This window comes from Schistocerca cancellata, chromosome 6, assembly GCF_023864275.1.
Source record: "Schistocerca cancellata isolate TAMUIC-IGC-003103 chromosome 6, iqSchCanc2.1, whole genome shotgun sequence".
Classification (NCBI taxonomy): domain Eukaryota; kingdom Metazoa; phylum Arthropoda; class Insecta; order Orthoptera; family Acrididae; genus Schistocerca; species Schistocerca cancellata.
In genome coordinates, this window is record NC_064631.1 from 646935752 (window position 1) to 647007840 (window position 72089).

Below are 72089 nucleotides of genomic sequence, written 5' to 3' on the forward strand. Positions count from 1 at the left end.
TGTAGGCCTATGCATTTGGTTGTGTAATTAGGCCCAATCATTATTATTACTTACGTAATTAGCATCAGTCTCTGTGTCAGTTTCCTGACGAAAATAAATAAAGTACACTAACCTAACCTTCCTCCCCCGCATTTGGATGGTTTCCGTTGGAGGGTACACTTCGGCTTTCCATTCAGTAGAATCAGGGTTCGAGTCTTAATTTCCCATCAATTAAAAGCGCCTGTGGTTGTATAGTTTTACTAGGGGATGCACTTGGGTTTCTCAACAGTTCCTGGGTGGGGGGGGGGGGGGGTTGGCATGGGTACATCACAACAGCCCTGAGACAAAGAAATTTCCGCCAATTGGGTATGCTGGCGTAGGGTGAGGGTGGGAAGGGGCTGTTGGGACTCGTGCTGGCTGAGAAAAACACATGACATAGGTCATAATTTGAAGAAGACATTTCTGACAAGGGAACCTCCCCATCGCACCCCCCTCAGTTTTAGTTATAAGTTGGCACAGTGGATAGGCCTTGGAAAACTGAACACAGATCAATCGAGAAAACCGGAATAAGTTGTGTGGAACTATGAAAAAAAAAGCAAAATATACACTCCTGGAAATTGAAATAAGAACACCGTGAATTCATTGTCCCAGGAAGGGGAAACTTTATTGACACATTCCTGGGGTCAGATACATCACATGATCACACTGACAGAACCACAGGCACATAGACACAGGCAACAGAGCATGCACAATGTCGGCACTAGTACAGTGTATATCCACCTTTCGCAGCAATGCAGCTGCTATTCTCCCATGGAGACGATCGTAGAGATGCTGGATGTAGTCCTGTGGAACGGCTTGCCATGCCATTTCCACCTGGCGCCTCTGTTGGACCAGCGTTCGTGCTGGACGTGCAGACCGCGTGAGACGACGCTTCATCCAGTCCCAAACATGCTCAATGGGGGACAGATCCGGAGATCTTGCTGGCCAGGGTAGTTGACTTACACCTTCTAGAGCACGTTGGGTGGCACGGGATACATGCAGACGTGCATTGTCCTGTTGGAACAGCAAGTTCCCTTGCCGGTCTAGGAATGGTAGAACGATGGGTTCGATGACGGTTTGGATGTACCGTGCACTATTCAGTGTCCCCTCGACGTTCACCAGTGGTGTACGGCCAGTGTAGGAGATCGCTCCCCACACCATGATGCCGGGTGTTGGCCCTGTGTGCCTCGGTCGTATGCAGTCCTGATTGTGGCGCTCACCTGCACGGCGCGAAACACGCATACGACCATCATTGGCACCAAGGCAGAAGCGACTCTCATCGCTGAAGACGACACGTCTCCATTCGTCCCTCCATTCACGCCTGTCGCGAAACCACTGGAGGCGGGCTGCACGATGTTGGGGCGTGAGCGGAAGACGGCCTAACGGTGTGCGGGACCGTAGCCCACCTTCATGGAGACGGTTGCGAATGGTCCTCGCCGATACCCCAGGAGCAACAGTGTCCCTAATTTGCTGGGAAGTGGCGGTGCGGTCCCCTAAGGCACTGCGTAGGATCCTACGGTCTTGGCGTGCATCCGTGCGTCGCTGCGGTCCGGTCCCCGGTCGACGGGCACGTGCACCTTCCGCCGACCACTGGCGACAACATCGATGTGGTGTGGAGACCTCACGCCCCACGTGTTGAGCAATTCGGCGGTACGTCCACCCGGCCTCCCGCATGCCCGCTATACGCCCTCGCTCAAAGTCCGTCAACTGCACATACGGTTCACGTCCACGCTGTCGCGGCATGCTACCAGTGTTAAAGACTGCGATGGAGCTCCGTATGCCACGGCAAACTGGCTGACACTGACGGCGGCGGTGCACAAATGCTGCGCAGCTAGCGCCATTCGACGGCCAACACCGCGGTTCCTGGTGTGTCCGCTGTGCCGTGCGTGTGATCATTGCTTGTACAGCCCTCTCGCAGTGTCCGGAGCAAGTATGGTGGGTCTGACACACCGGTGTCAATGTGTTCTTTTTTCCATTTCCAGGCTTGTACAAACTGAGTAGTCCATGCGCAAGATATGCAACATCAAGGAGACTCTGGGCTCAGCAGCGCCGTGGTCCCGTGGTTAGCGTGAGCAGCTGCGGAGCGAGAGGTCCTTGGTTCAAGTGTTCCCTCGAGTGAAAAGATTAATTTTTTATTTTCAGACAATTATTATCTGTCCGTCCGTCCGTCCGTCCGTCCGATGCGATCACTTTTTTGGGAGTGATTATCACATCCACAAGAAAAGCTAAATCGGGCAGGGTAGAAGAATCTTTTTACCCATTCGCCAAGTGTACAAGTTAGGTGGGTCGACAACGTATTCCTGTCATGTGACGCACATGCCGTCACCAGTGTCGTATAGAATATATCGGACGTGTTTTACTGTGGAGGAATCGGTTGACCTATGACCTTGCGATCAAACGTTTTCGGTTCCCATTGGAGAGGAACGTCCTTTCGTCTACTAATCGCACGGTTTTGCGGTGCGGTCGCAAAACACAGACACTAAACTTATTACAGTGAACAGAGACGTCAATGAACGAACGGACAGATCATAACTTTGCGAAAATAAAGAAAGAAAACTTTTCACTCGAGGGAAAACTTGAACCGAGGACCTCTCATGCCGCGGCTGCTCACGCTAACCACGGGACCACGGCGCTCCTGAGCTCACAATATCTTTGATGTTGCCTATGTTGCAAATGGACTACTCAGTTTGTATATTTTGCTTATTTTTTCATAGTTCCACACAACTTCTTCCTGTTTTCTCGATTGATCTGTGTTCAGTTTTTCAAGGTTTATCCACTGTACCAACTTATAACTAAATCTGAGGGGGGGGGGGGTGCGATGGGGAGGTTCCCTTGTGAGAATGTGAGAATGTACGTTTGGAGCACGGCATTCTGTGGCAGTGAATCATGGGCTGTGGGAAAATCAGAACAGAGGAAAATCGAAGCATTTGATATTTGATGCTGCAGAAGAATGTAGAAAAATGTGTGGGCTAATAAGGTAAGAAATGAGGAGGTTCTGCATAGAATCGGAGAGGAAAGGGATATGTGGATACTATGACGTGGAAAAGGGACAGGACGAGAAGCATCTGTTAGGATATGAAGGAAAGACTTCCATGGTAGTAGACAGAGCTGTAGAGGGCAAAACTTGTAGAGGAAGACGGAGATTTGAATACATCCCGCAAATAATTGAGAACATAGGTGAATAGTGCTACTCTGACGTGAACAGGTTGGGATAGGAGAGCAACAGGAATACGGAATACGTGGCAGGCTGCTTCAAACCAGTCTCAAGACTGATGGCTGGAAAAAAAGAAAGAAGTTCTCAATCTCAGTATCAGCATAGTAAGTTACTATCCTTGCTGATCAGTTTTAATCCGCCAGAAGAGCGACATAACGGTTTTCTTCAGTGCTTCAGTTTCCTCTTGAGTAAACGAACGGATAATCTTCATGTGTCTGGATACTTTTTTCGTTCGAACCTAAAGCTTCCAACGGAAATACACATATAAATATTTCCCTTTGTGCAGTGTCCCTACGCATTGTAACGGTGCCAACCAACATCCGTCCTGATGTAATGTGACACATAAACTTCTTTGGTCCAGCCAATCTAGTGTTCTACACTTTTTGTCAGTTGCAGGTTGCCGCCGTTTCGATATTTTCATTATACTATACTTTCTGACGTCGTATGGTAAACGTTTCTCAGTAGGCTCCTTTAGTTTCGCTGATATATAGGGTCTTTTTTGTCATGAACTTTTAATTTTCGTACACTCTCCTTAACCCTTTCCGATCCTTCCAAATTATGAAGGCTCTAATTTGGAAAAATTATTGTTATAGCTATTACAGTTGCACTATTAAATGAACATTCAAGCTGACGGAACAATGTATCCTTGTTCGTTCATTACGATAAAAGGAGAAAGCTATAAAATTTTTTACCAAAAGTTTTTAATTCTTCAGTCGGTTAAATTGCAATAAGTAACACAAGAAAGCTTTGCAAATACTCAGAACAGATTAACATGGACAAAGAGCAGAAGTAAAGGAAACTTAATATTCATTCCTCCAGTTTCGATAATTAGCGCATTGCATCGAAATGGTCACACATAGTATCAATGTTAGCATGAAAGGTAGCGAACGACTCGCCACGAGGCAGAGCAGTGGTTAAACAAATGGAAAAGTATTTGGGGGCAATAAGTTTCTAATTCTGCTCCACCCATTTTCTTTTGCATTTCCCTTCGTTTTCTCAAATCACTTCAAACGAATAACCCGATGGTTCTTCCATTGCTGAATTTCTCTCCTATAGCTCTAGAAAAGAAATAATATTTCTGTTATCAACTTAGTTATCGTCGGTTCGTTGGGTGTCAGCTAATGAGACTCTGCTTAGATTCTATAGCATGCTTCACAGGTGACTATATTTCTCGATAAAGACGACGATTCTACGCTATTGAAGTACATAGCAAATCTAGAAGAATCTGTTAGTAAACGTAGCATTTATCCAAAATTTAATGTGCTTCATTCATATGAGATGCGTGGTATGCAAAATTCGAAGTATACGATAAAAATTCGGGATGTAGCAACTCGTTATACTATGAAGGAAGTCAAAAACTAAAGGTGTTTTTTTTAAGGAAATTTCTGTTGCAAAAACTACGAGTATATTACAGCTAACATCAATTCTCTAATACTCGGACCAATACGGTGAAAATACTTTCGAGCTAGGTCAGTATTGTCTGGTAGAAGCTCCAGAAGTTCAAAACCAAGAGTTTTTAGGCACTGGATTGTTTTATCACGTGTATAAGGGTGGACATAACCCTAAGGTAAAGTCACACCTTCTGAAAGCTTCCCTGTCCTCTCATTTTTGATTTTGTGTTTCAGACTTCGGCGTTCTCACAGTTTCGTTGCATGTTCTTCGGGACTGTAATGAGCCCTCAGATTATCTTCCATATCCCAAAGCACTGTCATCATCGACACGCCGGCAGAAGTTTGGCTTTTGAACTTTACTGCTGCAGGCAAACAGTCACTAAACTTTTTTTATGTGTGTGCCACGCACTGGAAAAATGAAATAAAGCAGGGACACACTTGGTGGTAATTTTGTGTACCCTTAACTGTATAAATAATATTACAAACGCAAAAACACAAATATTAACTTTTGTTTTTTAGTCCCCATCATTTAACAGTATAAACACGAGGCTTGCGCTACCAGTACATTCCCAAACGCCGTGCATAAATACAGGATTCTACCGTGACTCATACCTCTGGTAACGTTAGTGACAGAAATGTGGGGTCTAGTGTCTTGTATAGCCCTTTGGCTAGGGACGATTTTTACACTCAACAGAAGGATCGTCTTACTATAATTATCCTACACTCCACAGTCAAAGATTGAATATTACACTCTTATTACAGCTTAGGCGAATGAAGCAAAATTGTTGGTTCTTTTTTCATTGGATGTGATGGTCGATGGTGCAACTTAAGGGGCTTGTGGAGGAACCATTTACTTGATGGGCAGTCCTGAGAAAACTCAAAAATGGGTGTTTCGTCAGTCAGCTGTAGATATCTACACAGATCAGAAAAAGTTTTACATCATCCCGGTTCCCAGAACTCCTGGAGAAAGACTTTGACTGTGGATATTGACTGTTCAGAGATGTCACTAAACCTGCCCAAAGATGTAAACAACCATGCATGAGCAGCGCCTGTTGGACGGAGTAAGTCCGACAGCCGATCAGTTCCAGTCATTCTACCAGGAAAGAGGTACACGGCTCGTGTTGTCTGTAGTTCAACCATGCCTAAATGGTCAACATCGTGGTTTTATCATGTCAGCACTATTACTTTGTGCCAGGGAGGGCTCTCAACAAGGGAATTGTCCATGCATCTCCAAGTGAACCACAGCGATGTTTTTCGAACATACAAAGAGACAGGAATTGTCGATGACATGTCTCGCTCAGGCCGCCCAAAGGAATACTACTACAGTGGATGACCGATACCTACTGATTATGGCTCGGACGAACCCTGACAGCCCGCATCTCGTGGTCGGGCGGTAGCGTTCTCGCTTCCCACGCCCGGGTTCCCGGGTTCGATTCCAGGCGGGGTTAGGGATTTTCTCTGCCACGTGATGGCTGGGTGTTGTGTGCTGTCCTTAGGTTAGTTAGGTTTAAGTAGTTCTAAGTTCTAGGGGACTTATGACCACAGCAGTTGAATCCCATAGTGCTCAGAGCCATTTGAACCATTTTTTGAACTTTGACAGCAACGCTACTATGTTGAATAATGCTTTTCGTCCATCCACAGGACATCGTGTTACGACTCAAACTGTGCGCAACAGGCTGCATGATGCGCAACTTCACTCCCGACGCTCATGGCGAGGTCCACTTTGCAACCACAACATCATGCAGCACGATACAGATGGGCCCAACAACATGCCAAATTGACCGTTCAGGATTGGCATCACGTTCTCTTCACCGATGATAGTCACATTTGCCTTCAACCAGACAATGGCCGGAGACGTGTTTGGAGGCAACCCGGTCAGGCTGAACGCCTTAGACACACTGTCCAGCGAGTGCAGCAAGGTGGATGTTCGGCTGTTTTGGGGTGGCATTATGTGGGCCGACGTACACTGGGCGTGGTCATGGAAGGCGACGTAACGGCTGTACGATACGTGAATGTCATCCTCCGAACGTTATTGCAACCATATCGGCAGCATATTGGTGAGGCATTCGTCTTAATGGATGACAATTCGCGCCCCATCGTGCACATCTTGTGAATGACTTCCTTCAGGATAACGACATCGCTCAACTAGAGTGATTAGCATGTCCTCCAGACATAAACCCTATCTAACCTGCCTGGGATGGACTGGAAAGGGCTGTTTATGGACGACGTGACCTACCAACCATTCTGAGCGATTGTAAGCATATGTGGAGTAGCGCTGATATCGATTACGATGACAGCGCTATAGTCGCTTCTTCCCCCCCCCCCCCACCCCCCGCCAGAACGAGTGGAAGTGTTTAACCGTGTGATTGGTGTGAAGATGTTAACGAATGAGGCTAAGAGAACAAGTAAATTTTGTGACTATAAAAGTTCTTGATGCTGTGTAATCATTCGTGTACCTCACGAGACGTAATCCGCAGTTCGCGAAGTCAAAAACCACGAGAACATGAGTAAATACCGCGATCATTTCATCTGCGTCGGTAAATGAAACTTGGATTAACTATACTGCCACGAACGCCGCATCTGGATTGCAGAGTGGGATGATATGTTGTGGTGTAGTGTTACTGTATGTATCGGTGTATCAACATATTTGTTACTTTGTGAAGCATGTAACAGTGCAGTCCTGTGTAGTGCAAGTTTTAAAAAATACATCAATCGACTATACTAGGCTGAAACGTAAATGTCGGTAATTGACACTCCTTTATTCCCCTTGAGAGTTATTATGTATTGCAGCAATATTGAAGCCGCTGCTCCTAGACTGCAAGGGAAGAAGCGAATGACAATTGGATTTATGAGCTGAGTGTGTAGGAATACCAAATACAGACGAAACCGTAATCCCACCCTCACCCATTCACCTACATGGTGACTGCGTTTTAGGACTTGCAATCTTCGGATAGGAGTGCCGATCGCAGTAACTGAAAATTTGATATTCATTTGGTAGTGATGTCACACGTGCTTTTGTGTGTGACGAACAAAAACGGGAATGCGCAGTGATACCCTCATAAGATAGTATTACGGTAGGGCGATGCAAAGAACGTGAGGTTAGAGAATTGGCGATGAACTATATCAACTTCCCACGACAGTAGTCGTGGCAGTTGGTAATACTGCATACAGCAGTATCACAGTGAGCTAACGTGTGAACAAACTGAACGTCGTGAACCGTACTATATCCCCACCACCGAATAAAGCTGGATGTTGACAAGTGAAGGTACAGACGTCAGTTATCGGTCGTACTGCGGCGCTACTGAAGAGCCGACGCAAGACAGCAGAGCAACGTGGGCCGTGTTGTAACCCCGCCACTGATGCAAATAAGGGAAGGTGTGTAATTCAGTCATTGTTCGCGGTGCGGCGCTACGGAAGAGTTAACGCAGAGACAACGGAATATCCCAAGTTGCAGCAGCGCCTCGTCTCCGGTAACGGCGGAACTATGCATAGCAGTCCGACGTAGTCTCGCACTGAGGCGTGGAGATCGAGACAATGGAGCGTTGCGCGCCGCATTGCTTCGCGTCATCTTGACCGTGCGGAATAGCAGCAGCGCTGACAGCACTACAGCAACACGCAGCAGACACAGTATTAGCAGGAGTAAGTGTCGCGATGCATGCATAACGAGACAAACAACATCAGCGTACCCAGTAATAAGAATATGATTGAATTGGACTGAATTGTTGCATGTAAATCGTTTATTTCCCATAAGGAAAATTATTTATAGCTGTGGTCGCGCCCAGATAGATCTGAATTTGATTGCTTTTAAAACTGACGTTTGAAGGACTGCTTACGCAGGTACTGTAAATTTACTGTTTGTTAAGGAAAATGGTGTTAACTTTTGGCGTTGTAAACATAGGTGCTATTGAATTGTGTTATTGTTATATGTTTCAATAGGCTCTGTCAGATAAATTAGAGCTATGAAAGATACCAATCTGTTTTATAGAAGTAGAAAGGGAAATAGACGTCAGTAAGGACGGTATCTCAAGAATGTTTAATGAGCAACATTTGAAGGATAATGTAAAGGGGATAAAGCTGAAAATGATGACAATGACATGTCAAGTGATACTGACACCATGATGTTACTTAAATCTGAACCTGGGGAAGTAGATGTAAAAAAAGGTAAAGATGGAAGTGGTAAATGAAGGGTTATTAAATGACTCTGGTTTACCAGAATCACTGTATAGTGAACATGATATATCGAAAAATTAGGCATCAGTTGACTGTAGCTTTGCCAATGCTACTGTGGTAGATGGTGCATTGAATTCTAGCACAGATCTGTTTTCAGATTCGGATGCAGCCAGACAAGGACAAGTTCAAAATTTAAACTTGTATGGCCTATTGTGAGAGCTTTTGGCGCCTAGTAAGAAAATTGAAGCATCTAATACACAAACTAATGAGCAGATTAAGAAAGAGATGGGACAGAATAATAAAACTCGAAAGTTCCTGATAGAGGAGATGAAAAGGGTCCGACAAAATTTCAATGCTGAATCGAAAGGGTTTGTGATCAACTCCAGAAGCAAGATGGAAAGCTGACTCATGTGACAGATGAACTTAGAGATGAAATACGTAAGACAGAGGAGGAATGCAAAAAGTGGATAGATGCAGAATCGATAAGTGCCAATATACAAAGGGAAGAAACAGAGCAATATCATAAGAAGATTACTAATCAGATGACTGTTGTTGAGAAGGAGGCAAACAAGCAGATAAACTATGTGAAAAAGCTGCATGAAAACGTTTCACAGTTGGAGTTGGAACAAAAGCGATGTGTAAAGCGAGTAAATACTGTAAGTTCTGACATAGGAACCATGAAGCAAGAGGTAGGGGAACAGGTGGAAGCCAAGGTTAGGGCACTATTACGTGATGTTGTTGTTGTTGTTATGGTCTTCAGTCCTGAGACTGGTTTGATGCAGCTCTCCATGCTACCCTACCCTGCGCAAGCTTCTACATCTCCCAGTACCTACTGCAACCAACGTCCTTCTGAATCTGTTTAGTGTATTCATTTCTTGGTCTCCCTCTACGATTTTTACCCTCCACGCTGCCCTCCAATACTAAATTGGTGATCCCTTGATGCCTCAGTACATATCCTACCAACCGATCCCTTCTTGTAGTCAAGTTGGGCCACAAACTTCTCTTCTCCCGAATCCTATTCAATACCTCCTCATTAGTTATATGATCTATCCATCTAATCTTCAGCACTCTTCTGTAGCACCACATTTCGAAAGCTTCTATTCTCTTCTTGTCCAAACTACTTATTGTCCATGTTTCAATTCCACACATGGCTACAATCCATACAAATACTTTCAGAAACGACTTCCTGACACTTAAATCTATACTCGATGATAACAAATTTCTCTTCTTCAGAAACGCTTTCCTTGCCATTGCCAGTCTACATTTTATATCCTCTCTACTTCGACCATCATCAGTTATTTTGCTCCCCAAATAGCAAAACTCCTTTCCTACTTTCAGTGTGGTAGTGTTGTAAATAACAACAATTTTGTAGGAGTGCGAAATGTTATGGAGACTTTCCAAAAATTCAGTTCTAATGGGAGTTGGCATCCACGTGATTTCTTGGATCAGTTTGAGGATGTATTACCAGTATTGTGGAATGGCAGCAGAAAAATTAGATTTGTGGTGTCATTTATGGAAGCAGAAGCAGTCACCTGGGGATTAACAGATGGAAGAGAATGTGAGACAAATGAAAGTTTTAGGAAGGCATTCACAAATCAATATTGGACAGCAAGGAAACAGAATGAGGTTCGGAATGAACTCTATCAGCATAGAAGATATAGTTATGAATGTGGAGGAGGTTCAAAGTAGTTTTTTCAAAAACTATATCTTAAAAACATTGGAAGAATCAATAGGCTAGGAGGCATTAGTGTCATTGGTCACTAGTAAGATGCCAACAACAACACAGGAGAAGGTACTCGCTTTATCAAGGGATGATGTAGGTGCAATTAAGCTAGCACTGGGACAACTACACAACTTGGAAGAAAGAAATCATGAGGTGGAGTCTGCAAGAAGACAGCCAAGAATTCTTGATGGAGCCAACAGAGACAGACCAATAAATGACAGCAGACATGATGATCAACGATGGTACAATCATTATTGAGGATCACATGGGCGCAGATTCAGAGGAAGATGTAGTGACCACAGAGGTAGAGATGGTGGTGCCGCGTTGTACAGTGATAGGTATCAAAGAACAGGTTTTAGTGAACAGACTGAGCTGGGACAAAATCATTAACTACAAGGAGAAAAAAACTACGTGTGATTCGTGATGAGGTCCGGTTAGTAATCCCAGAAACAAGACAACAGCCTCAGACAACAGTTCAGAACAATAAACTGGAGAGTGATAGAGTAAATCGAACTGGAGTTAAACGTGAAGAGGGTGTAATGGAGCAGGTAGTTAAACATCAACGAAGAATGGCAGATAATGCAACAGGTAGTGAAAGAATAAGCAGAATGGCTCATGTAAATTATGTACAAATCATTAATATTCAAAACGCAGAAGTAGAGGGAACTAAATGGCAAGGAAAAGCTCTACAGCAGTTAAAGGGAGGTGATGTTATAAGCAGTGATGGGTTAACAGGTAGAGGATCAAGGATGACGGAGTTGGTCAAAATGTATGATTGTCAGGTACATAGGGAGCAAAAGTATGACGCTAGAAAGACGAGAAGAGATAGAGGAATATGTGCACAAGAGAGTTAGCATAAGGATTTTGATGAAATTGTTAGTTATGAGAAAGATAACACTACAAAATTGCTGTGTGCTGCCAATGAAAATTGTTCTGGTACCATGAAAGACTGTCAACCCAGTCACATTAGCGGATATCTGCCAGAGGAAAGGAGGTATGGTTGGTGTGAAGATGGTGACTGTGTACGTCCCTTAGGAGACCATAAGGATTATAGTGTGTATGAGGTCACAGGAGATGCTGAGTACACTGACAATACTAATAGGAGTGAAGGTGTGAAAATGCATTCTGATATGGGATCTCCAATGACAATGTTGCCAAAAAGATGATGAGAGTTTCCAGAGTGAAAAGAGACTTACAGAAAGGTGTGAAAATGTACAGCTTTGGGATAAGCGTGTAAGAAGTGTTAGGAGTACAAGGAAAGGGAAGCCACTTGATACAGCTTTCCACAAGCAATGTGCAGTAAAGCTTGAAGAGGATTTCGTGGCTGCTACAAGTAGAGAGTCAAGAGTTCTGACCATACGAAAATGGGAACATAGGGATGAAGTCTTAAATGACTTGCTAAAGGAAGATGCTGATGTTCTGGAAGAAGCTGTGCAACCAATTGTAGAGGGGGAAGTTTTCAATGTAAAATATGACATTCTTCTAGATTCAAGAAGTCCAGTTAATGTAGTGTCACGAAGGTTGTACACAGCATGGTTGGAACAAGGTAGAGAAATACCGAATTTTCCTGTAAATGGTGTGCCCATTGTAGGTGCTGTTGATACGAAAGGTAAAAGCGTAAAGGAGCAAATTGTGATAACATTAAAGTTTAATAGGGAGACATACAATGTTTCAGCACTGGTTGTGCCTTGACTGGCATTGCCTTTGATATTTGGTGTAGAGTGGTTAGCAAACCAGCAAGCGTACTTATATTTTAGAAATGGGAATGTGAGGATAGTTAATAAAGGAGAAGAGGAGGTTATTGTTTTCAAGGGTGTCATGAAGGCATATGAAGAAATAGGATTGGCTAAGATTCAGTTTGGCATGCAGTTAGAAGCTGTACCACAACAATGATACAAAGGTGACACTGCAGGCTTGAATAAAAGGCAGTGGAGATGGGAACACATCAAATTAGCGTGGTAGACTCTGACAGAGCGCTTAAGAAGAAGTTATCCTTGCTACAACAGCATGGGCATAAGGAAATGAAAACTCTTACAGATGTTTTGAGGAGGCACAGTCAGGTTTTTCCAGATGAACCTGGTGTAATCAAGGCAGCAGAAGAGAAGCTAGAGGTGAAGGAGCATGAGCCCTTGTTTGCAAGGTCATATGCTATTCCACAAGCCAAATGTGAACCTGTCAGTGAGGAGATTAGCAAGATGTTGAAAATTGGAATTATTGAACGTTCATGAAGTCAGTATAAGAATCCCTTATTTGTTTTGCAGAAGAAAAATAGGAATGTCAGAATTGTGCTAGATGCTAGACTAGTGAATAAAATCATACTGCCACAGAGAGACAAGCCTCAGAGTCTGCAGGAGTTGCTTCAAAAGTTTCATGGGGCCAAATTACTTAACAGCATCGATCTGAAATATGGATACTGGCACTGCATAAGGACTCAAGACAATATATGGCGTTCCTTTATGAAGGGAAAAACTACGAATACTGTGTTCCACCCTTTGGGCTCAACATTTCTACATCAGCCTTCATTCGATCATTAGAAAGGGTGTTAGGAGAGCATATTCTGAAGAAAGTTAGGTGTTATGTAGATGACATTCTCATCGCTATGACGATATGGGAAGAACATGTGCAGACTTTGGATGGTGTCTTGACTGCATTTGAGAGTGCTGGTGTAACTGTGAACATAGATAAATCAGAATTTGTAAAAGACATGATTCATTTCTTGAGACACATAATTAGTGAACAAAGGATTGAACCAGATGAGGCGAAGTTGCAGGCTACAAAAGGATTTTTCTGTGTCTTGCTGCAAGAAACGATTAAGGGGATTCTTTGGATTAGCTGGATTCTATAGAAAATTTGTGAGTGATCAGTCATTAAGTAGTCCTCACTTGCTGAATCTTCTGAAAGCTAAACCACTATGGCAATGGAACTAAGACTCCCAAATGGATTTAGTGGATATCAACAGGAATCTGTGGAATCCAGCAATTTTGTCACACCCAGACTTACAATAGGACTGCTACATGGCTTGTGATGCATCAGACTATGGACTTGTGCATCTATATCAAATTTATGACAAGATTGAAGGAGGATTAAGGACAACAGCTTTCACGAGTCCTGCACTGACGAAGTGGGAGCGCCAGGATATAATTACGGAACTTTAAGCATTACAAATTCTTTGGTGATTCAGTAAATTTCGATATTACCTGGCAGGTTTGAGTGACAAAGGTGACAACAGACTATAAGGCACCTTTCTTTCTGACAAAGTAAATTGTATCATAGCAGATTAACTAGATGGGTTATTGCACTTCAGGAGTATCAATTTGATATTATATCTACAGAGCAGGCGACCGAAACATTTTACCAGAAGCCGTTTCCAGAATGCCAACTAGTATGGAAGACATTAATTTAAATGGGCCGCAAGGAAATATATTACGTGTTAGTCTTATGAAAGGTGCTCCACATGAGACTTATGTGAGGAATTTTATTAAGAATATACAATGTGAGCAGAACATGGATCCTGCACTGAAGATAGTTAAGACTAGGTATGGTAGTGTGGGTCAAGAGGAATTTCAGAAATACTTCTTGATTCATAATAATGTCTTATATAGATGTACTGATGAAACAAAACAAAAATGGAGAGTTGTATTCCAGAGGACATCATAGAGCGGTTTATTTGGTACATCCATAACAGCAATGCACACTTTGGTGCTGACGAATGCACCGAGAAATTAAAAAGAGAGTGTCTATTCTTTGGCATAAGTAAAATGGTACGGAGGTTACTACAAACTTGTGATGCCTGCCAAAGGGCAAAGACTACAACAATTAGACATCAAAGCCCTATTCGTCCAATCATTCCAAATGGAATTACTACTGCTACTGATCTCCTTGGCCGTTTTCCAAAGTCGTAAGGAAATTTTCCTCAGATTATGGTGGTATTGGATGTAGGATCAAAGTATGTGAAATTTTACCCACTGAAAAGAGCTGTTAGCAAGATGATGGTGAAGAAGTTGGTTGGTGACTATTTTATAAATGTTTGTAAACCAAAGAGGATACGTACAGACAATGGTCCACAATTTATCTCCAAAGAGTGGAAGGAGCTGCTGCATCAAAATAACAATGAACAAGTGTTAATTGCCAAGCATAGACCAGCCTCAAGTCCAGCAGCACAAGTTGTGAAGGAGATTATCGTATGTGCAGAACCTACTGCCATCACAAACTGGAGGGACTATTTGAAAAACTTTGAGGATGTACTTAACAGCATGCCACGTAAGTCCACAGGTTTTGCACCTTGTGAGCTGTTGTTAAACCAGGAACCACAGTTGGTATTTACTTAACTCATTAAGGATGTTACCAAGACCACCATGACCTTGGATGACAAAATACAATTAGCAATGCAGATTCTAGAAGCTAAGGCAAATTAAAGAAAACGGCATCATGATAGAGTTGTTCATCCAATCTCATACAAAGTGGGTTACTTGGTGTTGACTGAGACACAAACAAAATCGAGTAAGATAACAGAAGAAATAAAAAAATTCAACTTAGACTATAATGGACCATATAAAATCACTGTCATTGAAGGACAAAATATAGTGGAACTGGAAGTATTAAGTGCTGGCAACTATGAAGGAAAACATCACGTGGAAAATATCAAACCCACTATAGAAGTGACAAATGTAAAAAGAATTTTATGTCACTGCAGCCCTTAAAGACTGTGATGGAATCAGAAAACGTAGTGTAAGCTGTTAGAGTTATGTGCTCTAATGTATTACCTTAGGTTGTAATGTGATATCCTTTATTATTGTAGTTGTTCTCTTAGTCATTATTTACCACATTTTGACACACCACGTTGCTTTAAGGATAAATTTTTGCTGTTTGGGTCTCATAAAATTATATCAAAAGTTTGTATGTCACATTCATGTGAGGGTGGCCACAGCTATCTCCGTTTTAGCTTTACCTTAAGATATAAGTAGGGTGAATTGTCATGAGGCGCTCACTGTTTGTTTAATGGCCTGAGGGAGCTTAATGCTGCTGTACAAGATGAGGTTAGCAGATAATTTCTACAGCAATGGACGTCACATATAATGCTGCGAATACCTGCCCTACCACCTCCCCGCCTTACAATTTCCATCCTGGAGCAGTGACCTCCCCCTATCCAGGCAGTGTTAAGCGAGTTACAGTTACTATTCATCATTAAATGTGCATTTATGAGTATAGTGTACTGCCTGTGACAATAACTGAGAAATGTTAGGCCCGTATGTTGCTTTCTTTCCCTTTCTCTGAATCTGTTATCACATAAACTGCGTATGATAGCGTTGTGATGTGTTAGTTCTATCCATATTGGTATTTAAACTGTGTAGTGTAGTGAGTACAATATTATGTATTTCTCGTTAGTTTCTACTGCTTTGGGCAGTTAGTTGGATTTTTTATTTCTCTCATCATTTTCTTTTATCTGTGTTCAGACTACAGTTGGTAATGTTGTGTTACCTTTGAGTACATTTCATTTTTTCTACTCTGTTTTGCTTTATAAGTGCTATATTACTTCCTGTTTGTAATTTTTTGATGCATGTTCCTTATGTTCTATTGTTTCATTATGTGTTTGTACTTTTTCTGCTCTGTAGGTTAAGATATAACAATGTATATTTCTTCCTTTTATCTTTCCGCTGATGGACCCACCTCCCCCAGATTAGTGCTTATTTTCGTCAATTCCTTCAGAATTTAGAAACAATTTTCATGCGAGCATGTAAACATGTATCGAGTAGCGCTGGTATCGATTATGATGACAGCGCTATTGTCACTTTTTTTTTTTTCGTGCCAGAACGAGCGAGAGAGTCACGTGGAGGTGTTTAACCGTGGGCTTTGTGTGAAGATGTTAAGGAATCAGGCTAAGAGAATAAGTAAACTGTGACTGTAAAGGTGTTTGATGCTGTGTAAATCATTCGTGGTCCTCACGAGACGTAGTTCGCGGTTCGCGACGTCAAAAACCACGAGAACAATCGCGAGAACACGATTAGATGCCACCAGCATCTCATCCACGCCGGTAAATGAAACTTGGATTACCTATTATGCCGATAACGCCGCATCTGTATTGCAGTGTGGGGTGATGTATTGTGGTGTAGTGTTACTGTATGTGTCAGTGTATCAACATATTTGATACTTTGTGAAGCGTGTAACAGTGCAGTTCTGTGTAGTGCAAGTGTTATAAAATACATCAATGGATTATGCTAGGCTGAAACGCAAATTTCTGTACCTGGCACTCCTTTATTCCCTTTGTTAGTTATTATTTATTACAGCAATACCCAAGCTGCTTCTCCTAAACTGCAAGGGAAGAAGCGAATGACTATTGGATTTACGAGGTGAGGAGGTAGGAATACCAAGTACAGACGAGACTGTAACCCCTCCCTGCCCCATTTGCTTACAGGATGTACCCCGAATCGCCGTTGAGGAGTGGGACAATGTGGACAAACAGTGCCTTAACTAACTTGTGGATAGTATGCCACGACGATTACAGGCATACATCACTGCAAGAGGACGTGCTACTGGGTATTAGAGGTACGTGCAGCAATCTGGACCATCACTTCTGAAGGTCTCGCTGTATGGTGCTACAACATGCAATGTGTCGTTTTCATGAGCAATAAAAAGGACGGAAATGAAGTTTCTGTTGATCTTCATTCCAATTTTCTGTACAGGTTCCGGAACTCTTGGAACCGAGGTGATGCAAAACCTTTTTTGATGTGTGTAAATAACCAACAACAGAAAATTGCTCAAATTTTGACGGCATATTCTTTAGACACGTATCTAGAACGTCCAGTTTCCCGTTTTCAAAAATGTTTCTTCTTTATTTTGAAACACCCCAAAAATCTCATTTTTGGGTAGAAAAACCGAGCCGCGGATTCCAAGACGGCTATGCACAGTACGTGGCTGAAAATTTTACGATGTATTCCTAAGATCCCGATCTCGAACAGACTTGAAGTTTTCTTAATATCTTCATCAGTTTTAAGATACAGAGCATCAAAGTTACTCTACTTCTACCCGTGAGGTACGCACGTAAAATCCGTTGACAAGGGAAAAGGTAGTTTATAAAGTGATTTACTACGTGGAAATATGCTGTTAACCGACTCCCTTATCATCGGAAAGGTTCTGGTAACATGTTTTAGTACTGAAGCACATGAAAAATGTTTGTGCACGTGGAATCCGGTCTGAGGTGTAAAATACGTTTTGCGTAATTTCAGTTTCACATAAGTGAACTATGAAAATTTTCCTGCCCATGAAGTTCTCATAATATAAGAGCCATGCCGTGATGTAGCAGATAAAAAAAGGAAACCAGCGGAAAAATGTGAACATGCTGCTATTTAAAGAAACTAACTGAGAAGTGGGGGGGGGGGGGAGGGGCGAGCTGCCTCATTCTACATTCCTACGCACCTACAAAAATGTTTCCAAATATTTTGGCATGCAAATATATTCACCCTTTTTAATGCTGAGAGAGAAGGAGACAGTGGCCGTGGGAACCAGAAGGAAAACTAATAAATACTGTAAAACATTAGCTAGTGGTTGTACTATAAAAAGGACGAAGGGGAGAATGGCAGTGTGAGAGAAAGAGAGGGATATAGTGGCAGTGGAACATAGTTGGCAGTGACAAGACAGTGCCAGTAGGGGAAGAATAAAGAGAAGGGAAACAGTGGAAGTGGGGGACAGCCGGTGATAATAAGAGACAGGGTGTATGGCAATGACAAGGACGAAGAGAGGGATAGTGACAATGAGAAGGGACAGCAGCAGTGGGAAGGAATGAATGAGACAGAAGCAGTAAAAGAAAGCAAGGAGAGACGATGACACTGAGAAGAGACAGTTGTATTTAGAGCAGAACGAAGGAGACTGTGACTGTGAGAGAGGAGACAGTGACAGATAATAATGTAAGTTGAGCTGAATCAGTGAGTGAGAACGGGCAAGTAGGAGTGGACAGGTGTGAGTGACTTACAACGGTGGACGAGTGGGTGCCAGCGAGGTACAGTTAGGGGGCTTGTGATGATGATGAATGGATGATGATGACTGGTTTGTGCGGCGCTCAACTGCGTGGTCATCAGCGCCCGTACGAAGTTCCAGTTTGTAGAACGTCCAAGTTTATACAATCGAATCTAGCCACTTTCACAAATGATGATGATGATGATGAAATGATGATGATGATGATGAAATGATGAGGACAACACAAGTACGCAGTCCTCAGGTAGAGGGGAGCGTGTGGGAGTGAAAACTGAGTTGCATGTTAAAAAGAGAGCGAATATGTTCGCAGGCCAAAATTTTCAAGGGTGCTAAGGAAGGTAGAATGAGGCACTTGGTACCCTATTTTTCTGTCAGAGTCTTTTAATCACGAGAATACTAGCCGTTTTTGTAGGACCTGGTAGGACCTTTTCCCCGCTGGTTAATAAGTAGGAACAATGACAAAAAGTAAATGCGAGCTTTTACATAACAGAAGCTAAATTTAAATTGAGTTTTGAGGCTGCATGTGCTTAGCTATATGTGGAATGTTTGCTTTCATTTCTGTCGTAGAAATTGACATGATGCCACTCAAATCCTCATCTGTGAAAGAAAAACAGTAGAACAACATTTATTTTTTCTGTAATAGAGCAATGAAGAACGTTCCCAGAAAACTGCTGGCAAAAATTTTAGTTATTTGCTGAGAAAACCTATTCAGTTCTTTAAAATTTTATGGCAGACTACCATAAAATTTAACAAGATCATTGATTTCATAGAAAGAGTTTCTTAGAGTCTCATTAAATTGGAGATCAATCACTTTAATATATAAACGACTTGCTATGACCTCAATATCACACGAAAAAGAAGTTGCAAAAATCTTCAATTGACCAGAAACGCTCACGAACCCTCGTCGAACTCAACTGAACTGGGCTGCAGCAGGACTGGATTTCATTTTACCATTTTTCCAGGGAAAATTTTATTACAACTTTCCTAACAACTTTCTTACAGTCTCGGAAATGGCCCATCTTTTCTTGATAATACATTTTATGATCAGCTTTTTGGAATGCCGTTACGTCGGTGTGCACATCAGATATTAATTTGTTACCCTCTTTAAGCCTCGTATTGAGAATATTTAACTCATGAGTTAAATGTGCCAGAAATCAACGGTCTGTTAACCATTGAGGATCTGTAACTTACGGAAACACAGTGACCACCGCAGGAATCAAATTCTAAAATCAGAATCGAACCAAGTAAAGACGACGCATTAAAATATCGCCTGCGAACTGTCTGTTATGATTAATTTTGTTACGTGGTATGCTGGTAATCAGGTGCCGACTCGTTGTTTATCAGCTGATATGTTTGGTGGTGACTGACAATGGTTGTATTAAACGTGATGCAACAAATAATTATGCATTACTTGAAATAACATAGATCGGTCTTTGTGTAGTAAATTTAGATTGGAAAGGTCAGACTTGTCAGAGGCGTGCAAATTTGTACGTAACAGGGCGTGGTTGGAACACAAATCGATTCATCCATGAAACTAATCTCCGTCCAACTTCAGTTACACTGAAAAATAGAACTTTTTTTTGTATGATTGGTGACAAGAGTAGCAACAGTCCTATTTCTATGAAACATAAAGAAAAGCTCTGATTATAAGTATTCTTTACCTAATCCTTAGTTATAATTACAGTGACGCGTACATCATACGTCACTGCAAGAGAGAAGGCTAACGGAGAAGTGGTGACAGAAGATTATTTACAAAGGAAGTTGTAATTCACATCAGTGGTCGCTGTGGGAATGTAAAACCAGTATCATAGTTTGACTTCGAAATATTCACTTGCAACTTCATTGCATACTTTATTGACCAAATATTCAGTACGCTGGGAGCCGTTGTGGCAGGTGGAAAAATATCTTCAAGTTTCTCTTGAGCTGGACGCGCCTCCTCAGGCACAACTAAAATGCCTTGTTTTCCTAGTTCGCTGTCAGTGAACGGTCGGCTAGACTTCGCATGTGTTTTGCCGACCCTTAAACTCGGATGTACACCGAAATTGGCTACTTCTTACTTGAACCACAGGAGAATTTTGATAGTTCTTCACCGACAATTTGAGAGCATTAATTTTATTTGTCCGTAAAGGCGCTAAAATTTTGCTTCATGCTCGCTATCGTAATGGCGTTTCAGATTAAGGTTCGTTTGAACAGCAGCAGCTTTTCTGACATATAAATCACGAGGTTTTCCTTTACAATCAATAAAAGAAGTATAAATCTGTCTATTTACTGCTAAGTGCTTTAGTTTCATCCAGTAACTTCCTTTCGTTTTGTTTAAGCCATTTGTGAAAGTTCGCAAGGCCATAACGTGTGTTGCGTAAGTGCTATTTAGCTTTGTGAAATAAAAATCTCTCACAGTTACCGAAATTGAAGACAAAGTAGTCGTACAGCGCTGGTGGATGCACAACAACTCGCTTCGCTCGATCGGCCATCACTGGTGACACGACTTCGGCAATTGGCGCGGCCAGCGTTTCGTTCGGCCGCCATTGTTACTCAGATTTCACTTTTGACGCGAAATTAAAATAATTCCGGGTAGTAGGAGCTTTATTTTTAAAACAGTGGCGGGCTGCAAGGAGCAGGCACGCGGGCCGCCGACCGCTGTTGTAGGCGATGGTGGGTATTCAGCGAACGAATCACAACTCTCCTTCCTTCCTTGCTGCAAACGGACAACGGACTCTTCACAGCTAATACACAACAACAACAGTGAGCTTAATGAATGCCCTACAATTTAAAACCTGGTTCCTAAATCTCTGTCTTACCATTATATAATCTATCTGAAACCCGTCAGTATCTCCAGGCTTCTTCCATGTATAAAACCTTCTTCTATGATTCTTTGTGCAAAATTCTACCAGGAGGCTTCCTCTTTCATTTCTTACCCCCAATCCATATTCACCTACTACGTTTCCTTCTCTTCCTCTTCCTACTATCGAATTCCAGTCACCCATGACTATTAAATTTTCGTCTCCTTTCACTATCTGAAGAATTTCTTTTATCTCATCGTACATTTCTTCAATTTCTTCGTCATCTTCAGAGCTAGTTGGCATACAGACTTGTACTACTGTCGTAGGCGTGGGCTTCGTATCTATCTTGGCCACAATAATTCGTTCACTATGTTGTTTGTAGTAGCTTACCCGAACTCCAGCATTACCCCTATTTGATTTTGTAATTAGAACCCTGTATTCACCTGGCCAAAAGTATTGTTCCTCATGCCATCGAACTTCGCTAATTCCCACTATATCTAACTTTAACCTATCCATTTCCCTTTTTAAATTTTCTAACCTACCTGCCCGATTAAGGGATCTGACATTCCACGCTCCGATCCGTAGAACGCCAGTTTTCTTTCTCCTGATAACGACATCCTCCTGAGCAGTCCTCTTCCGGAGATCGGAATGGGGGAATATTTTACCTCCGGAATATTTTACCCAAGAGGCCGCCATCATCATTTAATCATACAGTAAAGCTGCATGACCTCGGGAAAAATTACGGCTGTAGTTTCCCATTGCTTTCAACCTTTCTCGGTACCAGCACAGCAAGGCCGTTTTGGTTATTGTTACAAGGGCAGATCAGCCAATCATCCAGACTGTTGCCCCTGCAGCTACTGAAAAGGCTGCTGCCCCTCTTCAGGAACCACACGTTTGTCTGGCCTCTCAACAGATACCCCTCCGTTGTGGTTGCACCTACGGTACGGCTGTCTGTATCGCTGAGGCACGCAAGACTCCCCACCAACGGCAAGGTCCATGGTTCATTGCAAATATGGAGCAGAAAGTCAACGTCATGAATCACAGACTTGCCCTTCTGCATTACATTGTATCACCTGTGCTGCATTGTAGATTTGCAATAATACATGTACTATTTATAGAAAAATTTAAAGTAAGTATGCGGTGGATGACGAGGTCAGCAATTTTCTTGCGCTACAGGGTGTTTCAGAAGCGATGGTCATTATTCAGGTATCTGACGAGAATCATCATTCGAAACAAAAAGTCTTGTAATCATGGCCTATAAAATGCGTACCATAAGAGCTATGAAGCAGTTCATGATCTTCGACACCAAGAAAGAAGTCTTTTCTACCGCAAGCTCTTTGATTTCCATATTTTGGGAAATGGTTTTGCCTACAAAAAAAGAAATAAAAGTCCAGTAAACATGTGGTCTAAAATGCATACATTAAAAGTTATGAGACTTGTTCATTGGGAGAGTTGTGTTTCAAAGTAGCGAAGAGGAACAGGTGCTCATAGCTCTTCAGGTAATCATTTTAGGGTAAATGGTTACTGGACATTTTTTTCTTCTTTTGGTCCGTACTACCAATTTCCGAACTATGGAAAGCAAAGAGCTTGTAGTAGAAGAGATTTGTTTCAAATTAGCGAAGATGAACAAGTGCTCATAGCTATTAAGGTATCCGTCTTGGAACCCATGTTTACTTGACTTTTTTGTTTCGAATGATCATTCCTGTCATACCCTGAATATTGACCATCACTTCGGAGACTTAGTCCAGTGCTTCCGTCGAACATTGACAGTGGTACCGGATACGAGTAAAGACATTTGTAGTTGTTTATTTCTCTCTCTTCCTTCTTAGAATCAACAGTATTATAACATGTACAAGTACTGATTCAGAAGTCTACAGGCGGGGTGGAGTTCGTTGTGTTGCGGACCACACGAAGACCAAGGAAAACGCCGTCGGAATTCCTGGTGCTTTAAATCACAACAGCCGAGAGAGTAATATCACTTTACATAACGACCCCAACGTAAATTAAGATAAATGTGTAATAGAACACAGGAAACAGTTACAAATGAATGTTTCAGTCTGTAGGCTTGGTTTTTTAACCCATGGCACAGTCGCGCTATAGCCGTTATTCGGGGCAGCAGTTTAAATGATTAATGTCAGGTGAGTAATCGAGCGCGCTGCACGTCCCTGATACGTTGCTGCTTCTACAACATTTCCCTCGTAACTCATAAACATTCGCTTGTGAATCAGACATGTTTCTTTTAGGTTGTGAGAACGTGTCGATGGTCGTTTTTTTGCAACCTCTCTCTGATCACTAACCTACCGCATTCATCTGCATCTAAACTCCTTACGGTGCTTGATGGGGGGTAATTGCGGCAGCGTTGTCATTACACCCTTTCGTGTTCTGTTCATGATTGACTGTCGGTAAGTCTCCGTATGAGCTTGGAACAGCACAGTATGGTGACTTTTATCTCGTGACATCTACATCTACATGGATACTCTGCATATCACATTCAAGCGCCTGGCAGAGGGTTCATAGAACCACCTTCATAATTCTCTGTTATTCCAATCTCGTGTAGCGCGCGGAAAGAATGAACACCTATATCTTTCCTTACGAACTCTGATTTCCCTTATTTTATCGTAGTGTTTGTTCCTACCTATGTAGGTCAGTGCCAACAAAATAATTTCGCATTCGGAGAAGAAGCCGGCCACTGTGGCCGAGCGGTTCTAGGCGCTTCAGTCCGGGACCGCGAAGCTGCTACGGTCGCAGGTTCGAATCCTGCCTCGGGCGTGGATGTGTGTGATGTCCTTAGGTTAGTTAGGTTTAAGTAGTTCTATGTCTATGAGACTGAGGACCTCAGATGTTAAGTCCCATAGTGTTTAGAGCCATTTGAACTTTTTTTTTTTCTTCGATGGAGAACGTTGGTGATTGGAATTTCGTGAGAAGATTCCGTCGCAACGAAAAAAGCCTTTCTTTTAATGATGTCCATCCCAAATCCTGTATCATTTCTGTGACATTCTCTCCCATATTTCGCGATAATACAAAACATGCTGCCTTCGTTTGAACTTTTTCGATATACTCCGTCAGTGATAAGGATCCCACACCATGCGGTAGTATTCTAAAAGAGGACGGACAAGCGTAGTGTAGGCAGTCTCCTTAGTAGATCTCTTACATTTTCTAAGTGTCCTGCCAATAAAACGCAGTCTTTGGTTTGCCTTCCCCACAACATGTTCTACGTGTTCCTTCCAATTTAAGTTCTTTGTAATTGTAATACTTATGTATTTTGTTGAATTTACGGCTTTTAGATTAGACTGATTCATCGTGTAACCGAAGTTTATCGAGTTCCTTTTAGCACTCATGTGGAATATCTTCACACTTTTCGTTATTTAGCGTCAACTGCCACTTTTCACACCATTCAGTTATCTTTTCTAAATCGTTTTGCAGTTTGTTTTGATCTTCGGATGACTTTATTAGTCGATAAATGACAGCGTCATCTGCAAACAACAAAAGATCACTGTTCAGATTGTCTCTCAAATCGTTTATATTGATACGAAAGCAGCAAAGGGTCTATAACACTACCTTGGGGAACGCCAGAAATCACTTTTGTTTTACTCGATAACTTTCTGTCAATTACTACGAACTGTGACCTATCAGGAAATCGGAAGTCCAGTCACATAACTGAGACGATATTCCATAAGCACGCAACTTTACTACGAGCCGCTTGTGTGGTACATTGTCAAAAGCCTTCCGGAAATACGGAATCGATCTGAAATCCCTTGTCAGTGGTACTCAGTACCTCATGTGAAAAAAGAGCAAGTTGTGTTTCACAGGAACGATGTTTTCTAAACCCATGTCGACTGGGTGTCAATAGACCGTTCTCTTAGAGGTAATTCATAATGTTCGAACACAATTTATGTTCCAAAATCCTGCTGCATATCGACGTTAACGATATGGGCCTGTAATTTTGTGGATTACTCCTACCTACTTTCCTGAATATTGGTGTGACCTGTGCTACTTTCCAGTCTTTGGGTACGGATCTTTCGTCGAGCGAACGGTTGTATATGATTGTTAAGTATGGAGCTAATGCATCAGCATACTCCGAAAGGAACCTTAGTGGTATGCAGTCTGGACCAGAAGACTTGCTTTTATTGAGTGATTTAAGTTGCTTCACTACTCCGAGGATAATTACTTCTACGTTACTCATGTTGGCAGCTGTTCTCGATTTGAATTCTGGAAGATTTACTTCGTCTTCTTTTGTGAAGGCATTTCAGAAGGCTGCGTTTAGCAACTCTGCTTTGGAAGCACTGTATTCGATAGTATCTCTATTGCTATAGTGCAGAGAAGGCATTGATTGTTTCTTGCCGCTAACATACTTCACATACGACCAGAATCTCTTTGGTTTTTCTGCCGGGTTTCGAGACAAAGTTTCGTTGTGGAAACTGTTATAAGCATCTTCCATTGAAGTGCGCGGGACGAAGTACTTTGTTGCTTGACTCTTGTTAGAACGTGCGTTCTCGGAATTTCAACTGTTATCCAGTCCCTGGTCAACAGCGCCATCCTTATAGCGTCACTGCCTGGAGTTAAACATCTCAGTCACGCTATCTCATTCACTAAATGAACCAGTTACGAAATGCGCTGCTCACGTCTGCATCTGCCCTGTCTCTGTATTGGTCCTACATGGTAACAGTTACAGACGGACAAACAGAGGGTAGTGTTGGCTACCGCTTTTGTGGATGACATACATTGCTTTGGGAATCTCGCAATACACGTCAGTCGTGCATTGCTTTTCCTGTAACTAATTTTGTTCGACCGTTCCACTTCAGGTCGCTCGGAATGGACACGTTCAGATAATTTACGATTGGTGTTGGAACCAGAGATTTATCAAAATAGTATAATCGAACAACAATGCAGTTTGTCCATAAAGTCACCTTAACATACAAAAAATTCTAACTTGTAAACTAATAGAAATAGATCATCATGGTTGGTTATAGAACATCCACCATCTCACAAGGTTTTCTTTCTGTTATACTAGAATTCCAATTGGGTCACATTATCCGCTGGTAGAGCATTCCCCCCCCCCCCCCCCCAGTTGGACTTTGAACGTGTGAAACGACCTGCATGAGTGGGCGATATTCGAGTTCTCCCCATAGGCGAGGCAGATTTGCAGCATCAACAGTTTGCGCAGGTTCATTGATTCGTTGCCCTGGAAAAGGAAGTGTAATAGCCCGACAATGGAAGAGCACTGGGGCTATGTGATGAAATCAACACGACCCATCCATATCCCTCATTCTGGACATTCCACACGTTGGAACTCCATCGTGGGGGTGCCCATAATGCTGGAAGAAGATGGAAGGCTGCAGTTCTTCAATTTAATGGTAGCAGGAACTGTTCGAACACGTGCAGGTAAACATTTCCTGTTATGACCTCATCTGCGAAGTAAAATGGGCGCTCGGATGTGTTCACGTGTGTTATGTGGGTTCTCGGAGTCGCAGATCGTGATGTTTTGGCAATTCAAATGTGCAGAAATGTGCAACGTGGCTTCAACCAGAAAAAGGTACTTTTTCTGGCAGTTGTTGACAGTCAGCATCTATGGAGGCCAGCATGGAAGTTGGAACACGACTGAGCGAAGTGGTGTGGTGGTTAGTTCACCGGATTAGCATTCGGGAGGAGGGGGGCTTCAAACCCGTGTCCGCCCATCCTGATTTTGGTTTTCGGTGAATTCTCTAAATCACTTCAGGCAAATGCCGGGATGTTCCTTTGAAAGGGCACTGCCGACTTCCTTCGCCATCCTTCCCTAAACCGATGGGAACGTATAACCTCTTGTTTAGTCCCGTACCCCAAATCAACCAACCAACTAACCAACCATTGAACACGCGAATGCATACCGCAGAGGACGATTGTTTGCTTGCAATGTTCGGCCCATCTGGAAAAGGCTTTACCCGTTGTGTAACAGTTTATAGGCAGTTTATGTTTGTTCCTGTAGTTCGCTTGATGCACGATGAATTGATTTCTGGGGGCTGCGTTAAATTGCAGCTTTCACTTTTGTCAACACTTGATTGAGACACAGGGGTATGTCCGATTCGAGAAAAATCCTTGACACGACCTGCCTCTTTAAACTTACAGCGCTACAACACCGTGATTCTTTTTGCTATTGATGCTCTCCCATACCGGCGTCGATTGCTCCACAGTACCGTTGTCCCATAGTTTATTTTGGTTCTGCATACCAGATGACGCATTACGCTTTTTCGTGATCTGTCACAATTTTCGTGCTCTCCAATACAGATCTTTGACAAAGGACAGAGCAGACGATTTTGATAGCTGCTAAATGTTTGGCAACAAACCTGTTCTCTATCCCTGAAACACTGTCGAGCAAAATCTAAGGATGAAAGTAAATTTCACACGATTTGTCACTGCCAAGTAACAGAGACCGAAGAAACTTGGAACACACACGGGAACAGCTGCTACACTATGGTACTCAACTAAATACACTCCTGGAAATTGAAATAAGAACACCGTGAATTCATTGTCCCAGGAAGGGGAAACTTTATTGACACATTCCTGGGGTCAGATACATCACATGATCACACTGACAGAACCACAGGCACATAGACACAGGCAACAGAGCATGCACAATGTCGGCACTAGTACAGTGTATATCCACCTTTCGCAGCAATGCAGGCTGCTATTCTCCCATGGAGACGATCGTAGAGATGCTGGATGTAGTCCTGTGGAACGGCTTGCCATGCCATTTCCACCTGGCGCCTCAGTTGGACCAGCGTTCGTGCTGGACGTGCAGACCGCGTGAGACGACGCTTCATCCAGTCCCAAACATGCTCAATGGGGGACAGATCCGGAGATCTTGCTGGCCAGGGTAGTTGACTTACACCTTCTAGAGCACGTTGGGTGGCACGGGATACATGCGGACGTGCATTGTCCTGTTGGAACAGCAAGTTCCCTTGCCGGTCTAGGAATGGTAGAACGATGGGTTCGATGACGGTTTGGATGTACCGTGCACTATTCAGTGTCCCCTCGACGATCACCAGTGGTGTACGGCCAGTGTAGGAGATCGCTTCCCACACCATGATGCCGGGTGTTGGCCCTGTGTGCCTCGGTCGTATGCAGTCCTGATTGCGGCGCTCACCTGCACGGCGCCAAACACGCATACGACCATCATTGGCACCAAGGCAGAAGCGACTCTCATCGCTGAAGACGACACGCCTCCATTCGTCCCTTCATTCACGCCTCTCGCGACACCACTGGAGGCGGGCTGCGCGATGTTGGGGCGTGAGCAGAAGGCGGCCTAACGGTGTGCGGGACCGTAGCCCAGCTTCATGGAGACGGTTGCGAATGGTCCTCGCCGATACCCCAGGAGCAACAGTGTCCCTAATTTGCTGGGAAGTGGCGGTGCGGTCCCCTACGGCACTGCGTAGGATCCTACGGTCTTGGCGTGCATCCGTGTGTCGCTGCGGTCCGGTCCCAGGTCGACGGGCACGTGCACCTTCCGCCGACCACTGGCGACAACATCGATGTACTGTGGAGACCTCACGCCCCACGTGTTGAGCAATTCGGCGGTACGTCCACCCGGCCTCCCGCATGCCCACTATACGCCCTCGCTCAAAGTCCGTCAACTGCACATACGGTTCACGTCCACGCTGTCGGGGCATGCTACCAGTGTTAAAGACTGCGATGGAGCTCCGTATGCCACGGCAAACTGGCTGACACTGACGGCGGCGGTGCACAAATGCTGCGCAGCTAGCGCCATTCGACGGCCAACACCGCAGTTCCTGGTGTGTCCGCTGTGCCGTGCGTGTGATCATTGCTTGTACAGCCCTCTCGCAGTGACCGGAGCAAGTATGGTGGGTCTGACACACCGGTGTCAATGTGTTCTTTTTTCCATTTCCAGGAGTGTATATAATGGGACTAACTGATATGACACTTTTATTCGATGACAATTTTTACATTGAAGTCGCCCCGATCATGGTGGTCCCGTGGACGATACAGAAGGCGGAACAAGGTTCTTAATAAGGTGTGTGATCAGCACAAACGACAGTGGATGCTCTACCACATGCTACCACGCTGGCCACACAGCTGCTAAAGAGTTCTTGTGGTGCAGCATTCAATTCTTCCACCAGCGCGGTTGACAAATAGTGGATGGCCGTTGGTACATGTGGAAATGCTGCAATAAATCTCTCCAACCGCATGCTACAGGTGCTCGATGGGATTTCCGTTGGGGGAACGTGTAGGCCAGCCTGTTCGCCCTCTCGCATCCAAGAGCTGCTCCACCTGCGCAGTTCGATGCGATCGAGAGTTGTCGTACACGAAAATGAAGTCAGGGTAAGAACTCACCCCTGATAGGACGTATATGGGGAAGCCTTATGGTGTTGCAATAACATTGACCAGTGAGTGCAGGGTGATCGCAGATCTGGAAGTCAGTATACGCACTCAGCTTAATGCCCATACCGTGACATGTGGATCACCAAGACGATAGTGTTGGACAATGCTGGACGTACCCTCATATGGCGAGGGGTGCGAACTCGTAAAGCACCCAGCATCATTGGTCGAACGTAATAGACGAACATGTGGTCAGTGACTTTGACCTGGCGCCGTACCAACAGCGGAATCTGAGGTGTCAAATTCCTTCTCCCTTTCGCAAAGCCCTAGTCTGTCTCATGAAACACACACCAGATCTCCTTGGCCACTTTCCACTCCGGCATCCGTCCTCACGTCATTTTTCAGTGCATCCAGTGCAGCATTGGTCCTCAAGTAATTTTTGAGTGCAACCACAGCACCTGACACTAAACTGCCTGCCTCTTCATTTATTTGCTTCTTTACATTACATTACATAGCACATAACAATTATGACAATTCAATGATACTGGCTTGAAATTTCAAACAGTTACTAAATAGCGCGGAACTTGAACATCATTTGGAATGTGACCCTTATCCAAGGAACAAAACACATTTAGAAAAAGTTATACCACCACAGCCAGATGAAGTACAAGCAGCGATTAACTCCCTTCGAAATTACAAAGCAGCAGGTGAGGACCAACTAGTGGCAGAACTTTGGAAATACGCAAATGTACAAATTATTCTGAACTTGCACAAACATCTTACTGACATTTGGAATACTGAGAAGTTACCAGAGGAAAGTAATGTTGCAATAATCCATCTACTACACAAAAAAGGAGATAGATTGGATCCAAATAATTATAGGGGTATATCCCTACTGGATATTACTTATAAAAAAATTCTGTATTTCAGAATTCATGAGCAGCTTGATGGGGAACTACGCGAATATCAAGGAGGCTTTCGTCCAGGACGAAGCTGTCCTGATCAAATTATTAGTCTCAAATGGATAATGAAACATCAAAGGGTCAGGGACAAGAAAATAGTGATCACCTTTGTTGATTTTAAGAAAGCCTACGATAGTATCCATCGTGAATCTCTACTGTCAATTCTTAAAGAATTTGGTTTACATCAGAAACTTGTCAACCTCGTTGCAGTCACCCTTCGAAATACTAAAGCAAGAGTAAGGTTCAGAAATGAATTCCGTGAACCTTTTCAGATTCATACTGGCCTTCGACAAGGCGTTTGATTGTCTCCATTATTGTTCAAGTGTGTGGTGGAGAAAATCATGTGTGAATGGAACAAGATATGCCCACCATATGTTAAGACTGGAAGAAAGATTCAACTTAACTGCCTTGCATTTGCAGATGATTTGTCGATGTTGGAAAACAATACTGATGAAGCAATGGTTCAGATAGAACAAGTAGAACGATTAGCGACAAAGATGGGATTGCAATTTCGTTTGAGAAAATAGAAATGATGCCCAGCTTCCCAGTTGACACATTCCATATCATAATCCATAATGATCAAAAAAGTAAGGTAGTAAAAAAGTTTAAATATCTTGATGAGATTTTTACCTGGAATGTTAATGAAAGAGCATCAATAGATGGTAGAACATTAAAACTTCAGCGAGCGCAGAGAACCACGTGGCCAACCTACAAAAACGAACTCTCTCAATAAATGCTAAATTTCGACATTACTCCTCCGTCGCTAAACCGGAAGCAACATATGCAAGTGAAACACTATTCAGAGTAAATACTCAAGCAACAACTGACAAATTGCAGAAAGTTGATAGAAGAATACTCTTAACAATTATCAGTAAGAAACACAAAGTTAATGGGCAGTGAAGACTTTTGCCCAATTCAGAAATGAATCCATTGTTGATACAATGCGGTAAAGAAGGATTGCAGTTTTTGGCCACATATCTCGCCTACCAAATACTAGAATCCTGAAGCAGCTTTCTGACTACTTCTGGCACAGTAAAACCAAAAACATCTGGTTTAAAGGAGTACAAAGTGATCTGGATGAACTGAATATCACCACACATCAAATTCAACAAAGAGAGGAGAAACTGCTTCCGAAGAACAAATACACCCGTCTGGCATTCAAACCATCAGAAGGGAAGAAGTATGTCATATCTGCAGAAGAACGAGCAGCCAGATCACGGTGAATGAAGAAGTTTTGGGAAGCGAAGAAATTGGTGACTGCTAAGACTCAAAATTAATTATTGCAGACTCTGTTGTATTATGTTTGATTTTAGTGCTCCAATGTGGGCGTAAACTATGCAAATAAATAAATAATTAGATTGTGTATACAAAAGGACGCAGTAGAAAGAGAACGTCCGAGATAAAGACAACCGCAACCTATTAACGATTCTCAAATCTTAAATCGTACGTGGGGACTGGGTGTTTGTTTGTCCAAATCATTTCATCATCATTCGTTACAGTGGCTAGATTGGGCTATGTAAGAAACTGGACTGAAAAAATTGGGGATATGTACGGGCGCTGATGACCGCGCAGTTAAGAGCACCAAGCATCACAAAAATCGTGTGTGAGAAATTCTCCAAGATAGAGGGTGACGCATACAGCTCAAAAACTCGTATTCTTCTTCTACGGTACAGGCTTTCAAACTTTTTGGGACCACGACTCCTTTGCCTGAACATAAACACCGGCGGTTCCTTATACACATGACATCCGACTGGAAGCATGGGGTAAATAAACTTAAGTTTCAAACGTTAATAAATAAAAGAAGTTTTCCTATATTCACTGTAGACATAACACATTAACTTGTGGAATAAGTGTACTCTTCGTTTCTCTTGCAAACTACCGGCATTTGACTTCAGATACCTTTTCATTTTATTATGTAGTATGCTTTCAGCGGATGCGACTTCGAAATTAATGATCAAATTGTGGTAGTGGTTTTAAATTTTATTATTATTATTTTATTATTTATTTTGTTTCGAAATTATTATTTACATTTTTCTAATATTGAAATTTTGGAATTTAATTACCATGATAATTTTTAGCTAGGCTTCTCTACCGGAATTTTGTAGGGGAGTGTAATTTTGGGACGTGATTTGAGCCTAAGAACTATCGGACTTTGTTTTGCTAAAGTGAAATTTTAGATGCAGGTTCTATTTTTAAAGCAAACCAAAGGTATGACACTGATTGGTGCCGTTAATACGCGACAATTTACTAACAGACATCCCCATACAAAGTAAGCCACATTCACTTTCCAGGTTCATGAAAAAAAGCTGAGGAAGAAGGATATGATTATTCATAATTACAAACACAATGGAATTAAATAATAATAATTATTATTATTATGTAAAATGAGTACAAATAACAGAATCTCTACTTAACTGCGACCCGTACCAGACCATGACTGATCAAGAAGGCAGAGAACGAAAGATTGCCTTCAGGTTCATTTAACATAGATAATGAAATTAAACACAGGTTATAGTGTAATCGCAGCCGGCCGGTGTGGCCGAGTGGTCCTAGGCGCTACAGTCTGGAACCGCCCGACCGCTACGGTCACAGGTTCGAATCCTGCCTCTGGCATGGATGTGTGTGATGTCCTTAGGTTAGTTAGGTTTAAGTACTTCTAAGTTCTAGGGGACTGATGACCTCAGATGTTAAGTCCCATAGTGCTCAGAGCCATTTGAACCATTTTTTATTGTAATCGGAGTGCCTATTAAGCAGCGATAAAACCGTCTCAGCGATACAGTACGAAAATACACAGTCACGAAATCCGCTAACACTTGGGGAGCATTACACACTGTCGCTGTTATTTATTTCCAACAATAATACACATAAAACCCAAATTCAAGTAACTCTCGTCATATATTCGTCAGTTTCGTCTATTTACATCAGTAAAACTACATAAGACATGTGAAATACGTTTTGTACATATATTTTAAAATTTGTCCGCGGTGACGGAGAAATACGAATCACAGAAGTCAATTACCTATTAAAAATAATCTTAATTCAAAATAAACAACCATAAAATTTATTAATACTGAAAAAAGAGTCATGCAGTACGATTCCAACGCCATCTACCTCTCTGCCATAGTAGCACTTACCTGCCGTTAAGCTAGATACAAGTATTGGCGCACACTTTGTTCCTTTGCTGAGGAAGAAAGTAAAGCACACTATTATCCTTATGAATCCCTACTGCAAAGCTGCGATGCCTCCGAGATTTGTGAAGCGCAGTTAGAAAACGCTCGTTCTACTTCATTATCTCCTCGTGATGACTGGGACGATTGTGGTTCACCTTACAGAAGAAGGAAGTGTCAGAATTAATGTACCGTCGGCTCGAGGTCATTGGAAACAGAGCGTACGCTCCGATTATTTCAAGGGAGGAAGGAAATCGGCCGTGCCCTTTCTGAGGAAAGTATTTATGTTGTATAACGGTGATGAGGAAAGGGAGAGGGTGAAATCTGGTTCCGGCACAAAGGCTACTCCTCTCGAATAGCATCACGATGATTACCAACAGTGACGTCCCCATCCGTCGGGCGGATCACTGTGTCACACGCACTCTCCTCATCAGACAACGGGCGGAGATTTGGAATTTAACCCAGGATATCGGCGTAAAGACTGGTGATCAAGAACTTTAAGCCATCCCCTACGCTCCCCTTGACAGCCAAATACTGGCAGAGGAAATGTCTTCCACGACCGCACAGGCGTACGTTAGCGACTTCAGCTAAAGAAGTTGGTCGTTTCTAGACAGTGGGGTCTCAGTCTCACGTTACGAGTTAAACTAAAGTAACAACATCTAAAATAGTTGATCGCCCTCTGAAATGACGGAAATTGTAAAGTCCTAAGAAACTGAAACGAAAATGGGGCTTCGACATCATTTACAACGAGACTGTACAGGTTGTTTAGATACAAAGTTTTAAGTTACACATATACTATGTAACTAAGCGCAAGAAATTTTCAGGGAGCTTACAGTCTGCCATAATTAAATTTCTTGATAATAAATATGACAGAGAGAGTAATTTCGTATCCATATTTGTAAACTTCAGTGTAGAGACAAAGACAATTTCAAATTTTGAAGGAATATATTTATGTAGATAATACAATTGGCTAGATAAAACACCTGAACCACCACAGCGACGAAGGCAAAGTTCAGAGGAACACAATCAGAATATTCCTAAGTCGAAACTTGAGCTAGACACAAAAGTGAACTCTGCCTTCCTGATTTGAATTCAGTCCTTGTTGAGGCGAATAGAAAACGGCAACGTAGAATGAATGTGGTGATTAGAATACGAGGTACTTAAAATAACGGGTACTGATACATTATGTGGCATTTTTAGACTACAGTGTGATCTTATCGGAATCTTTAAATGATTAAAGCAATCAAACGTCCTAGTTTCACAAATAGGAAGCCTGCGTTAAGGATCTACATAGATAAGATGCACTAAATGAAGACTATCATGGCATGTCCTACAAAGAGGACATAAGGAGGAGGAAGAATTTAGAAGGCAGAGAGATCACGGAGAACACATAATAAGTTGTCTAACAGAAACAAAAGCTAAGCGGCTACGAATGAAATGACTTATTTAGTAAACGAACTAACTGTGAACAACTACAACAAGATTTGCTGGATAACGAGACGTTCCACGGTAGAAGACGAGAAAACGAAAACCTGTATGTGGACACAGTAAATCTCTGGTACTGCAGTTTCTTGGGAGAAAAGTAAGAAATATACGTTAGAGTCAGGACGTACACAGCGATTTGGCGAAACTGGAATACAAGAAGGAGAGATCTTCAACAGAAGTTGGCTTTAAAATAAATAATCTAGCCTGCCACACATTTCTGTGATCGAATTACACCCAGAACGAAAACATCGTGAAAATACCAGCGAAGCAGGCTATAAAGCGTGAAGACGAAAGAATGCTCAGCAAGGATGATGATCTAAAGAAAAGAAGGTGGTGAGAATTAATCTGTTCCATAGATGGCCAAGAGGAGAAGAAGAAGAAGAAGAAGAAGAAGACGCACGATTTGCACTACCGATATTTTGAGGAATATTTCTGGAATTATATGCGGAAAATAGGAGTACCGTATTTGACGTGACTTCATTACATCGCTTATGTTACATTCAGAAGCAGTCACAGGGTAAATTATCATGGCCTCAGAAGTTGCATCTTAAATTCAGCGGTATGTCTGTGGTTCACTTACTAAAGTAATCTTTACTTATAAACTCACGTCTAATCATTCGTTACATGAGGTGGAGGGACGTTTTCCTTTCACATATCACTCTCTACCCACAAGGGGTGGACATGCCTTGATAGAACTGTCGATCAGCGAAATGGGAGCTAAGGGGTTCCCTACTGGAGCAAATAGAAGTGAACAAGGTTCCAAGGTACACAGAAATACAGCAGAGGAAAGGAAATACTGTACTAATGAGACTATAGCAGATGTTGAAAGTGGCCACCGTCCATCTCTTGGCACTTTTGGGCCATGGTCGGCAAGTGCTTGAAGGCGGATCGAAGGTGGACTGCTGGAATTACTGCAATCTTATCCGAAGTATTCTGCTCCAGTTCTTGAAAGCTATGAGATTTGTTGCGATATACATTAGATTCGAGGACTCCCCACAAAAAATAATTGCACACTGACGGATCAAGTGACCTAGTTGCTCAGCTGGGACCGCGACCATAGTGACCTCTGATAAGAACGCTGTTAGGGGCGAAGATTATGTAAATGTACTCCAAGGTACGGATAGTTGAATGGGCAGTTGCTCCACCCTAATGGAAGTAACTGGAGGTCTTTTCCTCCTCCGTTAATGCTGCCATAAATTTACGTCCAGTTGTCTGTACTCGTCTGGGCCACTTTTATATCCTCATTAATGTCCATGTGAGATAATTATTAGCTCCGTTATCTGTATGGTAGCCAAGAAAAGTTCTACGGAATTGTAGTCGGAACGGCGATATCGGATATATTTAAGTCTGGTCGAGGGTGAATTATGTCATCATCGGAAATATGTAGTTCTAATGTTTGTCTTATTTGGCATATGAGGGGGAAAGGTAGCTAAATACTTGAGAAATCCTTGAACGTCACCGCTTTCAGTTATTCATTCTGCACCATAGTAAGCAATGGTCTGAGAAATAAAATCTAAACTAAGAAACTTCTCTTGATTTCAGTTCTGACGGAATGAGTTTTCACTAAAAGTTAGTATCTTTGCTGTCGTTAAGACTAGCTTAGATACAAACAAGTATTTCGTAATGCTCCTCCTGAAATCAAACGTAATTAGTTTCCTGTCAGAGATGGTTCTCAGTGATCCACTGTTCTAACATGAACACCATGCTTTCGGCTTAGCCCTTGAAATAGCACCAAATACAGACCTAGTAATTCAGTCATAGACAGCGTTCTGTGATGGAGGCATTCTGGCCTTCACAAAAATGAGGCACATCAAAGTGCAGTTTGCGGAAATATTGTTCCACTTCACTCCACAGCACAAGCCACCGTTAAATCACAAGGAAGGGTTAGGGAAGAAGATGACGCTCGATTTCCCATCGATGACGACGGCAATAGAGACGCTCGCAATAGGCAAGGATGGGGAGGAAATTGGTTGTGTCTACATATACATCTGTAATCCGCAAGCCACCTTATGATTTGCGGAGGAAGGTACTTTGTGAATCGCTGTTACTTTCTCCCTTTCCTGATTCATTAGGAAAAGATGGGTGGGAAAATGGTTGTTGGGAAGTCTGCATATGAGTTCTAAACCCCTAAATCTTTTGCTCAATCTTTTAGGGGTGAATTCTCTTGGAAATTTAAGAGTGTGACGCGCATCGCCTCTCTTTTTAACGTCTGGCGCTGAAGTGTAATGAGCTCGTCGTGACGCTTTCCCACATGGTGCTCTCCTTTGGATCTTCACAATTTACTCTATCAGACTTAGCTGACTTGAGGCCCAGACTAACGAGAAATATTGAGGTATACGTAGAACAAGGGATTCGTAAACCACCTCCTTCATAGGTGGCCTACACTTCTTGAGGGTTCTTCCAACAGTCGGTCACTGCGTTTCCAGCGATTAGTTTTTAGTGGTATTACAGTTTCAGTCGTTCAGTCTGCGTACTCCATAGTACTTAATGAATGTTACTTCTCCCAGTAATTGTTAAAAAGTTATTTGATCATACGATGATGGGTTTTTCCACTTATTTATGAGCTATACATTTCATTCGTTTATGTTTAGAGTCACCTTCATATCTCTACACCAACCGTCCTCAATCTGCAGGTTGCAATGCCCAACCCTAAAATATCTGCTATTAAAATTGACCATGTAGCACTGGATTTCAGGATAGGGGCATATTCGTGTAGTAGCTGGATAGTTTTACTACTTTCGCTTAGCTATCACAAGGTAGAATTTGGAAAGGAGTTAATAATTTGGTGGACAATATCGTGGATAACAACAGAATTAACTAATAACTAGTGACTTAGACGGGGGAAACCTCGAGCATTACTCGAGTAGATCTAGTAATTCAGGTCTCAAGATAAGCCTCAAAACACGACATTTAATAATACGTAGAATAAAATCGCACGAAGTGCAACTAAATGTAGTAAGGTTCATAAGATTACATTACACTTTGATTAGGAATGTGCTGAAGGCAAAAAATCCTTGCTATTTAATGTGTTTTTCAAGACAAATGATAACAAGTGACTCTGCATGAGTTGTGGGTTCTTAATGCAACTAACAAATTAATTAAGAATGTACTACTTATCCTGCATTGTGCTGAAGACACAATGAGCACTGTGGTGGCTGCAAATTGTGTGAATAGCAAGAAACATTTAGCTTACTTGTACAAATAGTTTTCACTGCTGCAATTACGATCACTAAATTCTCGTTGCACTGCTATCACTCACTGTGGTATTTCTGAAATTAACTGCAAAGCCACCGTACCAGCTCTAAATAGTATAAGTTGTGGCACAATACTTGTAGTCTTCAGTCTACTGCAATAATCTCGAGGACAAAGCTAAATACGAAACTCAGAATTTGTGTACACATCGTATTCACCACATGTTGCTACTTGCTATAGCACCCAGTGACATAGGAACCACTGAAAATTGAGTGTGGTTTAGCGTGTCATAAAACATGGACGCTGTATTGAATTACTTCGTCTGAATGAGAACACAAGGCGTTAATTCAACGTTTAGAATGAAATTATTATTCAGTAATATACTATACAACTTGCAACCTGAAGAAAACTTGGCTCCACAATTTCAAGAAATACTAGCACAAATAATACAGCACATAATGGCGGCTTACGAGCGTCCATCACTGGCACAATCACACATGAGAAGAATACTTTAGTGCGTTGCTATCATTGTGAGCCTTGCTGTGTACCTCGCAGCAGATTACTACACTGTTTCCAAGCTGTGATAATGAAGCAGTTTATCCTTCTCCAACAGCAACACCTAAAAGAAGCCATGCGTTGCCCACGTTACGCAACAGCACGGAAACCGTACCATTGGTTGAATATGACCAAATACTAGTTATCGTCAAGTCACAGCTTTCCTGGGTTGTAATACATTAGCAGTAACAATGATAAACACGTTGTACGGAGGGCAATGCAGATAGCAAGTGTAAGGCATAACAGTTTCCGTAGCTCAGCCAGGCGGTGGAAAAAATCGCCGCAATTCCACTGGAGGATGACGTATCCGTGAGACTGGGAAGGTATGGAACATTCAATGAGGCAGTTTACGCCTCAGGGTCACCTGCTGCCACCGACTTCTTCCTGAGTAGTGTATATCCATTGTGTCAGAGGGTCTGGCGAGATCTAGGTCCTTAGCGGACGCCCCAGACCCCCCCCCCCCCCCCTCCCGTCCACAGATGCAGAGCTCGTAGGTAGCGGTGGTGTGGTGCCACCGTAATTTCCTTGGTCTTAGAGGTCTTTTTCTTTGGATTTCTCTCGCTGCTTCTTGGGACTGTCTCCGGGACTGAGCATGAGCGTGAAGACCTACGACCAGCTGCCTTTGAGCCCTTCAGCCGCTGGTGGATGTCATCTTTCCCACTAGCAGAAACCTAAGAAGCGAGTGACTCAAGGGACCACTTCCTAGCGAGAGATGCCGAAGAAGACTTATGCTTCTGCAGCTCAGAAGTGGAGACGAATGTCCCATATGGTTGGGGGTGTTGCCCCAAAGTAGGTGGTGCAGGAGCAACAGGGAGCAGGTGTAGTCTTTCGGCTCTGAGGGGTGACTGGGGTTGGCGGAGGTGATGGTGCCAAAACCGTTGTAGCGGCGCCATAAGACAATGTAATACGTACGGGGTGCTGGCATTCAAGGTCATTCGGTCCAGGGTCTTGTACTTCATGATTTTCCTTTATTTCTGGAGAATCCTGCAGCCTGGCGAGCAAGGCTAATGGTGCAGTTAACACAGGTTGGAGGCAGGGCACATGAAGTATTGGGATGTGATGGGCATCGATATGTGACGCTGGAAGTACAGTGGGAAAACATATGGCCGAACTTCCAGCACTTAAAGCACTGCATTGGGGGAGGGATATAGATCTTTACATCTCAGCAGTAGACCATCACCTTGACATTCTCGGGCAATGTATCACGCTCGAAGGCCAAGATGAAGGCACCGGTGGCAACCTGATTATCCCTTGGACCTCGGTGGACACGCCGGACAAAATGTACACATCGCTGCTCTAAATTGGCGCGCAGCTCATCATCAGACTGTAAAAGAAGGTCCCTGTGAAATATGATACCCTGGACCATATTTAAATTCTTATAGCGCGTGATGGTTACAGAAACATCCCCCAGCTTGTCACAAATGAGTAAAGTCGGTGACTGGGCAGAGGACGCTCTTTTGATCACGAGTAACCCAGATCTCATTTTGGACAATGCCTCCACCTCCCCAAACTTGTCCTCTAAATGGTCAACAAAAAACTAAGGCTTCATCGTCATGAAAGATTCCCCATCAAGTCTCGAACATACAAGGTACAGGGGCGAATAAGATCCGCTGGCAGTCTTAGCCTGACGTTCCTCCCATTGTGTGGCCAAGGAGGGGAACGATTTGGAGTTGTGCTACTGTGCGTTGAATTGAGCTAGTGAACGCTTAGAGACTGCTGGTGTTTCACAACCACAAAGAGATGATGGACTACGCTTCATAACGTGTCATCCGCTCTGATGCCACCCACTTCGACCAGGGGTCCTCCCCACATGCCCCACCCAGCCACAACAAAGGCCACCTTGCCGGATGGCCATTGCCGGGAGTCACAATGCCCCCGGGGGATGGGTATCTACCCCTTGGTATACGCGGGGAGTTAACAGCACAGGCGTCAACAAAGCGATCTCTGTGTGGTCAGGGGGCTACAACCAACAGGGTACATAGCGGCCCCGCCACAACGGACTGGCCACCATGCCGGATATGATTTGCAAAGAAGTCCATGGTCATCGTCGACACAGAAATCAACACTGCATAGTGCATGGTGGAAAACGCACCCAGGAAGGTGTCCTCGCCCAAAAGATGGAGAATGAGCGGGACTGAAAAGCGACAACCTATAAAGTGGGCTAAAGATCTCAATGCAAGGCGGATATTATGAAGCATTTAAGGCGCCCTTCCCACATTGGCAGGCTCTTAGGGAAAATGTTGAAAAACGGAGGTCAAATCCTGTAGGGGACCATCACATAAAGGCCGAAACGTGTGAAACTCGTTTTAGTCGCCTCATACGACAGGCAGGAATGCCTCTGCCTATTCTTACCCCCAGATCCGCAGGGGGTGTTAGTAATTTGTTAGGAAGTCTGATATGTTTGAGAAGGACCCAGAAACTCAGTGTTCCGATCTCTTACTTGAGACTTGAGATGGCGTGGGTGGGGGGGGGGGGGACGGTTTTATAAAACCCAGCTTCTCTTCCGTATGTCCACGTCAAACCATGTCTTCTCTAAGCAAGTGGTGTTACTTTCTATTGTTCATGATGACATATACGTCAGTTTTCAGAGGTAACAATCTGAGCAATTTTACTATTACAGGAAGAGATGTATGCTTATTCCCACACGAATCAATCACTGGAAAATTTTATTGTATTTGCTTATCTGGCCAATATAACAAATTCTTGTGTCACTGTTTTGTGTGTTACCATCTTCAATGAAGTGGACGAGTTCACAGCTCCCAACCAAAGGGCACACGCTTTGCTTAAACATCCTCTTAGCTCTCTTGGAACTGCAGGTGTATCTATACATCAACCTTCTAGAAGGTTTGAGGAGCCACGTCGCCAGGTCCACGTGAAGCACCTTCCTCGTCATTTCATCAATTTAACGCCACGCTGTCCGCCATTGCACCTGCCCGCCAGGCTGTTCCTCTCCGCGACTCTTTGGAAGAATGGAGAAGATGGCTCTCTTGATAGTCTCTACCTTACGCTGCTTCGTTAGCCTTAAAATCGAGTAGGCCCCATACCACTGGTCTGGTTATAATGCGGAATTGTACCAATGAGCTTACAGTCTTCAGTTGCACATTATCAAACACAAAAACAATAATTTCGTATTAAATAGTGTTACGTTATTACGAAAATTTCCAGTGTAATGTAATAACGACACAACATCTGAATTTAAGTATCCCGTGGTATCAGTTTTATTTGAAAATGCTACCGTGTCTCCCAATTTCATCAACTGTTACAATACTCAATAAAAATTGAACGACACTGCCGACAGGTAGGTTTATACCGAAACGTGACAAATGGAGCGATACATAACCTTCTGCCGCACATGTGTCCTAGGCAGACTTTCTAGCAAACAGCAAATTTATCCCACCCCTGCTATTTCGTTCACAGCTCTAAGACTAATATTATTAGTCGAAAGAAAAAGGGAGCTCGCAATCTACAGCTTTCGCACCGTTGGAAGAATGTATTCTGACATTATTATATCCCTCACAATGCGGATGTGACTCTGCCTTACTTTCTTCGTACGTACGCAAAAGATGTACGTTTATTATGCTGTGGTTCAGAGCAGCTATGGGCACGAAATGTGCTACATTTCGAGCAGTGCTTGGTCACCACAGTCAGAACGCAAAACGATCAGCCAGAATGGAAGGGAACTCCGGAGGGCAAACGTCTTTCGAGTCTCTGCCGTGCATTGCGTGGACCTGCTTTCCTGTAGCACCCTCCAGGTAAAAACAAAGCGAGGAGGCCGTTAAGCGCGGCTGGGAGCCCTGATTAACGGGAGGAAGATCCGCAGTTCCCGGCCACGACTCTGATGTAGGCGCAAAGTTGGCTGGCCTGGCGCCCCACTCTTCCGCCGAGCGGCCAGGAACTTGCAGGCCGCAAGGCCCCGGTGTAGGCGGCCTACCGGCTGCAGAGTCTACACGAGTTCCCCGCACAGCGTCGCTATGCTGCACCGCTTAATTCCTGTACTTACAGCGGAAACAGTGGCTCACCGATTTTACCCATTTATCTCACGGGTGCAGTAGATAATTAGTTTTTTGAGGATGTAGCCGAACACGTCTATTTCCCTTGAGACCGATCTCTTAAACGTTGGCGGAACCGAAAATAATATTTTTTTGTAACTAGGACTGTACATCTTAACTCTGAAAATAACAGGTGCGAAATAATTTATGTTAACTACTTCTACACTACAGAGCGAAAGAAACTGGTATAGGCATGCGTATTTAAATACAGAAATACACTATATGATTAAAAGTATCCGGCCAGCTGCTTGAAAATGGCTTACAAGTTCGTGGCGCCTTCCATCGGTAATGCTGGAATTCAATATGGTGTTGGCCCATCCTTAGCCTTGATGTCAGAAAAAAATGGTTCAAATGGCTCTGAGCACTATGGGACTTAACTTCTGAGGTCATTAGTCCTCTAGAACTTAGAACTACCTAAACCTAACTAACCTAAGGACATCACACACATCCATGCCCGTAGCAGGATTCGAACCTGCGACCGTAGCGGTCGCGCCTTGATGTCAGCTTCCACTCTCGCAGGCATACGTTCAATCAGGTGCTGGAAGGTTTATCAGGGAATGGTAGCCCATTCTCCACGGAGTGCTGCACTGAGGAGAGTTATCAAATTCGGTCGGTGAGGCCTGGCACGAAGTCGGCGTTCCAAAACATCCCAAAGGTGAGCTATAGGATTCAGGTCAGGACTCTGTGCAGACCCGTCAATTACAGGGATGTTATTGTGGTGTAACCAATCCGCCAAGGGCCGTGAATTATGAAGTGCTCGTCGTGTTGAAAGCTGCAGTCGCCATCCCCGAATGGCTCTTCAACAGTGGGAAGCATGAAGGTGCTTAAAACATCAATGTAGGCCTGTGCTGTGATAGTGCCACTCGAAACGACAAGGGGTGGAAGTCCCCTCCATGAATAACATGACTTTTACCGTTGGCACTTCATACGCTGGCAGATGACGTTCACCGGCCATTCACCATACCAACACCCCGCCATCGGATCGCCACCTTGTGTACCGTGATTCGTCACTGCACACAACTTTTTTCCACTGTTCAATCGTCCAGTGTTTACGCTCCTTACACCAAGCGAGACATCGTTTGACATTTTCCGGCGTGATGTGTGGCTTACGAGCAGCCGCTCGACCGTGAAATCCAAGTTTTCTCACCTCCCGCCTAACTGTCATAGTACTTGCAGTGGATCCTGATGCAGTTTAGAGATCCTGTGAGATGGTCTGAATAGATGTCTACCTATTGCACATTAAGACCCTCTTCAATTTTCGGCGGTCTCTGTCAGTGAACAGACGAGGTCGTCCTGTACGCTTTTGTGCTGTACGTATCCCTTCAACGTTTCCATTCACTATCGCATCGGGAACAGTGGACCTAGGGATGTTTAGAACTTTGGAAATCTCGCGTACAGACGTATGTCACAAGTGACGGAACAGAAGCTTCTGTTAGGTTGCATTGATGTAGAGGATTAACACTGTAAAATACTGCAAGCTCTTTTGGCAGACGCAAGGCCATCGTAATGCAAACATAAATGCACTCTGAGACAAACACCAAACGTAGAGTTCGCAGGATCGATCGTCAACAGAACAGAAGTTGGCGCATATCTGGTAAGCACGCAGTAATGAATATATGACTGGGTTGTTATGGCTATGCTGGCAGCTTGGTTCCACTCAGCAGAGCATGTGATCTCGTTGGGGGACGCTGGGATGGTGTACGTTTATTCGGTCTGTTGATGGGTGCTCGCCGGCCGGTTTGGCCTAGCGGTTCTAGGCGCTTCAGTCTGGAACCGCGCGACCAATACGGTCGCAGGTTCGAATCCTGCCTCGGGGGTGGATATGTGTGGTATCCTTAGGTTAGTTAGGTTTAAGTAGTTCTAAGTTCTAGGGGACTGATGACCTCAGAAGTTAAGTGCCATAGTGCTCAGAGCCATTTGAATCATTTTGTTTCCTTCCAGAATCTTGTATAGACAAAGAAAACTCGATCATCTACTCACAGTACAAAGTAGGCATGTTTTCTCCACACTTAAGATACAGACTGTAAATAAGGGCAACGGCAGATTTGCAAGAAGACAGACAATCAATAGAACAATGCAGACGCTACACCCCGATATTCTTCGTTGGGATATGTCACGGGGTGAGTTCTACGATGGGCGTTAGAAAAGTCCGTGCAAAAGTAAAAACTACTTACGTGTTTGGGGTAAACCTTTTTTATTTTTCGACATAGTCTCCTTTTAGACTTATACACTTCGTCCAACACTGTTCTTATTTGTTGATCCCTTCCGAATAACAGGAACTGTCCAAGTCTGCAAAATAGCTATTAGTTGCTGCAATCACCTCTTCGTTTGAATAAATTCCTTGTGCTGCCAGCCATTTCTTCAAATTGGGAAACAAACAGCAGTCCGAGGGAGCCAACTCTGGAGAACAGGGGGGATGTGAAACGAGTTGGAAACCTGTTTCCATTAATTTTGCGATCACAACTGTTGAGGTGTGTGCTGGTGCGTTGTCGTGATGGAAAAGGACTATTTTGCGTCGAATCGCAGGCGCTTTTCTTGCAAGTCGCTTTTCAAACGGTCCAATAACGGTGAATAATATGCACCTGTTTTACCCTTCTCCAGATAGTCTATGAGAATTATCCCTTGCAAATCCCAACAGACAGTAGCCATAAACTTTCCGGCCGAAGGAATGGTCTTCGCCTTTTTTGGTGTAGATTCTCCCTTGGTAACCAATTGTTTAGATTGTTGTTTGGTCTCAGTATTGTATAGTAATGTATCCATGTTTTATCCACAGTGACGAAAGGACGCTTAAAGTCCTGCGGATTCTTCCTGAACAGCTGCAAACTATCCTTGCAACACTTCACACGATTCCGTGTTTGGTCAAGTGTGAGCAATCGCGGAACCCATCTTGCTGATGCCTTTCTCGTGTCCAAATGTTTATACAAAATATTATGTACCCGTTCATTCGAGAAGCCAACAGCACTAGCAATCTCACGCACCTTAACTCTTCTGTCATCCATGACCATATCATTGATTTTATCAATGATTTCTGGAGTCATAACCTCCACAAGGTGGCCAGAACGTTCAAGATCACTTGTGCCCATATGGCCACTCCTACAGTTTTGAAACCACTTATAAACTGTTCTAATCGAAGGTGCAGAGTCACCGTAATGTTTATCAAACTTCTCTTTAGTCTCCTGAGGCGGTTTGCAGTTCATAAAGTAATGTTTCATCAGCATACGAAATTCTTTTTCGTCCATTTTTTGACAATCACTCGACTTCCTGCGTTCTTTTCAAAGATGCTACTAACTAAACACGACCTCGATACGCGCCGGTTGTGCCATCTCTCGGACTTTGCGTGGACTTTTCAAACGCCCCTCGTATTGCATGTCGAAAGGGGTGTTCTTCTTAAGCGCACATTGGGCCCTTCCCGTACGGACATGTCTGAGTATGTTATTTGTGGATGTATAGAGAGTGAGGGAGTGTTGTGCAGACATATATACTGCAGTATTACGTTTATGTTATATGATGATGTGCAGGAGATAGAAAGGGTAGAACCACAGAGCCGGCACACAACCAACTCCTCTCGAATAGCACTGAGGGACCTCCGACCTTAACGTCTCCGTCCGACGGAGGATCCCCATCAACAGTGTCACGTGTCCTCACTACATGAGGCAATGCAAAAAGACTTCGAATTTAATCCAAGACAACAGCGCAGAGGCTGTTGATTGGGGAGACTTTACGCCATCACTTCTCCGTCCTGTGGGACCAACAAGTAACACTGAAAATTTCATCCATAACTGAGATTCGAACCGGCCTACCACCCAGAAGAACGAAACCGAAAAGGCGTGCGTCAGCGACCTCAGCTACGGAGGAAGGTTAGACAATCGATGAGATTAAAGCGGAGAAGGGAAGAGGGGAAAAAAAGGAACCGGCTGCTGGCCACTGCAGCCGCCTCGCCACACTCCTCTCGTTATCTGGAAAACCTGTCCTGCAGCGTGCTTGAATCGCCGGCGGCAGTAGTTTTATTAAAGCCGCCTCCCCTTTCCTGTTGCACTTTCTCATTACTTCCGCACTCTCTGCCGGACCTCATTTTCGCCGTTGTTCACGTCTCCTTTTTTAATTGCGTGAAACGCTTCTCGGAAGTCTTATAAGGATTCCAGTGTCTCTTATATTAAACTGAAACACATGAATTCATTAACAGTTTAATTTTTCTCAAACTTTTCGTAAGATAGGCAGGACAACAACAATAATTCAGGATAACTGCTTTGGTCACCATTACAACGAGACACAACGGCTGCCCGTATCTACAAAAGTTAATAATCAGCAGCACCTACAGTTTCACTACGCTTTTTGAATGCAATGTTTCGACTAATAAGTAGTGAAAATCAAGTCTCCACAAGATAGACCACCTAAAACTTGTGTCTGAAGGGAGTGTGACACTCTACAATAGCTTTTCTGAAGGATATGAAAACGCACATATGAACCGGCAAGAGACACTGACTCAACAAACGCTGCTATTCCCAACAGGAGTGATCGTCACTCTACGGACTGAATTCCTTTGTAATAATATGCATCTAGCAACTAAAATAAGAATCCAGAAACATTGAATAATGTTAAGAGTTTCTTAATAGTGTAGATTTCCTGCTTAGTGACAAACAGAAATACTTACGCACATAGCAAATTTTTTTTTAAGTGACGTTAGTGAATACATCCCCCCCCATATATATATATATATATATATATATATATATATATATACACGGTGAGTCACCTAACGTTACCGCTGGATATATTTCGTAAACCACATCAAATACTGACGAACCGATTCCGCAGACCGAACGTTAGGAGAGGGGCTAGTGTAATTGGTTAATACAAACCATAAAAAATGCACGGAAGTATGTTTTTTAACATAAACCTACGTTTTTTTAAAATGGAACCACGTTAGTTTTAATAGCACATCTGAACATATAAATAAATACGTAAGCAGTGCCGTTTGTTGCATTGTAAAATGTTTATTACACCCGGAGATATTGTAACCTAAAGTTGGCGCTTGAGTACCACTGCTCCGCTGTTCGATCGTGTATATCGGGGAGCACCGAATTACGTAGGGATCCAAAGGGAACGGTGATAGACCTTAGGTACAGAGAGGCTGGAACAGGAAATTACGTCCACATGCTAACACCTATTTATTGGTCTTTTTCACTGACACGCATGTACATTATCATAGGACGTGGAGGACGCGGCCAGCCCGTTCTCCTGATCTTACACCTTTGGACTTCTTTCTGTGGGGTACGGTAAGGAGAATGTGTAAGGTGATGTGCCTACAACCCCAGAGTATATGAAACAACGTGTTGTGGCAGCCTGCGGCGACATTACACCAGATGTACTGCGGCGTGTACGACATTCATTACGCCAGAGATTGCAATTGTGTGCAGAAAATGATGGCCACTACATTGAACATCTATTGGCCCGACATGTCGGGACACACTCTATTCCACTCCGTAACTGAAGACGGAAACCACGTGTGTACGTGTGCCTCACCCCTCATGGTAATGTACATGTGCGTCAGTGAAAAAGACCAGTCAAAAGGTGTTAGCATGTGGACGTAATGTGCTGTTCCAGTCTCTTCTGTACCTAAGGTCTATCACCGTTCCCTTTGGATCCCTACATAATTCGGTGCTCTCCGATACACACGATCGAACAGCGGAGCAGTGGTACTCAAGCGTCAACTTTAGGTTACAATATCTCCGGATGGAACTAACATTTTACAATGCAACAAACGGCACTGATTACGTATTTGCTTATATGTTCAGATGTGCTAACAAAACTAACGGAGTTCCATTTAAAAAAACATAGGTTTGTGTTAAAAAACATACTTCCGTACATTTTTTTATGGTTTGTATTAACCAATTACACTAGCCCCTCTCCTCACGTTCGGTCTGTGCAATCGATTCGTCAGTATTTGATGTGGTTTACGAAATACATCCAGCGGTAATGTTAGGTGACTCACCCTATATATATATATATATATATACCCCTGGAAATGGAAAAAAGAACACATTGACACCGGTGTGTCAGACCCACCATACTTGCTCCGGACACTGCGAGAGGGCTGTACAAGCAATGATCACACGCACGGCACAGCGGACACACCAGGAACCGCGGTGTTGGCCGTCGAATGGCGCTAGCTGCGCAGCAATTGTGCACCGCCGCCGTCAGTGTCAGCCAGTTTGCCGTGGCATACGGAGCTCCATCGCATTCTTTAACACTGGTAGCATGCCGCGACAGCGTGGACGTGAACCGTATGTGCAGTTGACGGACTTTGAGCGAGGGCGTATAGTGGGCATGCGGGAGGCCGGGTGGACGTACCGCCGAATTGCTCAACACGTGGGGCGTGAGGTCTCCACAGTACATCGATGTTGTCGCCAGTGGTCGGCGGAAGGTGCACGTGCCCGTCGACCTGGGACCGGACCGCAGCGACGCACGGATGCACGCCAAGACCGTAGGATCCTACGCAGTGCCGTAGGGGACTGCACCGCCACTTCCCAGCAAATTAGGGACACTGTTGCTCCTGGGGTATCGGCGAGGACCATTCGCAACCGTCTCCATGAAGCTGGGCTACGGTCCCGCACAACGTTAGGCCGTCTTCCGCTCACGCCCCAACATCGTGCAGCCCGCCTCCAGTGGTGTCGCGACAGGCGTGAATGGAGGTCACGAATGGAGACGTATCGTCTTCAGCGATGAGAGTCGCTTCTGCCTTGGTGCCAATGATGGTCGTATGCGTGTTTGACGCCGTGCAGGTGAGCGCCACAATCAGGACTGCATACGACCGAGGCACACAGGGCCAACACCCAGCATCATGGTGTGGGGAGCTATCTCCTACACTGGCCGTACACCACTGGTGATCGTCGAGGGGACACTGAATAGTGCACGGTACATCCAAACCGTCATCGAACCCGTCGTTCTACCATTCCTAGACCGGCAAGGGAACTTGCTGTTCCAACAGGACAATGCTCGTCCGCATGTATCCCGTGCCACCCAACGTGCTCTAGAAGGTGTAAGTCAAGTACCCTGGCCAGCAAGATCTCCGGATCTGTCCCCCATTGAGCATGTTTGGGACTGGATGAAGCGTCGTCTCACGCGGTCTGCACGTCCAGCACGAACGCTGGTCCAACTGAGGCGCCAGGTGGAAATGGCATGGCAAGCCGTTCCACAGGACTACATCCAGCATCTCTACGATCGTCTCCATGGGAGAATAGCAGCCTGCATTGCTTCGAAAGGTGGATATACACTGTACTAATGCCGAAATTGTGCATGCTCTGTTGCCTGTGTCTATGTGCCTGTGGTTCTGTCAGTGTGATCATGTGATGTATCTGACCCCAGGAATGTGTCAATAAAGTTTCCCCTTCCTGGGACAATGAATTCACGGTGTTCTTACTTCAATTTCCAGGAGTGTATATATACACTTTATTGACACATTCCTGGGGTCAGATACATCACATGATCACACCGACAGAACCACAGGCACATAGACACAGGCAACAGAGCATGCACAATGTCGGCAATAGTACAGTGTATATCCACCTTTCGCAGCAATGAAGGCTGCTATTCTCACATGGAGACGATCGTAGAGATGCTGGATGTAGTCCTGTGGAACGGCTTGCCATGCCATTTCCACCTGGCGCCTCAGTTGGACCAGCGTTCGTGCTGGACGTGCAGACCGCGTGAGACGACGCTTCATCCAGTCCCAAACATGCTCAATGGGGGACAGATCCGGAGATCTTGCTGGCCAGGGTACTTGACTTACACCTTCTAGAGCACGTTGGGTGGCACGGGATACATGCGGACGTGCATTGTCCTGTTGGAACAGCAAGTTCCCTTGCCGGTCTAGGAATGGTAGAACGACGGGTTCGATGACGGTTTGGATGTACCGTGCACTATTCAGTGTCCCCTCGACGATCACCAGTGGTGTACGGCCAGTGTAGGAGATCGCTCCCCACACCATGATGCCGGGTGTTGGCCCTGTGTGCCTCGGTCGTATGCAGTCCTGATTGTGGCGCTCACCTGCACGGCGCCAAACACGCATACGACCATCATTGGCACCAAGGCAGAAGCGACTCTCATCGCTGAAGACGACACGTCTCCATTCATCCCTCCATTTACGCCTGTCGCGACACCACTGGAGGCGGGCTGCACGATGTTGGGGCGTGAGCGGAAGACGGCCTAACGGTGTGCAGGACCGTAGCCCAGCTTCATGGAGACGGTTGCGAATGGTCCGCGCCGATACCCCAGGAGCAACAGTGTCCCTAATTTGCTGGGAAGTGGCGGTGCGGTCCCCTACGGCACTGCGTAGGATCCTACGGTCTTGGCGTGCATCCGTGCGTCGCTGCGGTCCGGTCCCAGGTCGACGAGCACGTGCACCTTCCGCCGACCACTGGCGACAACATCGATGTACTGTGGAGACCTCACGCCCCACGTGTTGAGCAATTCGGCGGTACGTCCACCCGGCCTCCCGCATGCCCACTATACGCCCTCGCTCAAAGTCCGTCAACTGCACATACGGTTCACGTCCACGCTGTCGCGGCATGCTACCAGTGTTAAAGACTGCGATGGAGCTCCGTGTGCCACGGCAAACTGGCTGACACTGACGGCGGCGGTGCACAAATGCTGCGCAGCTAGCGCCATTCGACGGCCAACACCACGGTTCCTGGTGTGTCCGCTGTGCCGTGCGTGTGATCATTGCTTGTACAGCCCTCTCGCAGTGTCCGGAGCAAGTATGGTGGGTCTGACACACCGGTGTCAATGTGTTCTTTTTTCCATTTCCAGGAGTATATATATAAGAAACTGGTATACCTGCCTTATATTGCGAAGGGGCCTCGCGAGCACGGAGAAGTGTAACAACACGATATGACATGGACTCGACTAATGTCTGAGGTAGTTCTGGAGGGAGCCCACACCATGAATCCTGCAAGGTTTTCCATAGATCCGTCAGAATACGCGGGGGTGGAGGTTTCTTCTGAACAGCAAGTTGCAAGGCATCCAAAATATGCTCTATATGTTCATGTCTGGAGAGTTTTATGGCTAGCGGAAGTGTTTAAATTCAGAAGAGTGTTCCTCGAGCCACTATGTAGCACGTGGACATCTACATCTACATCCATACTCTGCAAGCCACCTGACGGTGTGTGGCAGAGGGTACCTTGAGTACCTCTATCGGTTCTCCCTTCTATTCCAGTCTCGTATTGCTCGTGGAAGGACGCATAAATTGGCCAGCCCGTTCTCCTGATCTTACACCTCTGGACTTCTTTCTGTGGGGTACGTCAAAGGAGAATGTATACCGTGATGTGCCTACAACCCCAGAGTCTGGATATGTGGGGAGTCGCACTGTCCTGCTGGAATTGCCAAGCTCGTCGGGATACCCAATGGACACGACTGGATGCAAGTGATCAGACAGGGTGCTTACGTACGTGTCACATTTCAGAGTTGTACCTGGACGTGTCAGAGGTCCCATATCATTCCAACTGCACACGCTTCACACCATTACAGAGCCTCCACCAGCTTGAAAAGTTCCCTGCTGACAAGCAGGGACCATGGATTCATGCGGTTGTCTCCATACCCGTACGCGTCCAACCACTCGATACAATTTGAGACGAGACTCGTCCGACCAGGCAACATGTCTCCAATCATGAACAGTACAATGTCGGTGTTGCCGGGCCCAGGCGAGGCGTAAAGCTTTTTGTATAGTGCAGTCATTGAGGGTACACGTGTTGGCCTTCTGGTCCGAAAGCCCCTATCGATGATGTTTGACCGCCGAGCATTGAAATCTTCAGCAATTTCTGGAACGGCTGGGCTTCTGTCACGTTGACCGATTCTCTTCAGTCGTCGCTGTTGGTGTTTTCGCAGGATCTTTTTCCGGCCACGGCGAAATCAGAGATTTGATGTTTTGTCGGTGTCGTGATATTCACGGTACACTCGCTTAATGGTCGTGCGGGAAAATCCCCACTTCACCGCTACCTCGGAGATGCTGTGTCCCATCGCTCGTGCGCCGACTGTAACATCACGTTCGAACTCAATTAAATCTTGATAAGCTGTCACTGTACCAGCAATAACCGATCTCACAACTGCGCCAGACTCTTTCTTGTCTTCTATAGGCGTTGCCTGTCTATATATCTCTGTATTTGAATACGGATGCCTATAACAGTTTCTTTGGCGCTTCAGTATACATATACACACACCGCTTCAGTCCGAGCTCTGGCCTGCAGTGTCTGCGCTATCCCGTCATCGGGAGCGGCCGTCACTGTCTGGGAATGCGTCTACCTTTATAGGCTCAGGGTAAGGTTCCAATGCTGACTGAGTTGTAGGCCACTGTATTTATTAATTTGGCCATCTTGCAGCCTAATTTCGATGGCCTCTTCAATAATCATGCAGTCCCAGGAGGAGGAGGATTGCCTAATTATTTTGATGTTTTCCTAATCCATAATATGGCAAGCTTTTATACGCCGATCTGGTGGTCTGTTGTAGTTCAGTATGACGTTTATGTTCACGGCACCTCCCTTCTAACGTGCGAACGGTTTCCCCAGTGTGTGATCTGCCACACTGGCAGGGGATTTGGCAAACTCCTGGATTGCGGAGGCGGAGATCGGCCTCTTCTGAGCCTAGTAGAGTCAAGGTTTTCACAGGATGTCCAAATACAGATATTACATTGTGTCGCTGTAGAATCCTGTCGAGTTTTCTGGTAGTATTTCCGAGGAACGGTATACACGCCATTACTTTTCTTTTTCTTCTTCTTGAGGTTTTCTTGAAACAGCCTGTCTGAATGTACGTTTTATCTCCTTATTGACGTATCCATTTCTTCTGAATGTCGTCTCGAGGTTGTAACCTCCCCCTCTCTTATCGACCTTAATGACAGTGAAAAATTAAACCGCGTGCACCTAATGGAAATTTGGGAAAAGCAATCGTCACCGAAGTTAATTTGTCAGTAAAGAGGGAGGAAAGGTTTACATCTAAATGAAAGGAAAAATGCAAATGAAACTGGTGGAAATTAATTTTGGAAAGGGGTAAAGTTAATAAAGAAAGTAAATGTGCGGCCGTTACGTTAACAATTAACTAGCGGTAATTAGATATTTGAGATTTGGGGGAAATTACGGTCGCCAGTCCTAAGGACAAATAATATGGTAACTGAAGAAGAAAGATTATTACACATATAATTAGCACTAGAAGTGTGGCAACTGAAGGTTGACACGTGTAGTGTGAAAACTGAAAGTTTGTCAGAAGTAATAAATTTCGCTACACTCTGACATAATTTAGCAAAATAATTAATAAAACCGGAAAATCTGAAGTTAATTTAGTGACTGTAGTTAATAGTAAGCTTTCTTTCTGATGCACATCGAAATTCAGTAAAATGCGGTTAGTCTTGGACTACCTCAACAATCATTTCAAAAGCTACTTGAATCTATGCAATTTAGAAATAAGAGATTTAACTTTGAACTTTAATTAAATGATTCTGAACAATTAACAATACTAAAATTTAGTACCTACCAAGCTGAACTGCAGTCACAGGTAAGCTAAAATACGGTAACAAAACTAGCACTCTTAATTTGTGCTTGTGTAATCTAAATATTGTAGCCAGCTATGAGTACCTTAACTGAACTTTGAAATTAAAGTAGTGAAATCGAATGATGCTAGCGTTTGAATTTCAACGACACTTGGGTTCATTCCAGAAAAGGGAGGGACCCTGCTCGGTAATGCAATTGGGACAATGAGCAATAAATGTTCATGCTAAGTTGCTGTAATTATAGTTACGAAAATGGTACAGTCTGAAAAACTGAGGTCTGCCATACAGTTCTAAAACTTTACGTGCTCCCAGTCTTCCTTGTTGGTTGATTGAAGGTTTGAAGCCGTCGATTGAGGAGGTGGCGACAGTCACTCATTGTCGGCCGTCGCTGTTGCAGAAGCTGGATGTTGGCGCGCCTTCTTCTCGACACAGTCACCAGACGAAACTGGCTCTTGATGTGCGCCAGCTAATGCTTCCCGTCCGCGACACCATGTCAGAAACTATCATCGCAAGTCGAGCGCAATTACATGCTGCCAAACCCTGAAAGCGCGGCAACTCGCGGGAGCTTCACACAACACACCTGCTCCACTGCACCACCCCAGCTAGACTCCCTCTGCCCGCGCTCCACGCGGCAGAGTTAACCCTACCAAAGATCCTAAACACTTTGGTTCTCCACACGACCTATCGATGTATTCGTTCGATAGCATAGTTTTCCCTAGGCCAGACCCAGTGTATAAATACAAATAATATTCACAAAACAAACCAACATAAATGCATAAATCTATATATACAAACAGTAAAACAATTACAATATATAAAGAGACAGAAATGTCATATCTTCAGGTGACAAAATAAGGAAAAAAATTTGCAGTGCAATAGCTGGAAATAGGAGGATATGCATTTCCGGCGTTACACCACGTCGCCAATTCTGGCGGATTTCTTCATTATTTCTAGCCTACCAAGTACATTTCTTGCCAGAGGTTGTCATTATTTGCCTGTTTCCAAAAGTATTGTGCTTTTGCACCTCACTATCCGTGACATGCAGTGGCAATAAAATTAAGATTTCGGTGAAGCGTGTCACGAAAATTGTGCCAAGTGAGTGCTAATTTTTTTCCTGGAATCAAGTTGAACGCAGTTACCTGGGCGTAGACAAACGGAAGTATCGACAATAATTCGTTGGAAGTGTCCGAGTCAATTCTTGAGGCCAGCGAAGTGCCTCTGAGGGCTTTCTCCGTACGGCCGAATTTAACAGAAATACTCAGAGTACTCCTCCTCAAGGAAAACAGCTCGTGGCATATCATTGATATATTGGACTTTAAGCCTATTTTATTCACACTGCATAAAAATATATTTGCATATTGCACGGATTTGCTCATGCAAAATGACATTTGGAATTCTTGTACACGTGCTCCTGCATCCAAGTCGAAGACAAATTCGTGCGCTCGCACTTCACAGCGTTTTTCGTTGTATATTAACATTGCGGAAATCTCTGTAATAAAACACCTCATATTGCTGACGGGAATGGAAGTCAAAGAATGCTAATTTGGTAACACTGCAGTTTTATACACGACAGATATCATTGGTCGTTACTGAATAATCTTGGTTCGAATGTAATAGACGAATTGCGAACCAGTTTACCCAAATGGTATGGGTGTCCGATGCTTATGGTCGAAGGGTCAGTTAGTTAGCTCGTTTCATGTTCCATGGATCATTTGCAAGATAAAATATGATGCTACCTCTAATGTAGGAACGTCTGGATCCTGTAGTGGAAGATAAGAGGGGTAAGGCTGGACCAAAAGGGCGGAAAGTGGACGTGTGTCATTCTCGGGGGTGGGGGAAGGCATATGATTCAAGAAAAGGACAGAAACGCTTAAAATGGATCAAAATGCATGGCGCAGAGTTGTTCGTGGTAAGAGACAAAAGTGAATGCTTAAGGGCAGAAAAATTTTTAACAGTGCAAAATTAAAACCTATCGTACTCTCATCAATGAGTAAATATTAAGTAATTGCACATGTTTCGCACATGTAATTGCTGTGTAACAATTAAGAAACCATTTACTGTAAGAAACACACTAAAAATAGGAAATAATAGCAAATACACCTACTTCCTAAAATTAACTGCCTTTACACCTACACAGTCACGAGTATAACATGCAGGGTCAGGATTTTTTGCTGCGAATGTCAGATGGAAAAGTTGCCAAAATAAGGTAAAAAAAGGGACAAAAACGTGCTGATTTACTCACTAATTCTCCTATTCTAATATATTGAGCTACAAACAGATACATGAAACTGTAACTCGTCAGAAGAAGGAAAGAAAAATGAAACTGTCGTACTACAAAACATTAAGTATCTTTATAGTTTTAAAAATAAGGCTGTTTCTAGTGGGGGGCAGAATGTCTTGGTAGAAGCTAAAGACTCTTTCGACATCTATAAAAACCAGTGGGACAAACTTTATATTCACTCCGAATGGCAACTTTGAATAATAATTTTGAATAAATGTGTCAAATTCTTATCCTTCTTGGTAAAAGGCACCATGCAGTCTTTCTGTAAAGCACGCTCATTGGTCATTGATATCTTTGTGTAATTTTGAATAAATCATTTGAAGGCTAGATGGTTCCCCTTACTGAGTGGAATTCCTGCTTGTGTGTAAGAGGTGCACCCAAACCAATATTGAATTCCTTCGAATTTTGGGTTTTTAAAGAATACTGTCCCAATGCATTTCGTAACAGAGGTTGCCATGATATGTTCCCTTGAAGTGCATTTTTATTCTGATTCTTACAGCTGGAAATGTCTTTTTCATTGCAATATCGCTGGTCTTTCTTACCTAACAAATCCCCTGAATTGCAAATAGTACATCGCATAACAATTCCATGAGTTTGTGTGTAACCTTGTCTGAATTCCTGAGCCAGAACAAAACGTAAGGCACTGGACTTTTCGGCAAGGTAAAATCTAGCAACACACTTGTTCAGTAACAAACACACATTCGCAAAGAGCAGGCTACTGATTCTGATAAAATTAATGGATGGAATGAAGTGGCTTTATTAGAGATTAATTATAGTGTTAAAATAAGTGAAAGTGAATTTTCCATACACACAATAATTGTTTTCCAATGTTGCGCGTATGTTGGGTATGTTTAAGTGCCGGCGTTTACTGAAACAGGCACACTTACTATCAGCGAGTTCACTGCAAGCTGAGGAAACGGAAACTGAAAGTTACATTTTTATAATGGTTCGAAAACATATACAACTGGAAGTAGACACGCAAGTCATTTCTCTTGTAAATAGTAAAACGCTCTGAAAAAGATTATTGAAAAGCTATAGAAAAAGAAAGAAGAGAAAGGAGGGGAGCATGGACGCGGCTAGAGGCAGAAAGGAAAAAGAGTCTCAAAAGAGGGAAAAAGGGGCACGCCGAAATTTCTTTTCGCTTCTACAGACAGGCAAATTTTGTCACTGTGGCATCTTTTTGAAGAACTTTAATTATTCCTAAGAAAGGGGTCGTGCATCAAAAATCCTAACCCTGGCTATAAGTCAAAGCTCTACTCAGTGGGCTAAATGACAGAGCCACTACCGCCGGCCGTTGTGGCCGACCGGTTCTAGGCGATTCACTCCGGAACCGCGCTGCTGCGACGGTCGCAGGTTCGAATCCTGCCTCGGGCATGGACGTGTGAGATGTCCTTAGGTTAGTTAGGTTTAAGTAGTATTAAGTCGAGGGGACTGTTGACCTCAGATGTTAAGTCCCATAGTGCTTAGAGCCAGAGCCAATACTTGCCCACTTATGATTTCTACTGAAAATATGCAGAAGTAGTGTGTGTGTGTGTGTGTGTGTGTGTGTGTGTGTGTGTGAGGGTGTGTGTCACTGATATTTTAGTATAGCTAGTGTACAACGAATTTCATTGCGATGTACGAGTGTGGGAGTTTTTCTATTTCTGTATAGAAAAACATGTACACCAGTGTAAAATTATGATTATACTTCTAGGAGCAGAATAAGTGAGGGAGTAGATACGCCTGGTGAAGTAGGACATGAAATGCCGTCTTACACGTGTATCGTTAATGCAGTTTCATCTTAGCCTCGAATGCAAAATGCAGCACACGAGCGAGAACTTTTGATCACTACTTTATGTATACTGGGTTGTCCATTGACAGTGACCGGGCGAAATATCTCACGAAATAGGCGTCAAACGAAAAAACTACAAAGAACGGAAGTTGTCTAGCTTGAAGATGAACAGTTGGTAACAGGTAGGTTTTTTAAATTAAAATACAGAACGTAGGTACGTTTGAACATTTTATTTCCGTTGTTCCAATGTGATACATGTATCTTTGTGAGATTATCATTTCTGAGAACGCATGCTGTTACAGCGGGATTACCTGTAAATACCACATTAATGCAATAAATGCTAAAAATGATGTCCGCCAACATCAATGCATTTGGCAATACGTGTAACGATATTCCTCTCAACAGAGAGTAGTTCGCCTTCCTTAATGTTCGCACATGCATTGACAATGCGCTGATGCACGTTGTCAGGCGTTGTCGGTGGCTCACCATAGCAAATATCCTTCAACTTTCCCCACAGAAAGAAAGCCGCAGACGTCAGATCTGGTGAACGTGCGGGCCATGGTATGGTGATCCGACGACCAATCCACCTGTCATGAAATACGCTATTCAATACCGCTTCAACCGCAGGCGAGCTATGTTCCGAACATCCATCATGTTGGAAGTACATTGCCATTCTGTCATGAAGTGAAATATCTTGTAGTAACATCGGTAGAACATTACGTAGGAAATCAGCTTAGATTGCCATCGGTAAAATGGGGGCCAATAATCCTTCCTCCCATAATGCCGCAACATACATTAACCCGCCAAGGTCGCTGATGATCCACTTGTAGCAGCCATCGTGGATTTACCGTTGCCCAATAGTGCATATTATGCCGGTTTACTTTACCGCTGATGGTGAATGATGCTTCGTCGCTAAATAGAACGCGTGCAAAAAATCTGTCATCGTCCCGTAACTTCTCTTGTGCCTAGTGGGAGAACTGTACACGACGTTCAAAGTCGTCGCCATGCTATTCCTGGTGCCCAGAAATATGGTACGGGTGCAATCGATGTTATGTAGCATTCTCAACACCAACGTTTTTGAGATTCCCGATTCTCGCGCAGTTTGTCAGGTGCTGATGTGCGGATTAGCCGCGACAGCAGCTAAAACACCTGCTTGGACATCGTCATTTGTTGCAGGTCGTGGTTGACGTTTCACATGTGGCTGAACACTTCCTGTTACCTTAAATAACGTAACTATCCGGCGGACGGTCCGGACACTTGGATGATGTCGACCAGGATACCGAACAGCATACATAGCATACGTCCGTTGGGCATTTTGATCACAATAGCCAGACATCAAAACGATATCGAACTTTTCCGCAATTGGTAAACGGTCCATTTTTTTTTACTTTATTGTTATTTTAATATCTGTACAAATCAGGTAGGCTGTCAGCGGCACACTACGCCGCTCTTCAGCCATAGTGTTGACAATAGTACAAGAATGGAGACTTATAATGAACATAGTGACGGGCAAAAGATAGAGGTCACAGAGACACAAAAAGCACGGAGCCGTTCACACGCGACGATAGCAACACTGAAAACACGTTGACACAGCGCACATAACACTGATGAATCCGACTGCACAAGTGAACGTAGTAGCGGGACGGCAGACACTAAAAACACAAAACGACGTCACACACACGAGACACAGATGGCGATGATCTCCGGCGCGTGAATGTTCACTATGCGTGTGCGAGTCTGGGGACCTGCCAAGAGAGGAGGGGGAGGAAGGGGATGAGATCATACAGGATCCGCATGGGGGAGGGGAGACGGATGCGATAGGCAAGGCGGAGAGCATGGCGTTCAAGGATTTGGAGGGATTTATAAAAGGTAGGGGGGGCGGAGATCCAGGCTGGATGGGCGTAACAAAGGATAGGGCGGATGAGGGATTTATAGGTGTGGAGGATTGTGGAGGGGTCCAGACCCCACGTACGGCCGGAAACGAGCTTGAGGAGACAGAGGCGGGAACGTGCCTTGGCTTGGATTGTCCGGAGATGGGGAGTCCAGGAGAGGCGACGGTCGAGGGTGACGCCAAGGTACTTAAGGGTGGGAGTGAGGGCGACAGGACGGCCAGAGACGGTGAGATAGAAATCAAGGAGGCGGAAGAGAGGGGTGGTTTTGCCTACAATGAGCGCCTGGGTTTTGGAGGGATTGACCTTCAGCAACCACTGGTTGCACCAAGCAGTCAAGATGGGATTGGAGAAGGTGTTGGGAGCGTTGCAGGGTGGGGGCAAGGGCAAGGAAGGCGGTGTCATCGGCAAACTGGAGAAGGTGGACGGGGGGGGTTGACGGCGGCGGCATGTCCGCCGTGTACAAAAGGTACAGAAGGGGGGAGAGGACGGAGCCTTGGGGCACACCGGCGGAGGGGAAAAAGGTGTAGGGATCTGTGTTATGGATGGTGACATAGGAAGGACGGCGGGAGAGAAAGGAACCGATCAGACGGACGTAGTTAATGGGAAGGGCGAAGGTTGGGATAAACGGTCCATTTTAACACGCGTAATGTATCACGAAGCAAATACCGTCCGCACTGGGGGAATGTTGCGTGATACCACGTACTTATACGTTTGTGGCTATTCTGCGCCATCTATCACAAAGCGAGAAGTGTTCCAACTAAGACATTCATATTTCTTTACGTACTACACGAATGTGTAATAAAAAATGGGGTTATTATTTTAATAAACACAGTTGATATCCGTTTGACCTATGGCGGCGCCATCTAGCGGGCCAATCATAGCGCCATCTGGTTTTCCCCTTCAAGCTAGACGAGTTTCGTTCTTTGCAGTTTTTTCGTTTGATTCTTATTTCGTGAGATATTTGACCCGGTCACTATTAGTGGACCACCCTGTGTACGTCAAAGATAGGAAGCTAGTCGAATTGTTCAGTGTGAAGCGCAGGTGTTTGAAAAGATGGATGTTTTCTTTTTAAGTCTGAGATCCTCATCTGGAATGCTTTGAGCTTCGGTCATTAAATTAAATTCATAAGACAGTTACTTGATTCTGTATCTGATTCAAACTCCGAACACCATAGATGAACTGCAAATGAGTGCTTTGGCGTCATATTGGAATAACAGGGACAATACTTTATCTGAGTAGTCTTTTAACGGTAATGGTGTCACATGTTATTCAGAAATTCAGTGAAACATGTTCTGTTAATCTAAGCTTTTACCTGCCCGCCCGGTTCGCCGTGCAGTCTAATGCACGGCTTTCCGGGCGGGAAGGAGTGCCTGGTCCCCGGCACGAATCCTCCCTGGCGAATTTGTGTCGAGGTCCGGTGAACCGGCCAGTCTGTGGATGGTTTTTACGCGGTTTTCCATTTGCATCGGCGAATGCGGGCTGGTTCCCCTTATTCCGCCTCAGTTACACTATGTCGGCGGTTGCTGCGCAAACAAGTTATCTACGAACGCGTACATCACCATAACTCCACCACGCAAAATATACGGGTTACACTCGTCTGGCGTGAGACGTTCCCTGGGGGGTCCACCAGGGGCTGAACCGCATAATAACCCTGCGTTCGGTGTGGGGCGGCGGAGGGGTGAAGTGGACTGCGGTAGTCGTCGTGGGGTTGTGGACCACTGCATCTGCGGCGGGGTCGAAGCCTCTTCGTCGTTTCTAGGTCCCCGGTTAAAATACAAATACAAATACTAAGTTTTTACCTATTCAGGGTAGAGGACAGACGTCAGCTGCCGCAGCTTTGTTTACTGCTCTGGTATTCATGTATTTTGATAGACTGATCTTTTGGTCTTTGTTCATTTAGAAAAAACTACCTGAAATTCACAAGAATTTCAGAAAGTAAGTTACACATGTCGCCCCACGCTAAACAAACTGCACAAAAGGAATGGCTTTTTGTAAGCACAGAGTAAATGCTCTAGCTTTCCTGAACACACATTTATATTGCACCAGGTATATCAGGTATATAATTCCAAACCCAAAGAAAGCAGGTGTTGACAGATGTGAAAATCACCGAACTATCAGTTTAATAAGTCACAGCTGCAAAATACTAACGCGAATTATTTACATACGAATGGAAAAACTGGTAGAAGCCGACCTCGGGGAAGATCAGTTTGGATTCCACAGAAATGGAACACGTGAGGCAATACTGTCCTTACGACTTATCTTAGAAGAAAGATTAAGGAAAGGCAAACCTACGTTTCTAGCATTTGTAGACTTAGAGAAAGCTTTTGATAATGTTGACTGGAATACCATCTTTCAAATTCTAAAGGTGGCAGGGGTAAAATACAGGGAGCGAAAGGCTATTTACAATTTCTACAGAAAGCAGATGGCAGTTATAAGAGTCGAGGGGCATGAAACGGAAGCAGTGGTTGGGAAGGGAGTGAGACAGGGTTGTAGCCTCTCCCCGATGTTATTCAATCTGGATATTGAGCAAGCAGTAAAGGAAACAAAAGACAAATTTGGAGTTGGTATTAAAATCCAGGGAGAAGAAATAAAAACTTTGAGGTTCGGCGATAACATTGTAATTCTGTCAGAGACAGCAAAGGACTTCGAAGAGCAGTTGAACGGAATTGACAGTGTCTTGAAAGGAGGATATAAGATGAACATCAACAAAAGCAAAACAAGGATAATGGATTGTAGTCGAATTAAGTCTGGTGATGATGAGGGAATTAGATCAGGAAATGAGACACTTAAAGTAGTAAAGGAGTTTTGCTATTTGGGGAGCAAAATAGCATGATGGTCGAAGTAGAGAGGATATAAAATGTAGACTGGCAATGGCAAGGAAAGCGTTTCTGAAGAAGACAAATTTGTCAACATCGAGTATAGATTTAAGTGTCAGGAAGTCGTTTCTGAAAGTATTTGTATGGAGTGTAGCCATGTATGGAAGTGAAACATGGACAATAAGTAGTTTGGACAAGAAGAGAATAGAAGCTTTCGAAATGTGGTGCTACAGAAGAATGTTGAAGATTAGGTGGGTAGATCACGTAACTAATGAGGAGGTATTGAATAGGATTGGGGAGAAGAGAAGTTTGTGGCACAACTCGACTAGAAGAAGGGATCGGTTGGTAGGACATGTCCTGAGGCATCAAGGGGTCACAAATTTAGCATTGGAGGGCAGCGTGGAGCGTAAAAATCGTAGAGGGAGTCCAAGAGATGAATACATTAAGCAGATTCAGAAGGATGTAGGTTGCAGTAGGTACTGGGAGATGAAGGAGCTTGCACAGGGTAGATTAGCATGGAGAGCTGCATCAAAACAGTCTCAGGACTGAAGACCACGACGACAACAACAACAACCACATATCAGGTTCGTCGCAGTGTGGGGGTGAAATGGTGCGGTATCTGTAAATGCACTCTATAGTGAAGTACTGGGGACAGAGCGATTCCCGTGAGAAAAACCTCTAAACAGCACACAGATTCGATGCGAAATTCTGTCTGTGTGTGGACCAAATGCAATTTCGCATCCAGAAGTAGTGAAATGGTGCCAACAATTTGACACACGCTGCCAGCACACACGCGGTTGATGTTCATCAGGGAAAGCCATCGTTCATTTCCTCGCAAACGGTCAGCTGGTAGATCATTGGGGGGGGGGAGGGGGAGAGGTTTCTCAACGACGAGGGCGTTCACACAGCAGTTTTCGGATATCTTTGTGACCAAGGAGTGGATGTATGTCGTCGAGGAATTGCACGGTTGGTAGAACTTTTGACCTGGTAATTATTCCATCATTTCTTCACGATGTATCTGAGATGACTTCGGGTGACAAACTTACAGCCACTTTCAGGGTGAGTCGCTTGCAAGATTTTAAACCATCTTACACCTTAAACGCGTTCGCTCCACAGTGTCATGTAAAGTGATTTAAAAATCTTGCAAGAGATTCACTTTAGAAGGGCTATAAGGTGGTTAGCCGGTATGTCGCAACGAGAATTATTAGTATTCAGGATGCACGCCCGAAAGGCAATAGAATATTGGATCTGCCGGGAAAACTTCAGGAAACATGTTTCGACCGTTCTTTGTAGAGACTTGGCGACTGCACTGAAAAATAATGTCACTTAGCAGTGTCAGATTGACGCTGTGCAGCATTCACCACAAACTACATGGCCTGCCATAATAATGTATAATTTAGTAGATCAAGAGCTTTATACTATTTTCTACGATCCAATCAGATGGTGTGGATCTCAACGTGGTTCATGTGATGTAAGTCTGGATGTGAACCGTCGCTTACTTATTTCTACGGAATACAGTGTAAAAGATTTACTTCACGTTGGAGATAGACATTTCATTCTCTTTTGTGGCGTTTCTGTTGAGTCGACGTGGCACTTGTTTACAGTCCTATAGAGCAGAGTAAAATATAGCATCAAAATATCTCCCTCCCCTGGTAGACACAAATTTATTTGAGGCAATCTTTTGTGGTCAATGGCAATTGCAATAGTCTTTTTGGTTAGTGTCCGGTGTCATTATTTTATTGCTAACTACCTCATAGTTCTCTTTTTATCGTTCAATCCATATTTTTACCATCTCACCGTGTCGTAGGTCTTCTGATACTAAGCAGTACAGTTTCAGATGAAATTGTGACTTCTATGTTGCCAAAATTATGTGCAAGTTGAAACGTCCCCTCAGAAACGTTTGTGAATTACTGAGCTGGAAAATCTCTTAGGTTATTTGATTCTCTAACAGCTGAGCAGAACTGAACGTACTCAGGTGTTTTTCTCTTTACCTATTCCGATCATCACTAAACTGACACACAACATTTTTATCCAACGCAATCTTTCAATAATACCTACAAAAGAATGGCCCTGACTAACAATAACCTATACCTTTCATGAATCACGTATCTCACAAAAAGCTTCGTTACTCGAACTACTGCAATACAGCGAGCGCCAGTACTGACAGCTAAACAAAATATTCCAACTGCTGATGGCACTAACTACTGATAAGCATAGATAGCAAATGAAAGATTTTGATAGACAACAAACAATGTATTTACCTTAATAGTGTTCACAAGTCATTATATATACAGGGTGTTACAAAAAGGTACGGACAAACTTTCAGGAAACATTCCTCACACACAAACAAAGAAAATATGTTATGTGGACATGTGTCCGGAAACGCTTACTTTCCATATTAGAGCTCATTTTATTACTTCTCTTCAAATAACATTAATCATGGAATGGAAACACACAGCAACAGAACGTACCAGCGTGACTTCAAACACTTTGTTACAGGAAATGTTCAAAATGTCCTCCGTTAGCGAGGATACATGCATCCACCCTCCGTCGCATGGAATCCCTGATGCGCTGATGCAGCCCTGGAGAATGGCGTATTGTATCACAGCCGTCCACAATACGAGCACGAAGAGTCTCTACATTTGATACCGGGGTTGCGTAGACAAGAGCTTTCAAATGCCCCCATAAATGATGGTTCAAATGGCTCTGAGCCCTATGGGACTTAACTTCTAAGGTCATCAGTCCCCTAGAACTTAGAACTACTTAAACCTAACTAACCTAAGGACATCACACACATCCATGTCCGAGGCAGGATTCGAACCTGCGACCGCAGCGGCCGCGCGGTTCCAGACTGTAGCGCCTTTAACCGCTTGGCCACCACGGCCGGCCCCCATAAGTGAGAGTCAAGAGGGTTGACGTCAGGAGAGCGTGGAGGCCATGGAATTGGTCCGCCTCTACCAATCCTCGGTCACCGAATCTGTTGTTGAGAAGCGTACGAACACTTGGACTGAAATGTGCAGGAGCTCCATCGTGCATGAACCACGTGTTGTGTCGTACTTGTAAAGGCACATGTTCTAGCAGCACAGGTAGAGTATCCCGTATGAAATCATGGCGGTGAATCGAGGAAGTACAGTACATACTGACGAAACTAAAATGAGCTCTAACATGGAAATTAAGGGTTTCCGGACACATGTTCACATAACATCTTTTCTTTATTTGTGTGAGAGGAATGTTTCCTGAAAGTTTGGCCGTACCTATTTGTAACACCCTGTATATATATTATTCATGACATCCAGACTTACAAATTTACTCTCTCTGATGGACACACGTCCAGGTCATCCGCTCTCAAAACTCCGCCATCTCACTCCCCACATCCACCACTGCTGGCGGCTCACCTCCAACTGCGCAACGCTACGCACTGTTAACATCCAACTGCCCAACACTACAATAGCGAATATTGCAACAATGCCAACCAGCCACAGACTGCACACTGCACAGGTAGTGATTTTCATACAGAGAGCTACGTGGTGTTACCAGTATAAAAACCTAAACACCTACTTACAAAGTCAATCTATACGTTGATAAGTATGTAATACTTTTTGTTCTCTCTATTGGATTTCGACGCACTATTCGCTATTCGTCGAAGTAGCGTCAAATAGAAAGACTTGCATAAGGCGACCATACTACCATAGACAGCGTTATCCGGAGAGTAAATGCCACGCGATCGTCTCATTTGTTTTTTGTCTGTTGTATCGAATAGGAAAGTGAATGTATTCTTTCGTATGCGTATGCATCCAAAGATTTCCCCGAGGCACTGCCGAAACTTGTGGGAGCAGTTGGGCTTTTGACGGTGAGACGTCCGTTAGCAGTGCATTGAGGCAGTGACCGGTTGCGGCTCTCCGGCTTCGTGTTGAGACAGGCTTCCCCAGCCCACTGGCTGCAACAACACAGCCAGCCAGACAGCTCTGTGACAACTGGCAGCCAGTGCTGTCGGTACACAGTGCGTCTCATGGTCGTAATTCAGCTTCTAATCCCGCATATTGACACCAACCTCGAGCTGAATATAAGGCGTGACTGACTTTGACAGGTCGATATGGAAGGACAACGGAAACAAATGCGTCTACTTTTGAATAATTGAAGAAAAAACGGTTTCAAATTCAGAGGGGTTGCTCATAAAAGACAGCAACCTCGTAAGGGAAGGAACTGTAACTGAAATCAATCTCTGTTTCGCACCACCTGTAATATACAAGGTGTGGCTAGGAAAAAACCGGACTAGTACTGGTGAAACAATAAAACGAATGCAATAAGGCTGAAAGTCGCGTGGCCTGTCACGTGACTCTCGCTCCGCCTACTGCTCGAGTTTCATCTGCCTCCTGCACTCAGTCTGCCCGTGGCGTCTGTTTTAAGTAGTTGACGTTTTGTCTGTGCGTCGGAAAATGTTGAGTGTATGGAAGAACAGCGTGTTAACATCAAATTTTGTTTCAAACTAGGAAAATCTGCAAGTGAAACGTTTGTAATGTTACAACAAGTGTACCGCGATGATTGTTTATCGCGAACACACGTGTTTGAGCGGTTTAAACGATTTAAAGATGGCCGCGAAGACACCAGTGATGACACTCGCACTGGCAGACCATTGTCAGCAAAAACTGATGCAAACATTGAAAAAATCGGTAAACTTGTTCGACAAGATCGCCGTTTAACAATCAGAGCAGTGTCTGAGTTAACAGGAGTTGACAAGGAAAGTGTTAGGCAGATTCTTTATGAAAGTTTCAACATGAACCAAGTGTGTTCAAAAATGGTTCCAAAGTGTCTCACAATTGAACAGAAGGAACGCCGAAGAATGATTTGTTCTGACATCCTGGAAAACATTGAAAGTGATCCCACCTTCTTACAAAATGTTATTACTTGCGATGAATCGTGGTTTTTTACTTACGATCCCGAAACTAAACGCCAATCGATGCATTGGAAAACTCCTGGTTCTCCACGACAAAAAAAGCACGAATATCAAAATCGAAATTCAAGGCAATGATGATTGTTTTTTTTTTTTTTTGACATCAAGGGGATTGTGCACATTGATTGGGTACCAGAGGGACAAACAGTGAATCAGCATTACTACATTAGCGTCCTGGCTACCCTACGTGAGCCAGTACGGAGAAAACGGAACGATTTGTGGAGAAAAAAGTCATGGATCCTTCACAATGCCCCAGCTCATAGTGCGTTGTCAGTGAAGACGTTTTTGGCAAAACACAACATTCCCATCTTAGATCATCCACCCTACTCACCTGATTTGGCCCCCTGTGACTTTTTTCTTTTCCCTAAAGTCAAGTCAGCTTTGAAAGGAACTAGATTTGAGACTGTTGAAGCAGTAAAAGAAAAAGCGACGGAAGTAGTGTATGGACTTACCGAAAATGATCTGCAGCATTGCTATGAACACTGGAAAATTCGTATGGAGCGGTGTAGAGACCGAGGAGGAGAGTACATTGAAGGAGATAACATGAAATTGTAAATAAATGTTTTTTTCCAGCATCAGTCCGGTTTTTTTCTAGCCGCACCTCGTATTAACCTGAAAGAGTGTGAGTACTTCGTATGATTTCTATGGAAGAGATAGTTTCACCTTTTTGGCTCTGAGCAGTATGGGACTTAACTTCTGAGGTCATCAGTCCTCTAGAACTTAGAACTACTTAAACCTAACTAACCTAAGGACATCATACACATCCACGCCCGGGGCAGGATTCGAACCTGCGACCGTAGCGGTCGCGCGGTTTCATACTTTAGCGCCTAGAACCGCTCGGCCACTCCGCCTGGCTTCACATTTTTGTTTCAGAATTCTCGTGGAAGTCTTTATGCTGCCCGGAAATTTAATGGCAGACATTGTAAAGTTAGTACTTAACTTTAATAGCAACTTCTTATTGCGCTGCCGCGCGGGATAGCCGTGCGGTCTGGGCGCCTTCCCACGGTTCGCGCCGCTGTCTCCCGTCGGAGGTTCGAGTCCTCCCTTGGGCATCGGTGTGTGTGTGTGTGTGTGTGTTTGTGTGTGTGTGTGTGTGTGCGTGTGTGTGTGTGTGTGTGTCTGTGTGTGTGTGTGTCTGTGTGTGTGTGTGTGTGTGTGTGTGTCTGTGTGTGTGTGTGTGTGTGTGTCTGTGTCTGTGTGTGTGAGTGTGTGTGTGTGTGTGTCTGTGTGTGTCTGTGTGTGTGTGTGTGTCTGTGTGTGTGTCTGTGTGTGTGTCTGTGTGTGTGTCTATGTGTGTGTCTGTGTGTGTGTCTGTGTGTGTGTCTGTGTGTGTCTGTTGCCCTTAGCTTAAGTTAGTTTAAGTTAGATTAAGTAGTGTGTAAGCCTAGGGACTGATGACCTCAGCAGTTTGGTCCCATATAACCTACCACAAATTTCCAAATTTCTTATTGTGCTGTTCAAGGCTTTATGGACGGTGCTGGAATAGTTCAAGGGCGGTGTTGTGTAAACAGCAGACCATTTCCAACAATACAGCTACTCGTCACCTTCAGGTTGAAACGTCCCCTTTGAACAATTTATACACGACTGTGCTTAACCTGACACACAATATTATTTAGCGCAACGCAATCTGACTTTCAAAAATCCCTACAAAAGAATGGCCCTGACTAACATTAAACTATACCTTTCACAAATAACTTACCTCACAAAAATCTTCATTACTCGAACTACTGCAATACAGCGAGCGCCACTATTGCCAGCTAAATAAAAGATTCAAACTACAGAAGGCACTAACTACTGATAGGGATAGTTAGCAAATGAAAGATATTAATAGAGAACAAACAATGTATTTACCTTAATAGTCATAATATATATATAGCAGTTCATGACAAATTACAAAACTCCGCCATCTCTCTCCCCACGTCCACCACTGCTGGCGGCTCACCTCCAACTGCGCAACGCTACGCGCTGTTCACATCCAGCTGCCGCTGCCCAACACTACAATGGCAGACAACAATGCAAACTAGCCACAGGCTGCACACAGCGCAGCCAGTGATTTTCATACAGAGCGCTACGTAACGTTGCCAATAAGAAAATATAAACAGCCTACTTACATAGCCCCCATGCTCCCCACAAAAAATTTTACAAAATATTTTTGGGCAGTGGCCAATAATTATTTGAAAAATTTTTTCATAATTACAATAACAAAGATATCAAATGCACACACTTATTTATACAATGTTGGTCAAAAGCTAAAATTTTCTCACAGTCCATAAAGACAGTCCAGATTGTTCATCACAGTAAAATTTCAGTGTTTTTTTTTCTAAGTCTCAGCAGTAAAAGACAATGCACACGGAAGTAGTGGATTTCCATGCAGTCGTGAAGAAGTAGTGTTGTCCTTCCAACGGAAAGACTGTGCTGACTCTTGACATGCAGACAGGTAATGGGCCACAACAGAGCAAACCCACAGCAGAGTCATTCGACGTTTTGAGGAAGATTGGTAGGTAGGTCATCACAGAGCAGACGCACTGTAGTCCTGGTAGAGAGTATTGGTGGGCCACCAGAGGTGCAGACCCACTGCAGTCCTTGTAGAAATTGTGGACAGGCCCACTGTAGTCCTGGTAGAGAGTATGGTATAGGTGAGTCAGCAAAGGTGTAGACCCACTGTAATCCTTGTTGAAATAATGGTATTGTTGGGTCATCAAAGATGCAGACCCACTGTAGTCCTTGTAGAGATGGCTAGCAGCCATCCGTTGCGACTGTGCAGGTGCACAATCACCATTGAAGAGTCTTGCGGATAATAGAGCAAGTCCATAACCACCACTTGTGCACTCACAACGTTTTTTGGAAGTGTCCTTAGAACCAGCAATGCTGTTATCCAGTCCCTTGCTGAATTATTAACACACGTGCAAACACTAACAGTCCCTACTTCTCACATATTGTCCATATACTATGACCAACAGAAATGTGTGCAGTGAAAGGAATGCTTACAAGTTACTTAATGTGATTAACTGGCGTCAATTACTATATTATAACATGAGAATACAATAACAAAGGTACAAAATACATCATTAAAAACATAACAATACAGATAACATTTGTAGTACAGGCTTTACAACAGAATAGAAATAAACATATACATCAGTGTTACAGGAATTATGACATAAGTAAATACATAAAAGGTCAGAATAACTTTTGAAACATCAACTTTACACATAAGCATTAAAACAAAACAGAATAAATAATGTCTAAGCATATTTACAAGGTAAATAACATATTATTAGAAAAATTCTACAACATAGCTCTCATCAGCTAAACACATAAAGACAGGAAAAACACAAATACACAAGGGTACACAGACATATAGAGGGATGACACAAAAGAAAAGGACAGGGTTTTTTTTGCTGCAGTATTTTGCATGGAGATCTCCCTTCGTTCATCATTATTCCCAAAAGTCCTATCTAAGCCTGCTTTCTGTATTCTGTTCACATCCTCTGTCAAAAATAGTTTTTCTCCACTGTACAGTATCCTTTATTTTCTTTGCCCAAACCATTTTCATTTAGCTTCTCAATGCATTTCTTATAAATTCATCATAGTCAGTTTCTTATATAGTCTACCTCCTCTTAAGCTAACTTAAATCTACTGAGCTCAGATATATATGCCAAAGGACGAGGCAATGCAGCATCACATAAAACAATTAATATAAACAGCAATGAAAGAAACGCAGATTTGCGAAGCAAGCAGCATTAAGAAATTAGCAAAGCAATTGTAATATTACAACTAATATAAGGCAATGTGCAGCAAACAATAAAAATAAATCATTAGTAAAACTGGCTTAACAGAATAATACAAAGTTAACTTCAA